General features: G+C 45.5%; 4 protein-coding genes across 5 annotated transcripts; all 4 read right to left on the reverse strand.

Moving 5' to 3' along the window:
- Positions 1-25497: 25497 nt before the first annotated feature.
- LOC122370491 (40S ribosomal protein S24-like) lies at positions 25498-40649 on the reverse strand. 2 transcript variants are annotated; one of them, XM_043346145.1, is made up of 5 exons: positions 40521-40649; positions 40143-40324; positions 32527-32734; positions 27750-27787; positions 25498-25591 (listed from the first exon to the last, which is right to left on the reverse strand). In XM_043346145.1, exons 1-4 carry the CDS (start codon positions 40521-40523, stop codon positions 27782-27784), a joined length of 399 nt encoding a protein of 132 aa, XP_043202080.1. In that variant the 5' UTR covers positions 40524-40649; the 3' UTR covers positions 25498-25591; positions 27750-27781. The 2 variants fall into 2 exon arrangements, with proteins under 2 accessions (XP_043202080.1, XP_043202081.1); XM_043346146.1 differs by lacking the exon at positions 27750-27787.
- LOC122370490 lies at positions 35465-39099 on the reverse strand. Its single transcript, XM_043346144.1, has 2 exons — positions 38710-39099; positions 35465-37518 (listed from the first exon to the last, which is right to left on the reverse strand). The coding sequence occupies exons 1-2, from the start codon at positions 38890-38892 to the stop codon at positions 36373-36375; spliced, it is 1329 nt and encodes a 442-aa protein (XP_043202079.1). The 5' UTR covers positions 38893-39099; the 3' UTR covers positions 35465-36372.
- A 985-nt stretch (positions 40650-41634) lies between the features above and the next one.
- On the reverse strand, positions 41635-49817 carry LOC122370496 (enkurin domain-containing protein 1-like). The gene is made up of 5 exons (XM_043346149.1): positions 49657-49817; positions 47382-47497; positions 45638-47068; positions 44248-44387; positions 41635-43286 (listed from the first exon to the last, which is right to left on the reverse strand). Exons 3-5 carry the CDS (start codon positions 46066-46068, stop codon positions 43126-43128), a joined length of 732 nt encoding a protein of 243 aa, XP_043202084.1. The 5' UTR covers positions 46069-47068; positions 47382-47497; positions 49657-49817; the 3' UTR covers positions 41635-43125.
- Positions 49818-53373: 3556 nt separating this feature from the next.
- LOC122370489 lies at positions 53374-58261 on the reverse strand. Its single transcript, XM_043346143.1, has 2 exons — positions 57458-58261; positions 53374-55550 (listed from the first exon to the last, which is right to left on the reverse strand). Exons 1-2 carry the CDS (start codon positions 58017-58019, stop codon positions 54562-54564), a joined length of 1551 nt encoding a protein of 516 aa, XP_043202078.1. The 5' UTR covers positions 58020-58261; the 3' UTR covers positions 53374-54561.
- Between the last annotated feature and the right edge of the window lie 13121 nt (positions 58262-71382).

Below are 71382 nucleotides of genomic sequence, written 5' to 3' on the forward strand. Positions count from 1 at the left end.
AAATAAAGTAATTGTTGTTCCGTGCTGTGCTTTTTCCGGTATCCACTCTGTTTGTCAGTCAATAATTATAAGTGTTCTGTTAAATGATCATAAATGCGTTTGTGGACAATTTTTTCAAAGACTTTTGAAAGGGAAGATAAAAGACTGATGGGTCGGTAACAGGTATAATCAGATGGTGATCCATTATTTTTATATATGGGTTTCACATTGGCCTGTTTAAACGTTGAAGGATAAATTCCAGACGCGAGAGACTTATTAAACAATTTCGAAAGTGGGCCTGCTATGATGAGTGCACATAATTTTAATATTTTTACTGGGATTTTGTCCGGGCCAGTGGATTTATTAGAGTCAAGGGAGTTTAAGATTCGTAGGACTTCTCTCTCAGTTGTCTCAATTGTACCGAGGGTGGGCATCGGCGTGTGTCCTATGTTGTCCATTGGTACGGTGTGCGAATTTGGAATGTCGAGCTTTGCCTGACTGGCAAAGTAGTCGTTTAACAATGTCGCCTTTTCGTAGTCGTCTGTCAGTACTTTTCCGTCAGTCGTTTCTAGCGGTGGAATGATGCTGTCAACTGTCTTACCTGTTAATTTGCGAAGTGTTTGGTGGTACTTGTGCGGGCCTTGTTTGTGCTGTAAGAGTTTCTGAACTTGGCTTTGTATGTGGGTTTGTCTTAGTCGTTTGTTTACCGCCGTTACGATGTTACGCTGATATTTCCATCTTTCCCAGTCGTAAGTGGTCTGAGTCTGTTTAGCCCGTCTGAAGAGTCTGTCACGCTTTCTTATTTGTTTAATCAAGTCTGATGTCACCCATGGTTTTTTACGCTGGTTCACTGGTATCTTCTTATGTGGTATTGCTGTCTCGGCGGCTTTTAAGATGGCAGATGTGAACTGTTCCGCTGCTATGTCCACGTCATTGTCGATAATATGATCCCAGTCCGTGTCTATAAGAAGTCTGGTAAAAAGATTAGCATCAAGTCTCGTATAGTCCCAGATTGTCTTAAACGTAACGTCAGTGTTTGATGAGCTGTGTGTTGCACGCAGTGATGTGTATTACAGGAAGGTGGTCCAAAGTTGAGAATGCTGAGAGCGTGTCACTGTGTAGAATAATGTCAGTATTATTTGTAAAAATTAAGTCTCTCAGATTACTGACGTTGTCAGTTATGCGTGTTGGCTGTGATATGAGTTGCTTCATGTCTAGCATGTTAAAAGTGTCGTTGAGCTGGCGATCAAAGTTTGTGATGCCACTATGCTTGTGTTTAATACTATTTAGATATATATTTCCAGCGTTGAAGTCCCCTAATATTATTATAGCTGTGGGTGAGTGGGTCTGTGCAAGTGAAACGCTTTCAGTCATTCGCTCAATAAACAGTTGTAACCTGGCTGTTGTTTGATGTGGTAAGTTGGCGCTGGTTGTCAATTCCTACTATGGATAGTCGGCGGGACGTCTACTGGTTGGCCTGACCTGACCCGATATACCCCAAATACCTACATGAATACCACCATACACGGCTATCAGTTTACTCCACCCTCGGCAGTTACCCCCCCCCCCCACCCCCTCCGCCCTAGCCGGGGGACACCATTACTAGAGGTGCGTCTTTGTATTGATTTGGTATCCAGGGTCTCTGGCCTGTTGCTAGTATAAGGGTGTGGCGGCCTGCGGTAGCCTCACTCGTCATTGCACGGCCAACACAGGAAGGCATCACTGCCGACTTGTAAAAGAAAGCAGACACGCTTACATACAAGACAGTCAGACATAAAGACGCACGTTCAGGTCACATTTTCGTCATGGCAATTACCACCCTACTCATCTATCTCCTCATTTATTCCTGCACTAACCCAGTGCGAGGCTCTCTGATCTTCAATAGGACCAACAGCACGTTCAAAGCTTCTCTGGGCTCCTCGACTTTGGCGACGTCCGATACAACATGTGCTCTTCTCTGCGTATCTTTCCAGCTATGCCCTTGTACTGGGTTTACTTATCACACCAACGGTACTTGCTGGCTGTTCGGAGAAGATGTGGACAGTGGTTGCTGGAATATGATTGGTGGATTGGTGTTCACGGAAGATGGAGGATGCAGTTATCGAACAGAGGTGGAGACGACGGAGGAAACTACGGCGGTGACTCATGAGCAACAGCAGGGAACAAGTGTGACAGGTGAGACACGAGACAATATGACAGGTGAGACAAGAGACATAAGGTAGCAGACAAGTGAGACATGATATGAGACAGATGGGATATGAGATATGAGACAGGTGAGACATGGTATAAGCATTGGACATTTGAGACACGGTATATAAGACGGTATATATTCAACATGGTCAGCTGATAGTTCAGCTGACGGGTACAACTCCAGAAGCTCCGTCTTTATTGATCGGTTACTTAGTGTTTTTGAAGTGATGAAGGATGAAGACAAGTAATTTGTGATTCGCTATCATCATTGTGTCATAGGCCACAATTGCAAGCTTGACAATTTTGTGGTGACGACAAAAAGTGATATTCCGTTATCCACGCCTTGTGAATGGTTGAGAGGCCTCTACTTCTCTATGTTTCTTTTCTTGCTCAGGAGTAATTGCTATCTTTGGCATACCTTGTTCGCACAAGAAAGGTTCGAGGAACGCAAGGCCGGGAAAGAGAATGTGACTTTAAATGGAAAATGAGGAAAAAAGGGACTCAAAATAAGGTAATTTAAACGATTTTCATAAGTTTTATGGTTTGTTCACTACTACAAACTCACTTGGCCAACTCCTACCAACAAAACGTGACGTCTTTAGTGGAGAACTTTCATTGTGCAATATGCAATAAGACAACGGACGTTATCCATACAGCATCATGTTCGGTCCGGTTTGGAGAACATTTGTTTTGATACTGATTACCCTGAGATGTTTCATTGTTAGCACCGAACATCCAGAGTACAGTCCCCTCAAAGCAAGACTGGTACAAAATGTCGGAATGTTACCCATGCCTCCACGGATGCGATCGTCCCATGCCCACAGAAGATTTAGAAGTTCAAAACTGTACCTGACCGTGCTTCTACTGATACTTTCTGGAGACATTGAGATAAATCCAGGACCGATACAAGTCATGGGCTCCAGGGATGATCAAAATATGAGGAATGATCAAAATGATGTTACCGAAAACTTTCTTCTAAATCGGACCAAGGCACTTCAAAAGAAATTTGATAGCTTAGATCGACCTGACTATTCGATCACGAGTCGCGATGGCATGCAGGTTACCATCAAGCTCAATGCTGCTCTCTTTGAAGTATTTAAGAACGAGTTTGGGAAGCTCATTGAACACAAAGGAATCAGAGTAACTGATCAAAAAAGATCGCATGACCGTACTCGGCTGATAACCAAGTACTTTGCCAAAATTGAGTTCGAGACTTTGAAAGTGGCCATGACAAGCTATTTTACTACTTCAACTGTTCTTATTCAATCTAACCAAACAGGGCCTGATGGATTGGGAGCAGCCATGATTTTTACGACGTCACACTTAGTCCCCTTCCTAGATCAGCTGACTTCAAGGTTCCAGATGCCTATTATCCGCTCGGATTTGAAGCAAAAACTTCAGAGGTTGATTAAAGATGAGTCAAAATTGTGCAATGTATGTGAAATGCCGCTAACATTCAAGACGCTTAGAGGAAACAAAACAGCCGGAGTACTGCTTTGCGCAGCCAGTATGTGCCAGAATATGTCGCACGTAACTTGCACCCAAGATAGGCGGAGTGATAACTGGCTGTGTTTAAGCCATCACGCACAACCTAAAATGCTCTCTTCGAAGATACTGGAGTCGATCCCCGTTGCAGCTCAAAGTGCTGGCGGACCTTATAAAGGGCCGCCTGCACCGCCTCTGCCTGTGGCACCGGAGCCGACACTTGCTCAGCGACAGAGGTCACCTGCTCCCCTGGCAGTGGTATCGGAGCCGACATCGCCTCTGTCTATGGCATCGGAGCCGTCCTCTGGCCGGCTAGAGGAGTCAACTGCACCGCCGCTGCCTGTGGCACTGGAGCCGACCCCAGGCCAGCCAGAAAGTTCACCTGCACCCCTGGCAGTGGTATCGGAACCGACAACGTCCCTTCCAGTGGCACCAGAGCAGCGAGAGAGGTCGCCAGTTCCGTCCCTGCCCGTGGCAAATGTGCCGGCACCGCCCCTACTAGTGGCACCGGAGCTGACCATTGGCGAGCCAAAGGGGGAGCTGCCGAGATCTGGTTCAGGGGACAGGGAGCAAGCAGAACGGGTAGAGGGTTATAGTGGTGGTTGGGTAGGTGATGTGTTTGACCGCGTTGCCTCTGATACTGCAACGGATTTTACAGGGCACACTGTCCATAATGCTCACTCCGATTCGTTACCTGGCCCATCGTTCTTAGGCGTCACACTGATGGACGTTATGGAGGCCATTAGGCTCATGCAATTCAGTATAGACCAACTTAGAAATGAAATACGGGATATTACAGGGCCTCCTCTAAGGATTTTTCACTGGGTGGGCAGAATTTTCGCTACTCCCCTGCCCAAGGGCGAATCCAGCCACTGTTTTGGGGTTCAACCAATTTCAAAACCTGTTACCGGGGGGGGGGGGGCGGGGGTGAGGCGAAACAAGCAGTGCCGTTATTGGAAATAAGATGATAGTTTGCAAAGTTAACGTTTGTCGTATGTTTTATGGTTAGCGATGCTCGAGCGATTCGTTCCAGAGTTACATGTACAACCCTCCGCAAACTGCGCGGTAGGTATTTTTATTCGGTATTCTTGCTATTTTGACAATGTACCAGTTTTTTGTGACCTTGTGACCTGGCCTCGGGTCACTGGAACCTAAAACTCCAAGGCCAAGTGACAAACAGATGCTCCAAGTCGTGTCTTAAATTTGGTAGCGCTACGTGCTATAGAACTCACGCTATCAACGAAAAACTCTGGCATTCGGTCGCCGCTAAACTAGTCCAATTTTCCCCTGACCTTGTACGGGGTTTGTGACCTGGTGACCTGACCTGAAAAGACTAGAGATCTGAAATTTTCAGGATAAGTGCCAAAAGGTTGCCCCAGAGGGTATGTCAAATTTGAGCGCCGCCGTTTTTGCGTTATTTGTGAAAATCCTTAGGGGGTGCATCAACCCCCCTCACCGGGCGAGGGCTAACTAACATATACATTGTAGTAAAGGCTACCCGAACCGTTAATGATTCTTGCTTATTTGTTCAGCTCAGCCGTATTTAGAGATTTAGCTGGCTTTGTCCATGAATTACAATATCGGCAGGGGCGTAGCCAAGGGGGAGGGGCCACGGGGGCAATGGCCCCCTCCCTTGAGCGCAAAACGCGCCATGGGGGAGCCCCTCAGGCCCCGGGATATTTTTTTTTCAAACACTGGATAAAACGTCTTTTACTCGGAAGAAAATTGATATCGAAGTTTCATTTCTGTGGCCCTCTGATGACTCAATGGGCCCCTGCACTCATCAGATGACCCCCGGTTTCCTGGGGCCCCTGGTCGCCTAGAGGGCCCCGGTCGCTTGGGGGCTAGTCGCCTGGGGGCCCCTGGTCGCCTGGGGGCCTGGTCGCCTGGCCCCTGCCCCCTGGTCGCCTGGAAGAACGCTTGTCACCTGCAGTGGCATAGCCAAGGAGGGGGCCAAAGGGACCATGCCCCCCCCCCCCCTGGAAGCCAGGGGTCCTTATTCTATAGGGGCCCTTGGCTGACAAAGTGGGCCCTTGGCGACGCAAAGGCCCCTGCGGCAGATCCTTTGACACAGCTGAGTAGTTATACTTTGGCCAAGAGAGCCCCAATTTTAGAGCCTTGGGGCCCTATTGAAACCAGGGGGTCAGTTGGATGGGATGGGTCCAACTTGGGTCCAACGGTGTGTAAACAGAATCAATGCGTTCTGACTGTTGGTCTGACCCTATATCGGTTTGAGGGAGCTCGGATCGGATCCACTGTCGATCTGAGGGGCCCCTATCGGTTTGAGGAAGCCCTCAAATGCCCTGAACGGGTCCTTGGTGTGTCTGAGAGAGCCCTCCGTCGGCATGACTGGGCCTCTGCAAGTGTAAGGAGGGCTTTTGTTGGTCTTAGTGGCCCTTAGGCGGCTTATATGACCCTCAGACGGCTTACGAGGCTCTCATGCGCTGTAGGGGCCTGTGACGGTCTGAAGAACCCTCATCCGACCTACGGGCCCTCAGACCGCCCTCAAAACCGACTGGCGACTCTATGAAGCTATTCGTGGGCCTATCTAACGCGGCCCATGGGCTGCTTACCCCCTCAGTTCTAATATTTTTTGTTAATAAATATTTTTTTCCATTTATTTGGGCCCCCTCCAAAAAATATTGGATCCAACCAGATGGCTTTTTGGATTTTGAGGGGGTTATTTTGGGCTCCTGTGCGTTTGGCCCCCTCCTTGAGGAAATTCTGACTACGCCCCTGAATATCGGGCAACCAGAAAACTTTTTTTACCTTCAAACAGCATCCAGAAGACCAGAAAGGTAGTACCGGACGTCCGGCCGGACCAGAATTTTTGCATTTGCTTCTGGGTGGGCAAATCGACGCCACTGGGTGGGCAATTGTGGTGACTGGGTGGGCATTTGCCCACCCAGTGGGTATGTTAGAGGAGGCCCTGGGATATTAGGATGAGACAAGAGGGTATTCGTAGAGAAATTGCTCATAAGAACATGTCGACGGTCACAGAATGCGCAAATGGGAACGATGAGTCACCAGGTGAATCGTTGCCTGCTGACAACCAAGTAGATCGTGAAGCATGGGTAGGGTCTGAAGGTGCTACCACTGATAAATGTTTGAGACCAGGCCGGGAATGCACCGGAAAGGATCTGAATGTCTCCAATGTTAGGTCCAAAGGAGAAGGTAGAAGTGAAACGGAGGAACCAGAGGTTATGGTTTATGGAGACTCCAGGGTTAAATTCATGGACAGAGCCTTTTGTGAACGTAGCCGAGACAAACGCATGAGGGTGTGCCTGCCGGGCGCGAAGCTTAAAGACTTATCGGACAGGCTCCCTGAAGTAATGCGGGGTAGTGGACCAAACTGTGTCGTTATTTTGCACGGTGGAGTTAACGACGTCGGTAGCACCCTTTCGGAGGAACTTATTGATACCTATAGGATGGTGATTACGGAAATGGTTAAATCAGGCAGAAACATGGTGTGTCAAAAGTGGAAATAGCCGCCCGGCTTTAGTTCGCCAGCCTTGTCAAGAGATGGCAGCACCACAATATGGGCAGCGGATCGTGCAATTGACGTCAAATTTTCGTTTTCTGCTAAGAATTGAATGGCGGATCTTTTCATGCAAGAATCAAGTAAATCGGTCCACAACTTTTCTAGCAACAGAGATATGAAGTCAGACACCCTGCCAGAGCGGCGGCGCGGCGGCCGGCGGCAGCCGTTACGCGCCGCCTGGGAGACTGGCGGCGCTGAACGGTTCCGAATTGGCACTGCACTAAAACCTGTTAACTGCTTGGAATAGTTATTATAGCAAAATTTTCATTCAAGTGAGAAATAACCAAGGGCAGGAAGTATGTATGCTTGTGTGCGTACTATGTAAGCCAAGAAACTGCATTAGCAGATACTCGCTAATATTAGATCCAGCCAAGTCCAAACGCATTCCAGGTGCTGTGTTTCTGATGGGTCAACAATATTTATCGTTCGAGGGCGGATACAGTTTTAACAATACAAAAAATATTTTTGCACAGCTCTATTCCTGGAATAATTCTCTTCAACGCCTCATTCCTAGTTAAGCGAATTAGCCCACCCTGGTTGAATAAATAAGGCGATTTCGCCACAAGGTCGGGAAAACCGACCGAAAACGGCCGCGCTCAACGTTAATTTGGGCATGCACTCTGTTACAAACTCGCATTGGGCGGGTAGAGTTTCCCAGGTATTGGCTCCAAAACACCGTATTCGGCTCTCGAATACGTCCAAGTGACCCGCCTCGTTCCTAGTTAAGCTCTAATTAGATCAAGTGACTCATAGGGAGCGAAAAAGCGACAAAAAGCATGGATTTCCCTATGGCGGCGGGCTGCCGGGTTGCCAGACGGCGCACCGGCTATTTCCACTTTTGACACACCATGAGGCATAATAACTAGCATTCTCCCCAAACTTGGTGCTGGAAAAGAGTGGTCATCTAGAGCCATTGGGATTAATACAAGGGTTAAAAAATTGTGCAAGGAGAACAACATAGGGTTTATCGACTGTTGGGATGATTTCTGGGACAAACAAGAACTGTATTCGATAGATGGCTATCACTTAAATAGAAAGGGCGTGCTCCTTTTGAGCGAACTCTACGAAAAGAGGGTACAACAGGGAAACTAAAGAGGTCTAAAGGTGAGGAAGACAAAAAAGCAAAGGCCATTGACACGTCTCTAAAATGTTTGTACACAAACGCTAGGAGTATAAGAAATAAATTTGGAGAGCTGCAACTTTACATGGATTCTGAAGAGCCTGACTTAGTGATTTTGACCGAATCGTGGGTTAATGAAGGGTTGTTGGAGGATCGCATCAAAGATTATGAGGCAGACAATTACAATCTGTTCTCCTACCAAAGAACAGCGAAGGTAGGAGGCGGAATTCTTATATATGTGAAGAGGAATCTTAAGGCTATTGAAATAGACCGTTTTGTTAAAAATACTAATATTGAGGCACTCTGGATAGACATTTCCGTGGATGATGCTTCAACAAATAAAATCAGATTAGGTGCATTCTACAGACCCCCTAATCAATCGAAGGATACAGATTTAGCTATGATAAAGGAGATAGAGAGCGGAATTAGTCAAAGGACAATCATTATAGGAGATTTTAATTTGCCAAAACTTATGAGTACAAATGCAAACTGGGAATCGAGGCTTTTCAGGGAAAACTTTGAAGAGCTTTTTTGACACAGCATGTTGTCCAGCCAACTAGAAATAATGAAATACTTGACTTAATTTTGACTAACGGCGAAAACCTTATCAGAGACGTGAATTCAGGCGAAAGCATTGGAAATAGTGATCATGTGCTTATCAGATTCAGCATACAGGGTCAAGTACAGAAAAGAAAGGTTACATTACCGATCATGCCCAATTTTGCCAGAGGAGATTATGATGGAATCAGGGCATTCTTTCAAACCATTAAATGGAGAACTATGTTAGAAGGCAGAAATGTTCACGGAATGTGGGAGTTTTTCAAGAAAACACTCACTGAGGCTCAAAATCAGTTTATTCCTATGACAAAGCAGCGTGGAGGGAAGTCCGCAACACCTATTTGGTTTAATAGCCTGGTACGACAACATTTCAGTGAAAAGAAGCGTGCGTTTCGCAAAATGAAAACCAACCCATCACAAGAAAATAAGGCTAGTTATATTTCAGCCAGAAGGAGACTTAAAAGGAGTATAAGAAAAGCAAAAAGAGCATCAGAGATAAATCTAGCCAATGAGTGTGGAGGTGATTTGAAAAAGTTCTTCGGTTTTTATAAATTTAATAAACATGATTCAAGGATTGGACCAATAGAAAGTCAGCATCAGGTTTACCATGACGATGCCGACAAGGTTAAGATATTCAATGACCAGTTTTCGAGCGTTTTTACTGATGAGTGCCTCAGGCAGTTTCCTATAAATGTACCTGAATCGACAACACACCCTAAACTTACAACTATTTACCTGTCTGAGGATGACATAACTAAAACTTTGTGTAATCTTAAAGCAAATAAGACAAGTGGTCCAGATAAAATTAGCACTAGGGTCTTAAAAGAAGGAGCAAGAGAATTATCTGTTCCACTTTACATTATCTTTAAAGAGTCATTAGAATCAGGTGAAATTCCTGATGATTGGAAGTGTGCGAATGTCATTCCAATCTTCAAAGGTGGAAACAAAACTGTAGTGAGCAATTATAGACCAGTAAGTTTAAGTTCGGTCATGTGTAAAGTGCTAGAAAGAATCATAAAACGTCAAATAGTTGCTCATTTTGAGGAACACGAGATTTTACTTCCATCTCAACATGGTTTTTGTAGTGGACGCTCCTGTTTGACAAACTTATTAGATTTCCTTGAATATTCGACGGACCTTTTGGACAGGAGTAACAGTGTATCAGTAGTTTATTTAGACTTCAGCAAGGCATTCGATAAAGTTCCACACAAAAGACTCTTGATCACATTAGAGCGTCATGGTTTAGACGGTCCTCTTCTAAAATGGATAGGGGCCTGGCTAGTAGGTCGCAGGCAGCGAGTCATTCTAAATGGCCATCAAGCTGACTGGAAAGCTGTCAAGAGTGGTGTGCCTCAGGGAACTGTTTTAGCACCATTGCTTTTCATTATTTTTATAGATCTTATAGACTCTGACTTAACAAGTAACATATGGAAATTCGCGGATGATATCAAGATAGCTAAAAATATTACTTCAGATGACGATAGAAGAGCACTACAGGCAGACTTAGATGCTCTTTTAAAATGGAGCAAGGAATGGCAGATGGAATTTAATGCTGATAAATGCAAAGTTCTTCATCTGGGAGTAAAAAGTAACGATACATATTATTTGAATGGAACTAAGTTGGCAACTGTGAGGGAAGAAAAGGACCTGGGTGTTTTGGTGACAAATGATCTGAAGTTCAGTGCCCATTATGTGCAAGCTCGAAAAAAGGCTTTAAAAATGTTGGGGGTTATAAATAAAAATGTATCATATAAAAGTAAAGAAGTAATGAAAAGACTCTATTGTTCATTAGTTCGGCCTCATCTTGAATACTGTGCACAAGCATGCCACTCGTCTCTAAAAAAGGATATAAAACTTTTGGAGCGTGTGCAGAGGAGGGCAACAAAGATGGTTCGTGGGCTGGGTGAAATGAGCTACAGAGAACGCCTGGCTTCCTTAAATATGTTTTCACTTCATTACCGCAGGATAAGAGGGGATTTGATTGAACTTTTTAAAATATACAAAGGGATTGATAAGTTAGATTTTGGGAAGATGTTTACACTCAATACAAATTCCACGAGAGGAAATGGGTGCAAACTAGTAAAGAAATTTTCCAGAACCAAGTTAAGACAGTCCTTTTTTACCAGTAGGGTCATAGAAGCTTGGAACGGTTTACCTCCTAGAGTTATCAATAGTTCCTCCTTAAGTAATTTTAAAAATGAGTTAGACTTGTATCATAAACAGCGTGGGCTAGTGTTCGATGAAATGGTGTAATTGTACCGTGTTTTACATACAGTGTTTGTTCATCTACCTGTAACCTCGTTGGGCCCCAGTGGCCTGCTGTTACATGGAATATATGTTATGTTATGTTATGTTATAAATAGTTGAGACGGGTGAGACAGGAGGCATGTGAAAAAGGACATAGCTGACAGCCTGACACAGCCTACAACAAAATATGACAGGTTAGATAATACAAGGGGCGGGTAAAGCGGGGATTTTAGATCTCTCAGCTTGTGAAGTGGGGTTTTAATGTATCAGAAACGTCTAACTCATTCATACGGCATTGACCTCGGACCAGTAAAATGTCACATTGTAGCAACATATCCCCATTGTGTTCATGTAACCCCGTCTCCTTTCAGTAACAACACCGCCCCCTACTGCGGCGAGTACACCAACGTCCTGCGACTGTCCAGAGTTCTTCTCCGCCTGCGCGGGGATCTGTTACGAGCATGTCGGCGCCCCAATGGACCACGGCTCTGCCCAACTCCACTGCGCTACCCGCGGGGGACACCTAGCCGTGCCCCGCTCTCAGGAACAACACGACTGCCTCAGCACCATTGGAAAACTCAGCGTTCTCTTTATTGGGATCAGCGATCTGGCGGAAGAAGGCACCTACGCTGCAGATGACGGCGGCGAACCAATGTCGTCTACTTCACCATACTGGGGCACAGAGCAGCCTAATGAATCGTTCGGAATGCTAGATTGCGTGACTCTTTTTGAGGGCAAGTGGGAGACCGCGAGCTGCGCCTCGAAATGGGAGTCTGTGTGCCAGCTGCCGGCATCGTTCCTCGGTGATTGTCCCTGAGTATGTATTTAGGGCCTTGCCTGAGTAGCTGCAAGGCAACGGGATTACTTAAGTTTATCCTTAGGGTGGCTTATTCTGGAGGTGGTTTATCCCCAGGGTGGATTATTTTGAAAACACCTCAGCGATATATTATCGTATCTTATCTTAGATGTGGTTGATTTCGAAGATGGCAGCTCCAGCTCCTGATGGTACAGGTCTCGCGGGTTTTAGCGGTAAGTTTTGCACCTAGAAAATTTAGTGTACTTCAGGCTATATCTTCGTCGTCTTAAGCTTTTAAGTGCTGAAGATGCGAATTGCGATCGACTTGTTGGGTAACAAGCCGGCCATGATCGTGTAAAAATGCTTCATCGTAGATCGATTAGTTTCTGAGATATAACCGGAAATGTAAAAGTGCAAAACCTACCGGTTAATCTCGCGAGAGCCGTACCTTCTCCCGACTATAAGTGGATAATTGTAAGGAGTTTGACGTGTTCGGGCACCGCCAATCCGCCGACCCAGCGCAGCGCGGTGACCCTGACCTCCGCCGTCTGCTGCAGCCCCGAAGCCAGGCCGCCGCACCTGCACCGGGGCAGTGGCTTTGACCTCCGCTATCTGCTGCAGCCCCGAAGCCAGGCCGGCGCGCTGGGGCGGCGGATCGATATATGATTCCGGTGGTTTCGAGAGTCACTTTTTGGGAGCGGGTCTCTCGTGATGGCAGTTGCTTGATGAGCGTATAGCAAGGCCTTTATATTAAATATTCATCTTTTAAACTAAGACATACTTAAAAAGGAGGTTTTGCCCGACATTTCGCATTTATTGCAATTTCATGGGCATATGAGAAAGTGGATTTTTTTCTAAATTCTTTATTTTTGCATCCATATGAGCATGGGCGGCGCCACCGGGGGGGACGGGGGGGACAGGTCCCCCGCTATCGAAAGTTAGGGGGGTACAGTACCCCCCTATCGGCGAGGGCCGTTCAATAGTTGATAATAATGCATTATAGTTAGAGCTATCCGTCGCATTTAAGGCATCGTTGGTTAATCAAGGCAGGTTCTGAATAAAGATTGCTGTTGGGATGCATCGCAGGGGGTCCTGGCCATCTGCAAAAGGTGTGGAGCTGTGATGCCTGTAGTTATAAGGTGATCGGCAGGGCCTCGGGGATCGTGCCCCCTTTTTGGGGCGCCAGGCAGGGTTATTACTTATAACCTCCCCACCCCATTGCCAGACCCCATTGCCGATAAAACCAAGTTCACTGAAATTCCATAGATTTCCGTTACCATATGAAAATTTTCCATTCCTAATTAGTCAAATTCAAGCATGGCAGTTCTACCACAGGAACCATTTGAAATCTATGCCATTAACCCCAGCACTTGTGGGGAGAAGTGTTCGGATAGATCACAGGCAGGACCAAAAAAGCACGCAGTAGCCCAAGACCTTATAATTGGATATAGCATCGACTCCCTCTCGTCAAGGGGTTCGATAGCACTCGTTTTTTTTTCTGCAAAACTAAGTTCGGTCGGCGGGTCTAATCGAGCCCCCCATCCCTCCCCTTCTTACGTCAGCGGCTGTGAAAATGCCATTACCAGTTGTTGAAACATGGCAGTTGCTTTTGCATGAGTGCACGAAAGGGTTTTAGGTTCGTGATACGTGAAAGGTTCTACATGAAAATTGAGATACACCAGCTTATCAAATTGTGCTCACTGTGGTGCGCTCGGATTTACCTTGACTATTATAGTCTTTGAATTCTGGGGTGAAACAGACCAGTCAAGAAACCTGTTCCATAAGGAGAGCCACTAATGCTAAAGAGATGTGGGATGAGGTTTCCAGAGACCTTCATTACCTCCCAAAGGAAGGTAATGAAGGTCTCTGGATTTTGCCGAGCTATCGTAACAGCGCCTGCTGTAGTTACGATTGGAGGGTGAATATGAGAACGATGCAGGTCGTGCCAGCTCGAGCATGACGAACACAATGGTGCCGACACCACAGCTCTACTGCCATTTTTGACGAAGTTAATCAACAAGCACCGGAATCCTACCCTGGGGCATTTCACCTGCAGAGGTCGCCGGACCTGAGACCCTTTCACTCAATTTTTTCAACGGTGCATGCGCTCGTTTTTCCCGCGAAGCTCTTGGCAAGTAAAATCCATCAGAAAGTGTGATCAAATAACGGCTGGTGACCTTCCATGACCTAGCATGGCCTTTTGAGTGACCACCGATGACATGACCACTGACGGCTAGCCATTAGCTGCACCCTGCCCGTTACATATGGATCAGGTGGTGATGTCATGATTCTGAAATTATATTGCAGTTTTGGCGCACTTGTCAGAGCAGAAGACATTCCCACTTTTCCTCCACCATGACTATATGATGGTGAAGCCCTGAAGCTGACCAGACGTAAGATCGAAAATTTGAAAGCACGAAACGTAAGAATATATAGCTAGCACTGCTACTCATACCTAAGCAATTCGCAGCTTGTAGGAAACCAGCTTTGAGTTGGCAAGACTGCAAATTTTGATTTAGAGGCAAGGATGCTTGAAAAGGTGATCGATCTTAATTGTCCTAGGATAAGTTTGGAAACGGGATGCACCATTCGATGTGTTTTGGGCCTTGCCAAGTTTCGCGGCGTTACGTGCCTCGTTTTTTTTTTTTTTGCATACACAATCAGTATCTACTTTTGGGATTTTCGATTTTCGGTCCCCGTCCCCCCCTATCGAAAACCCGTGGCGCCGCCCCTGCATATGAGATGCAACGATAAAGTTTTGAGTTTTCATAACCAATAATCAAGCGTGTTTTGGTTATTGACGCACCATCAAGCGATGATGCGTCAATAACCGAACCATTTTGTGATGATTGTTTGTATTGAAACCTATGAATAAAAAATAAACTCCGCTACATCAATAAATGAATACATTCGAATATAATACTTGAATTGATAATGAATAAAGCTCTACATAGAAAGATATGATGCTTCATGGCTCATTTGTGGAAGGTCAGAAATCTTTTCCTCTCGTGTGGCAGGAAAAATATCAACCCTTCGTCGCTCGCCTGTAATTTGTAAACGCTGTAAACATTGCACTGTGCAGTGTGCATCGGGGCGCGGGTCAGGACCTTGGTTTGAACTTTTCACCGGTGTTTGAAAAGGTGTGTTGAGATGTTCGAGAAAAACAGCAAAAGAGTGTTCACCCCCTGAAGTGTTTACCCCCTGCCCCCTAAGCAGGGCGCGGGTTAAAAATGACTGTTAGAAATAAAGTTTCACAAGCAAAAACAATGCAAACTTACATAACCAGTTGCAGCAGCATGAAATGAACATGATTAGGAAGGATATACTGAAAAGCGTTTGAACAAAACAAGTCGGTTACTCATGTTAGCGAGTCAATCATATCTTCTACCAAGTTGGCCATCATTCGCATCGCATTCGATCAGCACCGCACACCACGTTGCCTGTTCAGTGATTGAATCAGGCGTCCATCCGACTGTTTACTGAACTCAGTCATGCCCAGTACCTATTATTTGCTATGACACAGCCTCAGCTATTATTTGGAACTTCCCGGTACCAAAGTTACGGCTAATAATGGACGATCAGCGTTAATTTGGCGAAAGTTGTGGCAGCCACATCGAGTCGACCAAAATGACAAGCAGTTGTTGTCAAGCTGTTAGACAAGAAAGACAAAAATGGGAACGCATAGACATACTTCGCAGTTCGTACTATTGCACACCGAAATGCATGAATGACCCTCTGTGATAGCACGCCTTACCAGACGAACGCGCTCCTTCAGCCCCCCCCCCCCCCCCCTCAGCATTTTTTGCGGAACAAATTGACGTATTTTTCTTACACGGTTTTAAACTGGTATGTTAAAACCTCAAACATTTTTCGCGGAACAAATTGACAGATTTTTCATACACGGTTTTAAACTGGGATTTGAATATTCACTCTAATGGTCCGATGTACCTTGCATGTCCAGAGCGGGTAATCCCAGCCACCGCAGCCGGGGGGAGGCGTTTATCGCCCCACCCCTGTCTAACTCCCTAAATAAGGGAGGTACGAAAACAAAACGGTACCAAACGAAAAACCTTAGTGAGACGATTCTAAAGCACCTAAAATTTTGGATCTCAGGTCGATTTTTAGGGTCAGAGTTTTTCAAAAATAGACACATGTGTACTACACATTGTGTAGTGATCTCAAAGTACGTAAGCATCTAGAAGGCGACAGGAGGCATAAAACCGACTAAAATGAGTGCGAAACGAAGGAAGAGAATCTGGGGATTCCAATGATGTGCTCAACATTCAATATCAAGGTCAAGCTCAAGCTCAAAATTGACCTCAAACTTTGCACTTTTTCTTATACCTTGTATACTAAATTCAGAGATGTTTTGAAATGTCTTGAAGCTTAGCGGGCCCCTATTTGTGCTTTAGCTTACGATACAAGGCTGCTACAAGGTCAAAGTCACAAGAGAGTATCCTTGCTAGAGGCTATTTCACTTGTTTAATTCAGTCATAATAATTAAAGGGAGATAATGACCTTTTTCCACAAAATCTGAGTTAGGATCATTTTCTGACAAAACACAACAAGTTATAATGTAAATTAAAACCATTTTGCTCAATGCGGTACCTTGCCGCAAATATCTCAACTTGAAGTCACGTTAGCGGGGAGCGCTGAAAATGACCGTTGAATAAGTACTTACATCACTTTTTGGTACTTGCATGTAATTTTGTAAAATGAGCGTATTCCTTACATTTGATCTTCATCACATCTAGTTAGTTAATGGTCGTCTATAGTGCCTTCAAAAGATATTCATGGTTTGGGGGTGGTTTATGTCTAAATTTACGCAACTATTTTTCCTGTTCATCATCTGAGGCCATATGCTGCTATTTTAGTAGCAACGACTCAATTTTGAATCGGTCCCGCCGACTGCACAATAAAAGAAGATAGATACAACACTTTTGCGGCATCACTGAAAAACTTATGCAGTACTGTTATCAAAATTATCATAACACCGTTCGACAAACCTGAAGTCTTTTTGAAATAAATATGCTTGTATTTTTCGCTTCAGGCTCTGAGGCCAAAATAATGAATTTCGTAGTCGCAATCGCAAGATTTGGGTGCGTTTCTGGCGCATGCCGTTCATTTGTGGCGCAAAATGATACTTGGAAACAAAGAAGAGTAGGCACTATGTACGAATCTAATTAATTCTAAACCGAATTAACTCTAATTCAAATTAGAATCCTTACAACCAAGCAACGACAAGGCGATAACATAAACAAAAACCCAAGCGTCGCTGTTTGAAACAAAAGCGCCATATACTGCGACTTTTTTATAGAGAAGGACAAGAAGGACAACGCATTTCGGTGGGTGTTACAAGTACTGCAAGTACTGCTTCTTTTTTGCAAAAATAAAAACCTTTTCACATACGAAAATGTGCTAGGAAATTTTCATATTTTATAGAAACTACAGTAGAAATAGTATAGATGTCGAGTAATTTTTATTAAAGAAAAAAGAAAGCTCATTTTTTTTTTCCTAACTACACCGCCACCCATTAATAGGTGACCAGGAGTGCCCCCTCCCTCAGCCCAGCGACTCACAGAACCTTACTTTACCACCAGAGAAAACATAAAAATGGCAAAGTCGCGGCACTCCCTGCTAAGAAACGGAAAACAACTCAAAATAAGCAACCAGTCGGTAAGAGGAAGTATGGTTAGTTAGAAGAAAAAAAAACGGCAAAAGATGTCCCCGCTGAAAGCAGCGGGAGACTAAATCACTACTTCCAATACCATGTTTTATGATGTAAAAGAACACTCATTCAGGGTTAGTAAAGGGACACATACATACACACAAAGCACAGGTTCTGGTCAGTATTCTGCAAAAGGTCATGTGTGACCGGATGAACCCTTCCAGCTAAGCAGAGCTTGTTGCTGGTCGGGGTCACCGGTCACAACGCCGTAAGGGTGGGTTCGGTGTAAGCCACAGTCACTATGGCTGACAGGCTACGCTATACGAGTAGGTGTTTGGAGGAGTTGAATAAAAAACTACAACGTGATACAACGCATGCATATTATTCTATTTGAAAGTACCTTATTTATTTGCACATTTTACTATTGATTATTGAACTTATGTAAACAAAAGCTACACAGGGTGTTCTAGGAAATACTCCTTACTTATTTTCTTTACTTGCAATTTAGACATGTTGATAATGCATTGAGCGTTAAATTGAGTTGCCATAATTTTATTCCAGATGCGAGGCCCAAGCCATGTTACATTACGAGTGCAGTATAATCTTTTTATAAATGGTTCAATGAACTGTTGACGATTTCTGGTCCTTGAATCGCTAGGGTCACTAAGGGTAAATAATCCACCAACAGATGATGGGAGAGAAAAAGAAAGTTTTCTGTGCATTAAGATAATAGCCTGCTGTTTTGCTATATTATGAACTTTGAGAAGCTTAAGGCTTTTGAAAATTTCCTCTGTGTGTGCTAAACGATGTTGATGAGTAATAATACGAATGGCTCGCTTCTGAAGCAACTCAATTTTGTTTAAAGGGACCCTCCCACCTTCAAAAAAGTTAATGAATTGGCATGAAAGTGATGTCGTTCGGTTCAGAAAGAGCAAAAACGAATATCTACCAAATTTCATCGAAAAATATTCACCGGTTTTCAAGATATTAGACTTTTACTTTTGTTTACTTTTTGGGATCTCCGCTGTTCCTAGCGACTTTATTTGAAAGTGCGGCATTTTTTGCGCGCAAAGCAGCATATACCACCGCGTGCTACAAAACGTTTTAGTCAAACATTTAACGGACGTTCGAAAGCCTGATGACGTCATCAGACTCCCGTAATGGTTAAGAGATAGGGACCACGCTGGTCCCACCCTGCAAGTAAAGGGAAGAAATTTCTTGAACACCATAAAGCTGCGGGGGTTGCGACCAGGATAAATGGTGGTTTCTGAGCCTGGCCGCAAACTTGGCTATCTCAACTCAAAACTAATGTTAAGGTGGGAGGGTCCCTTTAAGTAAGAAGGAAATGTGAATCCCCACACCACACAACAATAATTGATGTATGGTAAGACCAGTGAATTGTACAAAAGAGTTAGCAAATGAGTATCAAGGAAAAATTTTGCTCTGCTCATTACCCCAATGTTACGACTGATAACTGTTGTTAAGTGGTCAATATGGAGATTCCATTTAAGGTTCGGATCTATAATCATTCCTAAGTACTTGACTGATTGAACAGCCTCAATAGGATCACCATTTAATGTTACATTAAGTTCTGCTGGATTGAGTGTATTATTGTAGATTTGATACACTGTTTTCTTTGTGTTGAGGCTAAGTTTATTTGCTTGCAACCACGTGCATATAATGGGCAATTCAACGTCAATCATATTTTGAAGCTGGAACGCTGTTCCACCTTCAAAAATGAAGACTGTATCATCTGCATACAGTAAACATTGTGCTGTTTTACAAATATTTGGAAGATCATTTACATAAAGTAAGAAAAGCAAAGGACCAAGAATGGAGCCCTGGGGTACACCAATGTTTACATTTTCTATTGAAGATCTTGCACTGTTATATTCTACGCATTGTTTTCTATTAGTAAGGTAAGATTCTATCAGGCTAAGTGCTTGCTCAACAATGCCATATTTGCTGCATTTTCTTATTAGTATGTCATGATCTACAGTATCAAATGCTTTTTTTAAATCGATGTACAGAGCTATGGCAATGTTGCCTTTTTCAAATACTTTCATTATTGTATCCTGCAGGAGAAGTATGGGCATATATGTTGAAAGTGACTTTTGAAAGCCAAATTGGCTAGCAGACAATATATTATGTTGCAGGAGATATTCCATGAGTCTTTTGTGAATTATCTTTTCAACAAGTTTTGAGATATAAGGCAAAATACTTATTGGTCTATAGTTACACATGCTGCTTTTGTTGCCAGCTTTGTAAATAGGTTTGACAACTGCAATTTTCATGTTTTCTGGGAAGATACCTTTTTCCAAGCAGAGATTAACCAAGTGCACAAGTTCAGGTATTATTGTAGAGTAGGTAGACTTGAATATCTTTGCATTTATACCATCTATACCTGAGCCAACATTTTTCATGGCTTTGATGATCGAGTTTAGCTCAGCTGAATTAGTAGGCTCAAATTTGGATATATGCTCAGCATGATCACTTATTATATAACTTAAAGGGTCAGTGTTGCTTGGAGGAATTTCATTTTTCAGTTTTTCACATATTGAAATGAAATATTTGTTAAATGAAGCAGCTATGTCATTTTCATCATCCAGTTGTGTACCATTTTCATTGACAAAGCTACTGGGCAAGGACTGCCTACTGCATCCTCCCATGGCACATTTTTTCAAAAGCTCCCACATTTTCTTGGAGTTAGATTTATTTTCTTGAAATTGATTTTTGAAATAATTTTTCTTTGCTACTTTTATGATAATGTTAAGGCAGTTCCTATGCCTATTGTAGGCAAGCTTATTCTCTGTGGTTGGGTTTTTATTTTTTTCTTTGTACAAAAACACTCCTATTGATAGATGTTAGTATTGCTGGAGTTATCCAGGGTTTTATAGCTTTACTTTTTCTTGTGCATTTTATTTCAGTGCTAAACATCTTTATTCCTGAGGAGTATGCATCTATGAGAATGTTTGAGGCAATGTTTGGATCTGTAGTTTGTGAGAAATTTTGCAGATGCTCAGTAATATAGTCTTTGAGATTGTCCATTCTGTTTTCATTGAAGATGAGCTTATAAGTGTCATGTCTTTTGGCATCTTTGTGAGGGTAAGAGCAGGTAAAGATAGGAAAGTGATCAGAGAGATCTTCATATATAATCCCAGAGCAGGAGACCAGTTCAATATTGTTGCAAAAAATATTATCAAGCAGAGAACCCCTTTCATCAGAGATTCTTGTTGTTTTAAAGATAGTTGGCCAGAAGCCATGAAAAGCAAGTGTATTGAAGAATTCTAATGTTTTGTTATTATTTGCAATATTGAAGAGGTCATGGTTAAAGTCACCTGCCAGGAAGGTTGTCTTATTCTCATGATTTATATTCTCAAGCAACGATTCAAGTTCACAACAAAAAATGTCACTGTCCAAGTCTGGAGGTTTGTATATAGCTCCAACAATGCATGTTGGATAACTATCGACTTGGCATTCTATGATAACTGATTGAGTACATTGTAGGGTTTTAATTTTAGATCTGAGTGAATGTTTAACTGATTCAGTATTTACATAAATTGCCACCCCACCTCCTATTTTGCCATTCCTGTTCTCAAAATAACCTGTATATCCAGGAAGTTGTCTATTAGAAATTTGGTCGTCCGATAACCATGTTTCAGTGATGCAAATGATATGCCAAACACAATGACTTCTGGTCAAAAACAACTGAAGTTCTTCAAATTTATCATTTGAGCAAATAGACCTGGCATTTATATGAATGATATTCAAAAAATAGTGTGATGATTTATTTGTATCAAACATTGACGGAAGGGAGAAATAGCCACAAGAGGATTGTAGGGTTTTAAAGCTGTTGTCATCAACCTGCAGTTCAGGTGAGGTGATATTGGCAAAGGGATTAAATTGTTGGCTATTTAGAGGTTCTGGGATATCAGAACACTCTACGAGGTTCATGACCAATGACTAGGTATACTGTAATTTAGGTACTATACCTTGTTTTACGGATTTTCTGATAGGACAGACCAAGAGACCAAAAAAGCAGGCACTCTCGGTACTCGGGGAAGCCCAGTTCAAGCGTTTTGTCAGAGGGGCCAGATAAAAGAAGAACTTTAGTAGTGGGATTTATTTTTACACTAATTTCAAGCTAATTTTTACTATAAACTGCAATACTTTGTAATGCTTGAAATGTTGAAACTACAAATGGAAACAAAATGGCTCAAACTCGAGCAGTGAGTTCTAACTTATTTTTATAAATTAGTCTTCTAAACACACTTTTATTTGGAATGAGAAGATATGTACCTATGTCACGTGACATATGCAACAGAGGCACAATTAATCCAACCTTGAATTGCTGCTATTTGTGAATCACGTGGCGTGTGTACTATGATCTGTTGGTAAACAAAGGCAATGCATATTGATATAGGTACTGGAGGATAGATATTAGATATGTAGGTAGCTATGATGTTTGTTTATGTTTATGTAAGTCTGGAAGAGTATGCAGCAAGACCTCATTCAACAACAGAGTCAGGGTTATGTATACCAGATTATATGAAGTAAGTTGAAGTATAAAGGAACAGGTAATGTTGAGTGTTATGAACTTAAATGGAGATTTGATTACTTTTTTATCTGAGCAATGCTGCACCAAAAGTGCATCTTGTGGCACAGCATACTTTCAACCTTAGCATATGCTACTTCAAGTTATAGTAGTAATGTATTTTGTATTATTGTATTATATTGTAGTATTATTGTAGTATGTATTATGTTATGTATGCTGATCAGTGCAAAGTGCAGGCACATGTAGCACATATTGCTATAAGCCATCAGGCAGCATATTGGTCAACAACAGCAATCCATGTGATTGAGTGACCATTCATGTGGCCAAGCGCCACTAGGGGCATGCACCAGACAGGAATCCGACCAGGAGCAACTCCTTAAGGGTTAGCAGCTCAATAATGCTGATAAAGATTATGAACAAGGCAAGCCACCCAGTCTCCTGGTTAAAATGTTTAAAATGGCCTTTCTGCCAGGCACTGGTGCATATTTCAGCACCCATGTATGCATTCCATTCACACATTCATTCCACGTGCAGCCACGCAGCTCCAATAGCACTCTGGCAGAGCTGGCAGCTGCACGCCTGGGTGGCTCATATAAGATCAAGGTGATCATTTACTATCAGAGAACCAATTAAGAAGAGCTCCAGTAAAGGGTCAGATATCTCTGCCAATGCACGCCCCAATATCCAGTGCCCATTTCCTGCAACTGACACTATATGCCACTTGGGTAGCAAGATCAGCACCTGCATTGTTGTGTTTGCACCATAATGAATTAATTGTGGCACATTGTATAATGTGTATATGTATGCATGGTATTATTTTAAGATGCGGAAGGTTGAAAGTATGCCGACACTCCAGTCTACGCCACAAACATTGCTCAGATGCTGCATAATGCTAGGTTGCTACTCACACTGATCTTGTGCTTAGTTCCCCTTCTTCGTCTGCCGGTTAGACCGGGTAGAGGGCACCACATACTCTTCCAGGTTGGTTGTCTTGCTAGCTACAAATCCTTTAGGGATGTCTGAGAGTGTCTGGGAGCGCATGAAGTTGCTGCCCTGGTTACTTTGTTGTGTGGTTTTGTTGGCTGCCTTTTGAAGAGTTGCTTTCACATCTCTCTCTCTGACAGCCATGGCTGGATGCGGGTGTAGCGCTTTTCAGCGGAGTCTCTAGCCATGATGTTTCCATTTCTAGTATAGTAGTTGAGCACCTCCTTGCGCTTTCTCATTTCCTCCAGCATTGTAATCATTTTGGCTCTTTTCTCAGTTAAGTTTTCATGCACAGTGATTTTTTCTCCTGGCTGGCCCCCCTGATCAAATTTTGACTGGTAGACTGCCTCCCTGTCATCATGGTCCTGGAACTTCACAACTACTCGTTTTTTGTTGCGAAGGCGGTGGCATGCTACTATTTCTCCCTTCATGTCTACTTTCAGTTTTTCCTTGATGATTTTCTTGACAGTCTCTCTAGTCTCACTAGGAGTTTCCCCCTCTTCACCCTCAGGGAAAGCCCCACCCAGAATCAGAGAGGTCTTTCGGTTATACTGCTCAACCTCGTCTAGGTTTCTATCCACCTTTGTTATCTCCTCCCACAGCTTTTTGTTTTCCGTTTTCAAGTTTTCAATCACCTCACTGCTCTTTTTTTGTTCTTTTTTTACTTTTTCTAACTCATCCCTCAAAACCGAAGTCTCCTTCTCCACCGCCTCCATCACCAGCTTTTTTATCATCTCACTATCCATCACTGGGCCTCCCCGTAATACTCAAACTAAAGGATTGAGAAACTGAAAAAACTGAAACTGCTCAATGCACAATCTAGTGTCCTAGCCTTAAGTTATAGATCAAATATAATGGTCCTAACGGTCCTAAATTTACTTGAAGTGAACAAAAATCAGTAAGTACTCCCTTCGCAGTGCGCCAATATCGTCGTCAGAACACCTCTCGCTGGACCCGTCCGCTCGCAAGCGCGTCAGGAGACCGAATGACGATCACAACTGGATCATTATCTCCCTTTAAGACAATTTTGCTATCCTGAGGCTCTAAATGAGTGCTTAGAGCAAACTGGAGGCCAGATTCGTGATCAGCGGCTACGAATCCATCAAATACGACCACCCGCCAGGGTTGAGGTTTTTCTTTAGGTAACGTTAGGTTGGGTTTGGTCGGTTTAGGACTAGGTCAGGTAAAGTTAGGGTTCTCAGCGATGCTTTTTATTGTTTGTAAGCATCTACGCGCTCACGTAATTTTGCGCACGAACATTCGTGTGCGTACTTCTGTCCACAACCATGCTGAAGTACTTACTGTGCTCTCAAGAGCGGAAACCTACAGGAACAGATGGCGCAAGTGACGCGGCTACAGATGGCGCTCTAGTCAGTCTCGTTCTGATCACCCGTAGTCTTACCACAGATCCGTCGAGTGCGCCGCGTGTGAGACGGCATATCCGCTAACTGCTAAGTGAACCACGCCTGTGCCTCGAAATAATTTCCCAGCACCTCCTGATCAGTTTCTATTGGATTGACCTGTTGGTGCTGTGAGTCGACCTTTTGCGTCTCGCTCTCCCCCTCAGCCCCGCATGCTCTGTAGTGCAGTTCGTAACATAGGCGGCGGAACGGGGAGGGCACCGTGCCCCCTCTGACTTCGGCAATTCAACACAAGCCCTATGGGCGTTGCATGGGAAGAACGGTACCAAAAGTCGGCAGTGCCCCCCCCCCCTTAATTGAAGGTGTTCCGCCGCTACTGGTTCGTCGGCACTTATCTTTCTAAATTCCCTACGTCTGACGTCGACCCATACACCCTTCGACTCTCCACAACATCGTGAACTGACATTTCTTCCAGTATTAACAAACCTGGACGGCTGAGACCCACAGGCGCCTCTCCTTCCGTTCACATCTGTCTTCCACTTCCCCGTTTCACCAGTCTCCCTCCCAATTCTCTCCGAGTTTCCGTCCCTTCTCCCCTCCCCTCCCCTAGCAGGCAGCAGCGATTTTCATAACCACTAGTCGTTTACCAGTATCTGCACCACCCCACACCGTTTACCACCCCTCGTTTAAACGTCTCTCCCTCCCCCCCCCCCTCTCTCTCTCTCTCTCTCTCTCTCTCTCTCTCTCTCTCTCTCTCTCTCTCTCTCCCTCTCCCTCCCTTCCCCCCTCTCTCTCTCTCCTCTCTCTCTCTCTCTCTCTCTCCCTCCCTTCCCCCCCTCTCTCTCTCTCTCTCTCTCTCTCTCTCTCCCTCACTCTCTCTCCCTCACCACTCTCTCACTCTCTTCCCCACCACCTCCCTCACTCTCTCTCTCCCTCACTCTCTCCTCACCACCTCCCTTACTCTCCCCCACCGCCTCCCTTACTCTCTCTCCAGCAGCGACACAAAGCTGAGCTGACGGTCCGACAGGTATATTATCGATCAGACATTGTGGAGGAGCGGTATAAAGCGGATGACTCGATGGTAGAGCGTCACCCCCGGTCTTACTACTGCAAACAGACGAATAAAAGAGGCGTCAGATTCAGTCAGTGGTCAATAAAACACAGACGAGGGAGCGGGGAGAGAGAGGGGGAGAGAGAGAGAGAGAGAGAGAGAGAGAGAGAGAGAGAGAGAGAGAGAGAGAGAGAGAGAGAGAGAGAGAGAGAGAGAGAGAGAGAGAGAGTATACGCGAATGGAAGGAAGGAGGGAGGTAATGTGAAAGATAGATGGTGATTTTGAGGAGCCATATCAGAGGTGAGGGGGGAGGGATAATATCTGAAAGAAGGGGCTGGTGGACTATGGAGGAAGGAAGGTAAGAATATGACTGGGCCTGCGAGTAGTTGGAAAGATCAGTGTAACCTTACGTCGTTATCGAAATATCGTACGCCCATGAGGATGTCAAAAAATTGGCTCATTAACGTTAATTTCGATGATGCCAAACATAGCTATATCCCAAGGAGTGAATGAAATAGTGCACTTTGGTTAGCACTGAGAACTAAGCGACAAATTACGAATGAACTTTTGAAGCGCATTCGAACCAGACAATGGTTGCGCTGCAGAAATATGCACGGATAAAACCGATATAGCAGCAAGAGATGCAACAAATCATCACCAAAGAGCAACCTCGGATGCTCGAAGCCTTCGAGTATTTGAGGTACAGGTGCTATCAGAGCCACACCACTACTCCCGTGGATTTACAGATTTACATGGTGGATTTACATGGTCTACTCTCAGTTACTTATTACAAGAACGAAGCAGCAAGTGTAGTAATAGCGACGTGAAGGGAGGAATTACAAAGGATTAAGGCGGGGCAACGCACGCCCTCTTGTAGATGCTTCAAGAGGGGCGGGCTGGACAATTGCCAAAAAAATAAATGGCGAAACAATGCAGCATTACAGTTAAAAGGGAATGACAATATGACAAAAGGAAAAAGGGCGTGACAAACCAGTGCAGCAAAAGGTTCAGAAGAGGACAACAAAGTGATAAAAGGAACACAGCATCAATGCAGTCACGTCGTGGAGAATTTACAATGTAACATGTTCAATGGGGGGGGGGATGGAGGGAGATTATGTAAAAAAAACATCAGGCTGGTCAAATCAGTACGGACAACAACGTGGCAATGGTCGTGGCAAAGCAAAGCAGCAAACGGGCGGGAGTAAGACAACAATATGGCAAAAGGAATAAGGTTAAAGATGTCAATGCAGCGATTGGGGTTGGGGAGGGAAGGGGAACACAGGCATAAGAACATTGGTGTGGCATACATACAGCACATGTGGGGGTGCAACTACAAACTAAATCACGACCAGTGCTGACCGGTTGGCGAGCTGAAATTAGAGGGAGACGGGGCACACAGCAGCACTCCTACAGTCTCTCACACCCGTCTAGTACGCTCACCGATTCTCACAAACACGCACCACTACCAGCAGCCTCTCACACACGCATATATTCCTCGGGTGGGGTCTTAACCTAAACTTATACTTAGTCGGGAGGACGGGGACAGGCAACTGTCGTGTAGGGCTGACTCAGACTGAGCAGTTCATTTAGTTCGTTTAGAGATCAAGACTGTCGAGCGCCAAACGGCTGTAGCTCGCCGTTATTATTAGGCTAAAATGCAAAGATGAGTTGCGCCTTACACGACAGTGTAGCGCAAAAATACGCTAGCATTTTCAAAAGGCACTCTGGTAGACGTGTTTAGAGTATAAGCGCATATTCAGTTAAATCACCGATATCGGTCAAATAGACTTATCGTATTCTAATAAGTGCTCATGGGGCATATTGTGTGGACAATTCAAGATTGAGTGAAAACAAACCGTGACGCTTTTAACGTCCTTGAACAATGTCTGGATAGAAACCGAGACAAATTTTTGGATCAATGATTTGCAGTTTATAATATAAAATACACAAACTTCAGAGTTACTTGCTCCACACATCTGCCCCAGGAACTCCATATTTAGGCTCATGGCTGTATCCCGCAACTGATACGAAAAATATAGTTTCATTACCCCAGAGTGCCTTCAGAAAACACTAACTCTCCATTACGCACACTCTCAATCACACAATCCACTAAAATCTTTTATCTCTAAAAGCAGCACATGCATTAACTCCCTAGGAGCCTCATCCGGCTCTTTTGGGCGCTGACTAGCTGCTAATTACATGCAGAAAACCCACCGATGCCGCCGCTGAGCTGTGCTGATAGATGTTTAACGCTGCGAATGAACAGTCGTAGTTAGTTCGGCGTACACACGAGCATTGAGCGGTGTTCAAAACACGGCCATCGACGGATATGCCGCGCAAAAGGCGGAATGGTTTTAGTGCCATGACGTGTGAACCATGAACCTGTGAAATTTTGTTCGACTATAGAAAAACTTTCAAGATAATTTTGAATGTGATCTGCTTTTGTTGCAAGAAAAATCACAATTGGTGATAGCATTACAAATGTTTCTTTTTATAAATGAATCTAAAGGCGACGCAGCTTTGCATCGCGAGGAACTGAGTCCCTAGTCAAAGCAATCGCCATGGCAACTACAAGGGGTCACCTTGGCAACTAGAGATAGTCGTCATGGCAACCAGAAGCGTCTCCGAATGTGATAGCCGTGCCGAACAGCGTTCTATACACAAGTGCGGCGCCTTACACCCAGCGCCGGTGATTAAATACCGGCAAACAATACATACTCGTACACCACACCATTGCCAGCAGTGTCTTGAACATACACAGAGTAATTTCAGGACACTGCCCTGGCATTGCATACACACACACACACAGCCCCCTATACACCCTAGGCGTTCGGTGCGAAAGGTAATCGTTTTCGGCCTTTGTTTCAAAACAAGCAGACGTCTCTTCAAAAAGCAACAAGCATGGCATAAGCAAATACGTCTATCAAAATCTCAACGCTCATAGCATCCGTTACGTTTACAAGACGTCCCAAGTTCATAACAATACGTTACGATGCCCGTTAGGTTACATTACGATGCCGTCACGATATCCCTCCCTCACCGAACGATGACAGCGCGGGTCACGGGCCCCGCCACAGGGCACCGCCCGTGACCCGTTCACCGTCCTGAAAGGTGGCGCCTCTGCCCCCAGAACGTGTCCCAACATGTCGCAGACAAGTTGGAACACGAGAACGAACTGTGAAGCGTATAGCGAAGAAGGTAGAGAGGTGGATGATGATTCAACTGCCGTTTTATTCGTATCACAACATGCTATAGAGTTTATCTTATGGTTACATTGCAATATCGGTAGTGTAATCAGTAAATTTTCGACCATAGGGACCTCAACACACCAAGCAATCGACCAAATATCTTGCCATAATTTGGTCGAATGCTTGTCAGATGATACCCTTGTAGTGATAATTCATCAAAATATTCATTTTACGCGTTGCTAGTACAAGTTTGGCTATGTTTCAGTATGTTGTGACACGAAGCAAAGGTCAGGTGAGCCATAATACACCTTTGAAGCACTTTTGAAGACGCTGTTTCGGACCAAACCGATGCAGCGTTCTCAAATCCCAGGAAGAGATACGGAATGAATATATCACTAGCACGTGTATTTTGAGTTTGCTTTTATAGTGACTGCAGTGGACAAGGTGCGGTCGAAGTACCTCAAAGAGTAACTGAAAGACATGTTGGCGATGAACACTGGAAAAAATACACACTCACGCCAAAATCGCAGAGGCAATTCGACCGCAATCCATTGCCAAATACAATATAAAACATGCAGAAACTGTCCTTGTTTCCCTTTTTCTTAGAGGACAGAGACGCCACCGAAAGCTACACCTGAATCGCCTATTTGAACACCGAAAAGGGCGGAACACTCGGAACAAGAGCTGCAGTATTTCACTACCGAATAGCCAGGAATGAACCGGGTCTATTTTCGAGGCTTTCGTTCGGTAGTCGGACGGTCATTCCATAAGGTTGCAGACAGTGTCCGCGCTTTTTCTCAACTATAAAGTAGACGGTGCGATGACTAGACATATAACTGCAGCTCTGGTCCCGACCAGATATGTGCGCTGACGACAAAAAGTGGAAATGGGAGAATTGGGTGACTTATTTTAGAGCTTCATTGGGTGTCATGAGCCTTTAGAAACCTTATGGAAAGATGAATCTAATTTCTCCTTTTTTGTTACACCTCAAGGAAGCATGACACTTTGAAGCCTTCATTGAAGCACATCGTGCAATCCAATAAGATTAATATTTATGTTGAATCAATTACCAAGCCGATCAGAAATCCACCATTGAAATCAGCGCACATGCCCAGGTTCATCCCTTATGACACTGTCCCCTCAACCAACATAATACCAAGATACCTCTGCCCAAACACCAACACAACCCACACCGATATGACAACAATCTAACCACCACCCCACCCCTCCCATGGCGGGCCCATCGCTGGGCCCACGCCGCCCGCCGTCGCCGCTCCTTCCTTGCTAAGAGATGGAAGGTATGTCGAGACGAGATCCATGTCGCATAGGATACAATAGTCAGCTGCAGATTACACTTCACTCTGGTAAACGTAACAAAGAACGGATTGAAAGTGCAACAGGGTATTGACGCACGTGTCTTAACATTGCTTCTTGCGTATCAGAGAACATTTTCCTCCCGACTTCTAAGACAGGACAGGGCTTCTTCGAGCATAGTCAATGCTCAGAATTCTATTTGCAGTGGTCAAAACACGTGCCATGAGTAAGGCGCTTTAGCTCCGTTCGTTCTTACGTTTGCCAGCCTCTAGGGAAGGACTCTGACGCGAGTAGAACGGTGCAGATAGATGTGACCTAAGACGGGGGTGAGGGTGCTAACCTGACCTGGGGGGAAGGGGGACCCTTCCTGAATCCTACATTTTTGCAGCCTGGGACCCTTCCTGAATCTCACATGTTTGCAGCTTTTCTAAGCCTGAAGATTAATATCATCTGGATTTAATTCAAATTCTAGTCTCCATCTTTGAAGCTATTCTGTCAATTCCTGTCCAATATTTCACCACCAAACCCTTGATCGTATATAATTAGCATCCCCTTCTCGGGTCTTTAGCAGTTCACCTATTCCGGGGGCGGGGACTAGAGTTGCAAAGTTTCCCTACCGCACTACCAGCATGCCGGTAAATTTTCACTACCGCAGGTTTTTTCGTGGTATCTGGCATGTCTTGCCGGTAGCATGCCGGTATTTTTGATTTTGCACAAAAATAGAAAATATCAGCATATGGTTTAAACTTTGGGCACTAAAGAGGCTATCAAATTATAATAACAGCAATATTAGCCACTGCAAAATACATTTTGTGGTAGAAGTTACATTGCTAAGGGTAGGGATAACACATGGGCCTCAGCGATTCACAAGTTTCGTTAAAATTAGGATTGTCAAGAATCTACTGTGGTCAATAAATGGAAGAATACTTATTCATGCTGCAAAAGCTCGATCAATCAGTAAGTCTAATGGTAGGTATGTAATAGGTAAAATACAACAAAATAAATAAATGTTCATGACAACGTTCCCTAGAGGAAAAGGCAGAATCAAAACACCACAAAACACATTGTTTGGAAACTGGCCTTGAGTCCTGAGATGTGGTCTGAGATACTCTACAAAGTATTTGACACTGAAAATCCAGCTGAAAAGGCAGGTATTAGGTAGCCCTGAGCCTGACTTTGGTCCCAAAAATGAAATGAAAATCAAATAAACTGGCATTTTGTCTCATCTTTACAAGAAAACACAATATGCATACAAAATAAACAAAGTGGCGCAGAATAACAGGGGAACCAAGGATTGACTTTTTAGATCTTCTCTCCCCTGATGAAAGGATGTAAGATGATGACGTATTATTCATTCGTATGCCTTTTTAGTTTAATTCCTGAAAGGAATGCATTTTCTTGTAGTGAACTAAACTCACAATGTTGATTACATCAGAATTCAATATCGTTTTGGATCATTTACATCAACAAATCATTTATGAGGCAGTTTGCTACAGTTCAGAAACTTTTTTTTTGCAGCAATTTAATCAGCTGGTTAAAAGTCTCTGTTATTATGGCGCATCTGTTTCGAAATCTTTGATAGTTGATAACCTTGTGTTTGGGGAGGAAGATTCTTCGAGAAAGAGGTTATTATATCGTTTTTATGCATATTATTTGGCGACTGTTCTCAGGACAAGTGAGTTTTTCACATTTTTCAAATGATTCGTATCTTATTCATGAGCCAGCAAGCCATGGCGAAAAGGAAAAAAGGTGTTGATCTCGCTTCCTCAGGCACATGGCCGAATCTGTAGGTACTTTTTATAATGTGGCCATCTAGATTTCAAAATTTGATTTTGGTTGGTAGGTTCCTGCAACATTTTAGGAGAATGTGGAATAGCAGAACACCTCTGAAATGTTAATGTGATTACTGCTAACTTGAACTGTCCAGTCTTCAGAAACAATTCAGTAATTTAAGTTCTTTTTGTCATTGCTTTTTTGATGCTTTTTTCTTACTGCTTTTTTGTAGGCAATACCTCTTTGATTACACGTGATATTTAACAGTTATAGACTGGAACTGAGTTTCAAAATTGTGGGTATTTGTGGGGCCAACTGAGCCAAAATCATCCTGTTCGTAGTTAGGTTGGACATTGGGTGGCTGCTGGGTGGGAACTGGGATGGGTACTGAAATTGTCAAAGTGTGGCATCTCTTGTAGGGGTAGGCTAGAATCAACATTGCAGGTTTTTTAGTATGCCGGTAATTTGGTGGTGTTTTTGCTTGGGTCGTGGTAGCATGCCGGTATCCCAGAAAATTTTTGTGGGGCGGGGCGGTGCCGGTAGCAGCCTTTGGGGGAAATTTTGCAACTCTAGCGGGGACCCTTCTATTCCAGGAATACAATGATTGGGTTCTACCAGATCCAAGACTACCCTCTATCCCTTCAATCCCTACCCTCCCCCTCCAACAACCACCAACTTACCTCCTCTCACCTCACCACCTCCCTCTCCTTTCTCACCTTCTTTCCAGCTGTGACCTTCGCCTTGGCCGTGCCGCGGACCTTCTTCATCCTGTTCTTGCGTTCCTTCCGCAGTTTCCGGCCGCCGGTAGGTTTGCTGAGGAGGCCGTGTCGGACGAGACGGTGCTTGGGCTCGAACTTCTTGGCAAAGTCCAGGGTGTCGTAGATGAGAGCGAAGCCGGTAGTGCGACCGCCGCCGAAGTGGTTCCTGGCGAGAAAAGGCACGTGTGTAATGTGTGATGTGCGGGTTATGATTTGAATTCGGTTACTTTTTTATCAAATTGATTCGAGCAGACGCCTTCTTCGGGAATTTGTTCAAATTGTACATCTTAAAGGGAGATTATGACCTTTTTCCACAAAATCTGAGTTAGGACCATTTTCTGACAAAACACAACAAGTTATAATGTAAATCAAAACCATTTTGCTCAATTCGGTACCTTGCCGCAAATATCTCAACTTGAAGTCACGTTAGCGGGGAGCGCTGAAAATGACCGTTGAATAGGTACTTACATCACTTTTTGGTACTTGCATGTAATTTTGTAAAATGAGCGTATTCATTACATTTGATCTTCATCACATCTAGTTAGTTAATGGTCGTCTATAGTGCCTTCAAAAGATATTCATGGTTTGGGGGTGGTTTATGTCTAAATTTACGCAACTATTTTTCCTGTTCATCATCTGTCGCCATATGCTGCTATTTTAGTAGCAACGACTCAATTTTGAATCGGTCCCGCCGACTGCACAATAAAAGAAGATAGATACAACACTTTTGCGGCATCACTGAAAAACTTATGCAGTACTGTTATCAAAATTCTCATAACACCGTTCGACAAACCTGAAGTCTTTTTGAAATAAATATGCTTGTATTTTTCGCTTCAGGCTCTGAGGCCAAAATAATGAATTTCGTAGTCGCAATCGCAAGATTTGGCTGCGTTTCTGGCGCATGCCGTTCATTTGTGGCGCAAAACAATACTTGGAAACAAAGAAGAGTAGGCACTATGTACCCCCAAATTAGAATCTAATTAATTCTAAACCGAATTAACTCTAATTCAAATTATAATCCTTACAACCAAGCAACGACAAGGCGATAACATAAACAAAAACCCAAGCGTCGCTGTTTGAAACAAAAGCGCCATATACTGCGACTTTTTCATAGAGAAGGACAACGCATTTCGGTGGGTGTTACAAGTACTGCAAGTACTGCTTCTTTTTTGCAAAAATAAAAACCTTTTTCACATACGAAAATGTGCTAGGAAATTTTCATATTTTATAGAAACTACAGTAGAAATAGTAAAGATGTCGAGTAATTTTTATTTAAGAAAAAAGAAAGCTCATTATCTCCCTTTAATTGGAAAACAGGAAGAAAATCTTGCCATCGACCTGTTCCGCATAAGTACCTGACATTTGTGACAGCCCTAAATCAGTTAGAACCAAGATTTCTATACACTGATTAGAACTAAGGTGCAGACTGGCTTGGTTGATAATGTGTCTTCTTAACACTAGCCCATATGTTTGAGTCAGAAACGCATTACCTGCGACTGCTGTCATTTGAGTCTGTCGCCAGATATTCATGCTCCTAACCGCTAGTTATATCTGGAGTGGATCCCATCCGAATGAGGTTACTCGCACTGTTAACTGTCCCTGTGTGGTTTCACAGGGCTCAAGAAGACTGATCAGGGCCCTTTTCGGTCGCTGTTTTTATATCAGCGTGCTGTCGCTTTTCCCCATATAAGGAAGTTATTGCTGGCGCCTCTTGGCCTCTCATTGCTCTAACGAATAGACCACTTGAATTCGACCAATGAGGAGCTAAGAAGTAGCAGCATGGTGTCGCAGCCTGCTGATAAATAAACGGGGGGCGAACAGAGCTCAGCTTACTATGCCCGAGGGACCTGCGCATGCCATATGTAATGTGGTGTGATAATGTTTGGGAGGCAGTTTGTTTGCCGAGATATCTGAAGAGAAACAGAAGTTTTGCATGCAGTACAGTATGATGATCAGAGTTCGGTGCTCTGAATAATTGCCTATTATTTGGCAGAGACGGATCCAGCTCGGTTTTTTTTGGGGGGGGGGGGGGCAAACCATAACAATTTATCGATTCTTTCCATGCATCGTCCATAGGCGTAATGCTAAAATTATGCCGTTTGGGGCGGGGGGGGGGGGCAAATGCCCATTTGCCCCCCCCCCTGGATCCACCACTGTTATCTGGTACTGGTGTTATATATAGCAATATTCCTAACATTGACGTCCTAGAAATGAATGGCATAACACTCAACTGCTTATTAAAAATATTGCTGCAGAAGTTCATGGTCAAAGGGAACAAGCTAACCCCAGGCCACTGGCGGATGAACGTATCCCGCATGCACACACAGCTAGCGAATGGGAAGAGGATGCCATAAAATGCAGTACCTGCTGCTGTTGCACTCAAATGTATCATATCTTAGTCCCATATCCACATAGCAATCTTGTGTACCGTAAAATGGGGTGTTAAGGGACAGTGGGGTGTTAAGGGACAGTTGCATGGGAAAAACTTTGAGTCATATTAACTTCCTAATTTGAGAAGGTTCAATAAAAACTTCAGTGTGGTAGTTGACACTGTTTTGCTCTTGACCATAGGAGAAAATGGTATGGTTTTTCATGCAAGTGATTTGGTTCAAAAATGGATTTGAAAATCATGCTACATTTTCACAAAATTGAAACATCTCCAAAACTCTGTGTGTACCACATAAACTAGTGGGTGTACAGGGAAAATGAATGCATAGGTGTATTGTCACATGTATTGCACATGTTACCTGAAAAACTTGTGCAAATCCACCCATTCATTCATCATCCTCTTCCTCTTTTCCGGATACATGCATATTTTGAGGTGGATGTGGGGTGCTAAGGAACAGGGAAGAAAAAATAAAAAAATAATATCTAAATATAATTTAATTATAGTCCGTTTTTCTTATCTTTAGACTTCACTCCAAGATGTTTCGCAAGATATGCACGAGACAAAGCATGGCTTAGAAAAAATCAAGCCCTTCGGAAACAGAAAATATTGCCTTGAAGCCTGGAGAGTGGCGCTCTTGGGTGCGGCAAGTGCAGATTTGTAGTCTCACAAATGTGTATTACATAAATAGGTAGGTACTTATACCTACCTGCTACAAAAATTAAGTTGGATAAAGTTTGGTATGCTAACCGAACTATCGATCCGATGAATTAAAGGGTACCTATAAAAGCGAATATCACTTGGAAATGAACTATTCTGCAAATGGACACAAGTCATCATCAGTGACTTTAGTTCAAGACCTATAGGGCTTGGTTCCAGCCGAAGTTTTTTGAAACCGCAGGTGCGTGCGACTGCGAGTGCGGACCCAATGCAAGGAAATTCTTGAAGGAGCTCGGCGTGTGGCTCGTAACAAGTTCTGGCGACTGTCGTGAAGCACTTGGTTTGTGGTTCGCTATCGCAGACATTCGAGTGAACGCGTTTTCGATAGTATTGACTGTGACGTTGTAATCCTCACGAAGTATCATGTGGACGGGTTAGACTGCGTGACGAGAGGCGGAGATGAATTATGCCTGTGGAGGTAGGCAACCCGCAGGACATGCGTGTTCAGCGGCGCAGGCTACCAACACGAGTTGGCTATATGAGCGTGTGTTTAGCGATGAATGCAGCATTGATCGAAATTAACAAATATACATACTATTTCAATGTGATGACATGTTTTGCTCGTATTACCCGCTAGTGTCTACAAATCTACCACCAGTAACTCGTAATACAAATTACAAAAGACAGGAAACACAGGAGTCGTACTCGTATATTGGGTATGTTTGGTTCACCGAAGCCATCGTAGGTCCCATGCGCCCTCAATCACTTTCACTGTCACTGTCGTCACTGCTCGAATCCTGAAGTGACACGATCACTGGCTCGATGTCCTCCATCATACCATCTGCTCGCCAGTACACCTCTTCCAGTTCTCGCACGTGGCGGCAGCAGTTTCGCCACAAGTCCGGTGGCGCGGCGTCTCGGCTATCCAGCAGCAGCCTTTCCACGTCATTCAGATGCCCAGTGTTGTTGAACTGGCGGACGTGCGTCTTCATGTTTGCCCAAACCATTTCAATCGGATTGAGGTCGCAATGATATGGGGGCAACCTCAGTACTTCATGACCGGCCTCCTGTGCCACCTTGTCCAACACATACTCGCGTGTCTGTTTCAGAGGGCGAACCAGCTCAAGAAGCTCGACCTTCCGCAAGTCCGGATCAGGATTGACATCATGTACCCGCAGCCATTCTTGGATCGCTTCCTTCCTCCAGCTAGCTGTAGGTGCCTTGTTAGCACATCTTGAATGATACGAGGCGTTATCCATAATGATCACGCTATTCGCTGGCAGGTTCGGCAGAAGTTGGAGTCGAAACCAGTCCTCGAAACAGCTCGCGTTCATAGACGTGTGATAGTCGGCAGACTTGCCGTCCGTCCTCATACACATGAATGCTCCTGGGGTGAAGCCGCTGTCCGAGCCAGCATCGACTATGATTAGGCGCTTGCCCTTCCCTGTCACTGGCTTATGGCCGGCCACGTCGTCACTGTCCAACCACGCGACCGTTCGCATATCAAACTGGTTATACCAGGTCTCGTCCAAGTACACTATAGTGCGCTCTGGGTCGGAGCTTCTAATCTTCCGAATGCGTCTCAGGAACGCGTTCCGGGCTGCCACCACCTGAGGTTTTTCAACCAGCAGCTTTCGGTTGTTCACTTGTCGGAACTTGAATCCTATTTGGAACAGCTGCTTTCGTATGGTTGAGCGCGAGATAGTCTGCTCGAACTTGTCCTGAACTGCCGCTCTAATGGTGTCCAAAGTGACCTTTTTCCCTTCCAGGTACATGGCATGCACCATTCTTCTGAACGCGCACTGGTCAAACTCGTCGAAGTACTCGCGTGGCCCCCTGTTAGGGCGCTGGCGGGCTGGAGACTGGCATCCATGTGTCTCTATTCCACTCTTGAATGCATTAACCCGCGCCCTGCTGGGGGGGGGGTGTTTGAACACCCCCCCTTGTGGTTTTTCGCGAAAATCTCAAAAACGGCGGCGCGGAGCGCCGCCGTTTTTGGTACACCTTATCATACATCAATTCTACACATGTTGTGAAAATTTCAGACCAAGGTCATTCAAGGTCAGGTCACCAGGTCACTTGAAGTGACCTCACCTCATAAAAACTTTCAATGTCTGTCATAGCTACACCGAGTGACCGATCGCTTTGAAACTTTCAGCGATTGCTAAGAGCAATAGCATGTACAAAATGTATATCTCAGAATTTTGATATCGATGACCTAAGATCAGGTCAATTTTGCGACCTCCCCATTATAAGTCAATGGGAGAAAATTGAAATGCGCCTCTTTTGGATGAAAGACATTATAAACACTCCCAAACACCGAATTACAAGTGGTTTAGACACACTGAACTTAAAAATGGTGTCCGTGACCCTTGTTTATGCCCTGAGGTCATCTTAGGTCACGAATGGTATCTAACAGTTTTTCGCAAATAACTTTTGATAGAGGCATGCTAGAGCGATGAAAACGCCTTAAATGTGTTCAGCTCGACGATACGGATCGACTGATATGCAACATGACCCTTTCCGGTCAGGTCATGACCTTGACCTGAGGTCAAATTTTCAAGTTGACCTTTCAAGGTCAAGTTATAGTTCATTCGATGCGTCTTGACGAGAGGAACACGATGCCGGTAAAAGTAAGCTCGTACAAGGCTTGGGTCAAAAGTTATTGCAGAAAAACTGTTTTCAAAAAAATCGGCTATTTTTGCAGTTTTTGCCCCCTGCAGGCAAAACCGTTGACGTTAGGTCAAATCTGAGAGAATTACTCAGAAAGGGCGTTAATAGGGCTATCGAATGCGCTTTTCCGCGGCGCTGTAGCTCTATTGGTTCCCGAGTTATGCGTTGGCTTCTTGGAAATTTTCGACATTCGACCTGGAAATCGGCGAAATTTTGCCTTCAATGACCTCTGGTGACCTGACCTTTGACCTGACCAAAAAATTGACCGAAGTGATTTCGTCATTATTTTTTACGCTCTTTCGAACGCCGCCTTCCGCGTATCGCTACGTGGCCCAGGAGCCGAGTTACAAGGGGGGGGGGTGTTCAAACACCCCCCCAGCAGGGCGTGGAAATCCATGACCCCCAGCAGGGCGCGGGTTAACAGAGGCAATCGACACTCCAGTAGCAGAGCTGGTCTCCTTCGCTACGTTAATGCTAGCCGCTGCACTCTCATCACCTTGCTTGAGGTATTCATCTTTCTTTCGAATAAAATATTGGTAAACATTATAAACCACTTGTCTCGCTTGTGCACCGATCGGTTTTCCTTGCCGAAGTTTTGAGAGCATTGCATATTATTGTATACGAATGGATATAAATTTCAAAAGATATATAAAAGTCTCAGATTTCCTTGATACACAGCAGACATATGGTGTGTTCGCTTTTAGAGCCAGTGGCAATGAGCGTGACGCTTGATTTTTATTATCAAATTGTGTGACGTCACGTGCTAAGTTATCTGCACATCTTGGAGTGAAGTCTAAAGATAAGAAAAACGGACTATAAGTAGGCATGGAAAACACCAAATTCCACATAAAATGCTGGCAGGTTCATGCTTTTATCTCTAACACATCTTAAGTTATGTAACAAAACATCTCAACACTCTCTTTTACAATGATGGGTCAATGGAGACTGATGTAAGTAAATGTGATGTCATCATAAAAAGGCTAAAACAAAGAGGGCAAACATAATGACAAGTGACAAGCTTCAACATGGGTTTTTATTGATGACAGAAGATTGCTTTTTGGTTCTGTTTACCTTATGATTAGCACATTTTCCACAAGCGTAAACTGCATTACACGTAATTGGCTAAAAAGGTCATTAGTGGTGAATGAACCTGACTTGTTTTGTGACAGAATATGCAAAACATTTCAATAAATAAATTTTGTGCCCTTCCACACCCCAATTGTGGGCATTTGATGACCATTTCTTGGAATAATATAGGTGTCCCTTAACACCCCACATTGGGGTGCTAAGGGACAGTGATGAAAAATAATAAAAAATAATATGCAGGTATAAATCTTAAAAACTTAAATGTGGCAGGCATGTAAAGCACCAAATTCCACATAAAATGCTGATAATTTGATGCTTCTATCTCCAACCCTTCTGAGTTATATAACAAAACACCTCAAAACTGTCCCTTAACACCCCGTTCTACGGTACCTACTTTCTTTTCAATTAAGAAGTAATTTCTTCTTAACCTTCACTTTTATAGTGTCAACTTTTCAGCATGTATTGCATAATGCATACATAAGCATGAGTATGTCTAATTCTTATAAGTCAAATTTTGAGACAAATAAATGCCATAGTTTCCAAATTAGGTGCAAATTATGATAACATTTCAGCACAAATTCACTTGTACTGAATTTCAGGGCATAAAAATCCCTGACATGTTGGGCAGAGCGTAGTTACTGGGTATCTATGAATTTTTCCATCTTGATCTGGACAACAATATTCAGAGGACACTTTAGCCTTCAATTCCTGGTTACCCCAAACAGTCCCCTGCAGTTGATTTTAATGCAAATGTTGATGTACCACTTACTTGTAGCCAAAGACAAAGCAGACGTCCGGGGTAACTTTGTACATCTTCGCCAGCTTCTCGCGAATCTGGTTTTTGCTCAGGCCCGGCTTGCCCGGGTGGAGCACATCAACAACCATCTGCTTCCTGCATAGCAGGCGGTTGGTCATAAACTTCCTCGTGCGAATAGTGGCGGTTCCTTCACTCTGAAAGCAATAATTCGAATGTCAACAACGTAAGTTCGTGAATGGGAAATCACAACACGGGCTGAGAAGCCAAAATTATGTTTTCAAAGGCAAAAGAAAGCACTAGGAAATCACACATCGCTAAGACTTTTTCGGAATCGAAAAACATTTTAAACAATAAATACGTACCATTTATAAATAGAATATAAATACTTACCATTTTGTTAACTGTCGGCGCGACAATGCTTGCGCGGAAAAGGCCGTGATGCGGCACCGCCGGAGATAAAATATTTTATGTATAAGATGAATGATTTTCTTTCTATTTTTGTTAACCCATCAAGTGTGATCAATTGTGAATGATTTAAAATTGAAAGAAATAAATTGAGGAAAATTAACAATGGCATTCAGGTGCTCAGTTTACCAAAAGCCATTATATAGAGCCGCAAGTTTTGCTGGTAATCATCCATGTTTTTGACAGCAAATGACTCTTGTCATTTTAAAAGCAAAATAACAAGACAATTCCTACGCCTTTCAACAGGTCTTGAAAAGAAATCAATAATGATAGAAGCATATGTTGTGATGTTCTTTCATTAACCCGGTTTACATAGCATATTTGACGAGGCTCTAGCTCGTTAATTTGGCGATAATTTCGTTGCAGTGGTCTTCAAATATTTAGAGGGGATCATTTTGTAAATTGTTAAGCACCATTTGCATCTTTTGCAATATCACGGACGGAGATATAAGTTTGCAACAAACCCTATGTAAACGCGTCTATCGTATCTAAATGAGAGGAAAGCTGGATTCCTAGCGCCATAGGCGGCAAGGAAAGTCATTGAAGGTTGCTTCGATGCGAATAGAGGACGCGCCAGTCGCATTTACAGCCTCGGGCTGCTGGGCTTCCGGCGACAAGGAAATGAATCTGAGTTCTCGCCCTCGGAAACCTTTAACGATGCACTCGGCGTGAGTTGTAATGGCTATTACAATGACTTCGACATGCAGTGTAAACTAAGAGATGTCAGGCTGTGCAAATCCAGTGTGTTGATCGTTTGGCAATGGCATAAATATCCATGTCAAACGGTAAACGCCAAATGGTCCATGGACTGGAAAACTCGAGATAAAATAAAAACCAAGGCCATATATAGGATAAAAACCGCCTCCACATTCACCCCATACGATACGTTTTCGTTCCATCAGAAATGATGTACAAAATGACACTGCAGCGCTACTCCAAAGAAGCACATTGGTAGAGCACGGGCAACATAGCTTGTTATAATCCCAAACGCGTAAAAAGTGAAAACATACGTTGTCGAAACACCAACAAAACGTCAAAAAAGGTGGAATGTGCGTTTTATTGTGAACACGCGACTCATGCGACACTTTGTACCATACGCACGAATAATGTGGCCATTTCAATAGATAAGTGCCACGCGAATATCGTCACATACTTCCCAATCTCTAGCGCGCAGCTCAACTTCACACACCCACAAGACGGTCCGCAATTCATTTCACTACATGTCAGCTTTGCCAGAGACTAATAACAGCATTCAATGTAGTGGAATTGGGGTCAGACTATCAGCACGCCAGGGGATCGCTTCCGTTATATCGTACTTTTTCTGGAAATGTTGCCCATAATGCTAGACTTTCAGTGTTATGGCGAGCCAAATCTTTGCACGTGGATAGTTAAATTGATATTTGAGCCATTTGGAGCGAGGTTTCTATCTACTACTGACATTAAGGCTGAAGTTGCACTGACAAGACGGTACATTCACGACCTTACAAACAGTGGCAGGGTAGGAACATGCTTCTTCTTTGAAAATAGTGCCCCACACATACCCGATAAGGTTGTACGTATTTACGATATACGTTCGCTTTACGACACTGTGCGATTGTGAAATCTACGTCACATATTATCGACCGAGTGCAATAAATATACGACAGGTGACTGTGAAGTAACTTAGTCAACAAGCAAGTGCACAGCTGTGATGCTTGCCGATTGATTGCTTGCACACAACAAAACGTTCACTATGTGACACGAGTTATTTATGAAATTAAAGCTAATTAACTAGAACATGAATAACATTTTTTGGATGACATAGCAACAAATATCATGGACAATGTGTTAGGCAGTTATAAGAAGTGGACATCTTCTAAGGTTCATTGTGCTTCTCTTGTGCGCCATTTCCAAGAAGATGAGGCACTTTGCAATTGGTTTCCAATCAAGTACCTAGGTCAAGGCCAGGTTCAGGTATCTTAGTTTCATGTTAATTACCATAAACGTAGTATGGTAATGATAATTGAAACCTCCTATGGACTCTGCGATCAGATGTTATGTAAAAAGCAAAACGAAAGAACATCCAGGTGATGATAATGTGACGTCCTGCCGATAGATAAACTATGAATTTGGGCAAAGTCCTTATCACATACTGGTACGTAATGTCTAAACTTGAACTGCCCGAGCAGTGAATGAAACACTAGAGACCAATAGCCTTTAGAGAAATGAACGACATCATACTATCCACCGAACACATAGACACTAACGAAACGTCGCCTGGGGCGAGCTGACTGGGACCTGCTTCTTTGGTATGGAAACGAGATCGTAACTAATCTTATGGGTACCCCATGTCTTGTTCTGTTTAATTAAATATTTATACACCATGGACATAACCCAACTTCCAACAAATTCTCATTACCCTTCAATGATGAAAGGGGAATCAACAAACGTATGAGGCGCCCGAAACTACATAATCCTAGCATTTCGCACGAAAAAAATCCCTTCACAGAACGAAGGAATTCCTTCACGCTATGAAGGTATCCCTTCATCCTCACGCATCGTTCTTGATGAAGACCTTGGGTCGGCTGAATATCCTGATGCCTTCCTCCACTTTCTGAAGCTGCCGCTCTAAATCTGCCCGCTGTGCTACCAGACGAGACGAAGTATGGGCGATGGGGAGCGAACGGAGTTCCGAGAGCAGCGTCACGTGATCTGGGGGCGCAAACAGGCAGGTCACGTGACGTAAGGGATACAGGCGTATACTTATAGGACAATCGATCTGCGGACAACAGGCATATAAAAATGTCATGTGACATGTGTGATCCGAGCGCATGGAACAGGTGATGTCCCGTTCATACACAGAAACAAGTGACTCTTGAGACACAAATTAAAAAAAAAATCGTATGATATTTAGGTGCATTGAGCCTCTCATAGCCTTTACATTTGCCCTGTAGCCTCTCCCCAGTCCCACACAAATTATTTAGCCTCTCCCCAAACCCCCACTCACTCTCTTTAAGCACACTGTAGCCTCTCCCCCCCCCCACTCACTCTCTCAGAATATAGCCTCTCCCGAGCCCCCCCCCCCCCCAACTCACTCTCTTTGACCACACCTTAGGTCTATAGCCTCTGCCCAGCCCCCAACTCACTCTCTTTAAGCACGTCGAGCGTCTGTAGCCTCTTTCCAACCCTTCACCTACTCTATAGCCTCTCCCAAGCCTCCCCAACTCACTCTCTTTGACCCCACCCTAGGCCTATAGCCTCTCCCGAGCCTCCCCAACTCACTCTCTTTGGACCCCACCCTAGGCCTATAGCCTCTCCCCAGCCCCCCAACTCACTCTCTTTGACCACATCGAGCGTGTGTTGCCTCTCGCCAACCCTTCACCTACTCTATATATAGCCTCTCCCGAGCCTCACCAACTCACTCTCTTTGACCACACCCTAGGTCTATAGCCTCTCCCGAGCCTCCCCCACTAACTCTCTTTGACCACACCCTAGGTCTATAGCCTCTCCCGAGCCTCCCCAACTCACTGTCTTTGAGTACACCCTAGGTCTATAGCTTCTTCCCAGCCCCACACAAACTGTGTAGCCTTTATGAACTCCCAACTCACTCTCTTTAAGCACGTCGAGCGTCTGTAGCCTCTCCCCAGCCCCACACAAACTGTTCCCAACTCACTCTCTTTGAGCACATCGAGCGTCTGTAGCCTCTCCCCGTCTGCCATCCGAATATGTCCCGGGGGACAGGCCGGGTCGGGGGCTGACTCGATCCGTCTTCGCTCTTCGTCTGCCCACTGCTGTTGACGACGGACTAAGTATCTGGGGAGAGAGGGTTAGATGGACGGGGTCAGTATGGGGTCATGCAGGTCAGTAGTAGGTCATTTGTGCTGACGACGTACTAGGTATCTGGGGAGAGACCAGAGGGACAGGTCATTTTGGGGTCATGCGGGTCAGTAGTAGGTCATTTCGAGTCAGTTCATTGCTGTTGACGAACTAGGCATCTGAGGGAGGGACCAGACTAGGGACAAGTCATTTCACTGGCAGGGCAAGCTGAGGGAGAGACACAGGTGGGTCAATAGTGAATCATTGGGTCAGTCCATTGTACTCCGGCCCTGTTTCACGGCACTACGCTGCAGAGCGATACGCGTAGCGGTGTATTGGGTTTCCATGGAAACATCAACAAACTCAGACGCTCGCAACGCTGGAGCGTCGAGCCGAATTCGTCTCGCACGCCGCACCAATACAGCAGCGTAGCGCAGCGTCGGGCCGTGAGACAGGGCCCAGGTACCCAGGGGAGGTGTCAGAGAGGTTAGAGGGGCAAGGTGATTGTGAGGTCACTGGGTAGCTGTTTGTTTAGTGAGTTTAGTGTGGTAGGTTTAGGGAGTTTGGTGAGAAGTTTAGTGGGTCATTTATAGTCAGCCCATTGTTTGGTGCCGCTGCACTAGGCACCAGGTGATAATTCTGGAGGTTTAGGGCGCTCGGAGCTGATAGTAGCACACATATACCTAGGGCCTAGGGGAGGTGTGTGGGTGGGAGGTATTGGGGGTCATTGCAGGGTCGTGGAGGTCATTTAGGGTGAGCCATTTGCCGCTGGCGGGCGCAACCAGGTACTTGAGAGATAGGGGAGAGCTGGGGTGGGTGGGCTAGGGGATCACGATGGGTACACTCGGGGAAGGGCCATTTGAGTGAATCACTCGTGGGTTATAAGAGGTCACCAGCGAGTGATTAGGAGCGCAAGTCAGAGTAGGTATTCAATTTTAACATGGTACTCCAGCGAATAGTTCGCCGATCTCTTCCTACAGTACTCCAGCGAATAGTTGGCCGCTCTCTTGCTAGGTGCTGACTGAGTGAAACTATGCAAGGTCATACAGCTGTTTTCTTTTTACAAATTTAGTCCGAACCTTTTGAATGGAAAGCTTCAGAAGGAGTCAATGACAGAGCCATCGCCAAAAACAGTCTGTTGGTTCCGATCTAAAAATATCTAACTCACAACACAGACCCCCAATAATCCACTTAACTAAGTTATAAATCACCAACATCGCCATCCCATCCTCTCCCCGCCCACCCACCTGGGCAGAGATCCGGGCTGCGTCTTGGGCTTCACTACCGCCGCCTCCTCCCCACGCCGGGGTACACTCCTAGCTCTTCGTGACCGCTGGGAGGCCATTCGACGGTTCAGTCTCACAAAGTCTTTTGGTGTCTCTGATGACTCTTGTGAGGAGGGATGAGAACCCGGTGCTGTCTTGCCGGGAGTGTGAGAGGGAGAATGGTTGGATGAGGTATTGGTAGGGTTTGGAGAATCGTCGATGGGTGGTGGATGGGAGATGGGCGCCACACGTGATGCTGCGTCATTTCTTGTCGACACCACGCCACGTTTGTCACCTGATCGCATCGCGCCGTGCTCGTCTCCAGCACGCGCCAGTTTCGTCACACTTTGCGACTTCCGCTTGTTGAGCAGACGGTTGGGTGCTTCAGGCGCAGCACGAGCGGCAGCACCCATCTCGTAGCGTCTCAGATGACTTGAACTTCCGACTGTTGACAATAGATGGCGCTCGGTACGGTGCTTTCGCTCGCTCTAACGCCTGTTCTCGGAAACTGAGTCGGGTTTCATCACTGAACCTCGTCACGGGAGGCTCAGATACCCTTCCTGTCGACGCTGCCCCCCTTGACATGTCCTGTCGGCTAGAAGAATACAGCTGACGGACTTCAGAGGTCAACTCGCGTGTGCTGCCATCTGTTGGTGACCGCCGTAAACTACCGATGAGCGCTCTGATTCGCTCACGACGCAGGTCGCTTTCAGATGAGCGGTCTGATATGTTTCCATTGGGTATGTTGAGGCGAACAGAGCGAGTAGGATTGTCTTCAACGTCGCCGCCTCCGTCTCCGTTATGAGTTCGGTCAGGCCACGACGGTGCCGAGGAGAGTGAAGGAATTCCTTCACCGCCGTTGGTGTGGGATGAAGGAAATCTCTCGCCATTTGTGGCGTGTGAAGGGAATGCTTCGCGGGTCCGGTTTCGTGAAGGGATTCCTTCATCATCGAAAGGCGAAGACAGCCGATCGCCGTTGAGGGTCCTGGTAGATTGGTTATTGTTCATCACGCTCCCTGAATGATTGTGCCGACTTGCAGCTGATGCAGCATGCATCTGGTACTGATTCAAGTCAGCTGCAGAAGAAGTCAAAGTTGCTCCTGAAGACAAGCTCCCGGAACCGATATCACCAGACGAAGACACCCGTCGAAAGCCACGCGGTGAAGGAATCCCTTCATCACACACACGAAATCCTTCCTTTGGTGAAGTTATCCCTTCACCCGGTGAAGGAAACCTTCCGTTTTCAGCCGGCACGTGCTGCCTGCCTGGCGAGATGACCCTGACCCCACGCACGCCCTCGACTGCCGAGAGGTCACCGTTCAGCTGACCCAGGTCAATGTGACGGCGCGGAGAGCCGGGGCTGGCCACGAACGACGCAGCTGAGGATGATGACTTGGAGTGACTGAGCGCTTCCTGGAAAAGAAGGATAAAAACCATCGTCAGCTGTCATCTTAGATGCAACACGGGATTTGCTGGAAAACGGTAATGTCATAGCATAAGGTAATGTGTTCGACTAAACCTTGTAATATTTTCATATAAAATTCAGCTTCAATGTTTGAATTGACAGATTCAATGAGATCACAGGTCCGCGCTAGAACAGCCTGTTGCATAGGCCTCTACCACTACCTCCCGATCCCAAAAATGGCAGTTAACCAGTAACCACCAAACATATCCCAATCCATAACACATTCCCTTCTCTTCCCATCCCGCAGCCTGATTGGCTGACCTCAGTGACGCCATTGATGGGCAGAGCTCTCATTGGCTGTCGTCCTCCGCCGCTGTGACGACCGTGGCTGCGATTGGTCCGTAGTTTTTCACGAGCGTTGACACACTCGGTACCACCTGTCGAGCGAAGAGTAGTTGTTGGTTCAAAGAACATCCTGCCATTAGCAGAACTGAGTAATTCAAGTAAGAAGGTGTTAGAAATAGGCATGTGTTTGTCAGTGTTTGTGAAATAGGTGCAGTGTTTGTCAAAACTGTGACTTTTTTACCCGTGTCTCTGTCTTGAAAAACGTGAAAATCGTATCTCGTTACTCCGTTCGTTATTCTAGATACCAGTATAACGCCTTTTGGGGTGACTAACGGAGCGAGCGAGAGGGTGGACCTTGCACGTGCGAAATTGCGAGGGGTACCTCCAACTGACTTGTGCACGGCACCCTACTAACCGGTCTCTAGCGATGTGCCAAATTTGGGCACAATTGGCCCAGCCGTTCTCGAGATCTGGAAGCGGCCCCTGCACGTGCGCACGTGCAAAATGGGTCCCAACTGACTTGTGCACGGCACCCTACTAACTGCTCCGTAACCGTGTACCAAATTTGAGCGCAATCGGTCGAGCCGTTCTCGAGATCTGGAAACGACCCCTGCACGTGCGCACGTGCAGCAGCGCCCCAACTCTGGCACATGGATATGCAGTGCCTAGTGGGTGCCTACCTACATGCCAACTTTCAGCGCAATCGGCCCAGTAGTTACCGAGATATTGCAACAATTACAAAAGTGACACCTCTTCGTTTTGCACGTGCACGTGCATAAGGGGTCACCCACATGCATCGGGAATAGTCCAATACTTGGTAGAAGGAATGAAGCTACCCTACAAAAATTACCGCATGTAAATCGGTCAAGTGGTTGCTGAGATATAAGCGTCGCAAAAGCGTGACCACGGCCGGCCGGCCGCTCATACTCAGAAATTTCCGTTAATCTAAGGAAGACTACGCTCGCTTCGCTCGCTCCGTAATAATGTAGCGGAAGTTCGTTGCTCTGTCCCTCTGCAATGCACACTTAGTGATGCGTATTTTACACACTTCTAGGACGAACCACAAAGTAAAACCGTCAAGAACTATCTAAGACTAGCTATAACCGCCAAGATTTTGGGCCCACCAACAAAGTCCACGGGACCACCTGCTCCGACGCGTTAAGTGGAAGATCTAAGAAGGTTCCGTCGGCCGCTCCGTAAGCCGAGCAGCTGATGAAACACCAAAATTTACCGCTCACGAGCGACTGGTCAGCGGCGGCGGCCGTTGCCTTATATCATGTTCCAGAGTGGTGCCTCGAGTTAAACGACTGTGCCTTTGCACCATTCTGCTATCACCTTGTTGCTATAGTGTACTGCAAGTTTCACTGAATATCTATGCTCTATTTCCTGCGTACGTTTGGTTCCTTAATAAACATTGTGTCTGTGAAAAAGAAGCCTCCAGGTGAAGCCCCGTCGGGCTAGGACACGCCGGACCTAGATCTCCAAAAGAAGACCGACAGCATAGGACGGGAAGTTACTGGGGGAGCTGAGACGAGGCACCGGCAGGCTGGGGCCGAGGAGCCGCCCCAAAGACTGACTGGAATGTATAGCGTGGGACTGAATAGGACGCTGGGATAAACCCTGGCCTTGGATGAAGGTATCTAGCTCCTTTCATTCACGCTCTAGCCTTTGCCTGAGAAGGGGCGTTTTCGGCCACATCCATTTATTTGCGTGTGTTGAGAAAACTAAAACACTGTGCCACGGATGCTTGGTATAACCTTTCATTATGCACATTGCACAATACCAGGCTACATGTATCTCGCAGGGGTGGAATCTGAAAGCAGGGGGCCGGAGGGCAATTAGTAAAGTGATTACTAAGTCCTCACCCTTCCAATCCTCTAACAGGTCAATTATCACATGACAATATCAAAAGCCTTCAGCAAGTCGCCCCAGGCGCCCTGTTTTCAGACTCCACACTTGCAGGTAGCATATGCTACCTATATACCTATATCCCATGCCCCTGACACCATCAGCTGCCTTCTGGGCCTCGTTTCATAAAGAGAGTCTGTAACTTACGGCCGGTTTTTGGACTTGTATTGCAAGTGCATGTGAAGAGATAAAGTTATTTCCCCCTCCCCTTGTTCTTGCCTACAAGATAAATCAATTCAACGATTCAAATGATCGTCATCGCTTCACAAGCGCTTGCAATTCAAGACCAAAACCGACGTAAGTTACAGACTCGCTTTGTGAAAGGAGGCCCAGCTGCTCTCACCTGCTGTCACAGAAGGGAGGCCTGGAGCGACTGCGGCCGGTGGGGAAGGCTGACCCAGCAGGAACCCCACCGTACCACCGGTGTGCTGCTGCCAGATCTTCCGTGCCTCTGGCCGCACACGGAACGGCCGGCACGGCATGTCACGACCCCAGCCGTGAGATCGTCGTGGCTGCTGGATGCGACGCTATCTTTTGGGGGCGCTTGATGCTGCCGTCTGCCGGGCATTGCTTGCCTACTGGAAAGAGGTGGGGGGTAATACCAACTGAGCTACAGGACCAACAGGGCTGTCTCATCCCTATCTCCGTAACGTGTCGTGTGCGACCAATGACGTCACGGCATTGCGGCGTTCTGATTGGGCGGCAGCTCCGAATCGCCCGACTGGTGGTCCCCGCTCGACAAGCGCACGTGCGCCGACTATAGGCATTTGTAGTGGCATTGACGGCAGAAAAAAGTGAGTTAATGCAGAGCTCTGAATATACTTGAATAGTGTCTAAGCCGTTAGTAATACGTAAAAACGTCAGATAGGTTTCTTGTTTGTCTTGATTTGAGCTTTAATATGATATGATTTTTACCTTAGTGTCGAGTCTGGCAGCTATGTGGGAGAGCCCTAAAGTTGGGTCATTTTCCATAGAATTGCATTACAGCCGTCCGACGCTTCGTACCTGTGACGTCACGGAAATCGCTGCTTTGGCCTAATGAGCATACCTTCTATATAGGGCCTTGCAGGACCAATATGATTATTATGATATATATTTATCCATACGATGAATTATATCCAATATCTGGCCTAGGACAGTCGGGCACACTGTGGTATTTCCGATCCATTTATGGAAACGTTTCCATTTTTGGAACAATGTTCCAAAAATGGATACGCCGTTTCCAAAAATAGAAACGGTCTGTTCCATAAATGGAGACGCTGTGTGCATCGCTACCTTTAAAGCAAACTGGGCATTGATTGGTGCAATTTGGCATGCGCAGGATGCCACCAATCGACAGCCAGTATTCTAGTTTATGTTCCTGTTCTCCGACTTTCCGATCAGAAAACCGAAAGTTGACGAACGAGGCGATGCTTATAACATGTCGACGTGATAAAAAAATTCACACGTTTTTCTAATCGAAAATAATAACATTTATGAATGTTTTGTACAAAAAATAACGTTTTTAACAGACTACTGAAAGACTGGCCGATTGATTGGAACAACCACATCACTGGGAACTTCAGTTTTTCATTCATTTTCACGCTGCATTTTCCGGTGTACTAGCGGCCTGGTGGTCGTCAATCTTTGATTAAATCGCATGAAAGTTGTTGCAAAGCCCTATTTGGAGACTTAAGTGGGCATTTTATGATATTTCAAATGTGCTGAATATGATCGTAGGCTCGGATCAACGTAAATCTCCGTGCACATACGTAAAAAGCAGGATGGAAGTAAGGTCTGCACCGTCGTCACACCAAATACCGTTGTATTCTGACGATGAATTTATTCATTCTAGCTCATGTGTAACATTGATATCAATTTTATATATTGAAATGATATCTACGCTTTATGTATTGCCCACTTTGGACCACATCTGTCCAGTAGTTTCTGGGAAATCTTAGTTTTAGTTGACTTTTGAATGTGCTCAAGTTGCGGCACGTAATGTATTATTATCGAACCCGACGTCCAAGCTAACTGCCGAGAGCCGAGATGCTAAACCAGTCCCAAACATCAAATTTTTAGTTGCATGTGAATTTTAAAAACACATTAAAGCTAAGTTTGCACACATTTGAACTTCAGTGTTTCTATTTTTGGAACATCGGCGTTTCCATTTTTGGAAACTAAGTCTCCATAAATGGATACGATTCAGGAGGATTTTAAAGACGTGAATTTGAATGCATACGACAGCTTTCCATGCAAGAAGACAAGTGCTTTTGGTGTATCTGAGCTTGTTTTAAGCGAAACAGTTGTTATACATCAAATCCAGCCACCCTTGGCAAGAAAATATGTGCGGAGATGTTAGCGTTTCTATTTATGGAATGAGCGTTTCCATTTTGGAACAGAAGAGTAGTCAAAATTGGAAACGTTTCCAATAATAGAAACGTCTCCATAAATGAATCGGAGATACCACAGTGCGCCCGACTGAGGATTTCCGTAGATTAGAGATCCATTCCATTGATTCCAGAAATGAGAAATACCAAGAAGGATCACTTATCAAGTATCAACCATGCATGGCAAAACATTACAAAATAATAAAATAAAATCACAGTGCGAATAAAACTATAAAAATTTGATAAAATCCAACACACTTTACTCCAGTGCCCCGCCGGTCGAATGTTTACAAAATAAGAGCGTTTCTGGCGCATATGTTACATGTCTTTCAAGGATTTGGAAAATAACTTGTCAATTCAGCAGCAACGAATATTACCTTCCAAATAAGCGGGCCACATATACGATTCCAGGACAAAAAGTCAAAAGACAAAATGTCAAAAGACAAAAGTCAAATGCAAAAAGTCAAAATGGATGAAAGTCAAATGGAAAAAAGTCAAATGGATAAAAGTCAAAACGGATAAAAGTCAAAAGACAAAAAGTCAAATGGCAAAAAGTCAAAACGTCCAAAAGTCAAAAATGCAAAAAGTCAAATGGTAAAAAGTCAAAATGGCGAAAAGTCAAAAACGCAAAAAGTCAAAAGCAAAAAGTCAAATGGCGAAAAGTCAAAATGGCAATAAGTCAAAACGCAAAAAGTCAAAAGCAAAAAGTCAAATGGCAAAAAGTCAAAATGGCGAAAAGTCAAAAACGAAAAAAGTCAAAAGCAAAAAAGTCAAATGGCAAAAAGTCAAAATGGCGAAAAGTCAAAAACGCAAAAAGTCAAAAGCAAAAAGTCAAATGGCAAAAAGTCAAAAAACGCGAAAAGTCAAAATGATAAAAATCAAATGGAAAAAGTCAAATAAGAAAAAGTCAAAAGTAAAAAGTCATATAGGTATCTAAAAAACCATAAGACACCGCTCGCTCGTAATTAACCCTATGGCGTTGCATGGAAAAAAATGAGTTCAAACTGCCTCGAGCCCGGCTCCAACATTGAGAAAGTTCCAGCGCCAGTGCTCCCACATGTAATAATAACCTGTGAATCATTTTCATTTTATTACTTAATGGATTCGTTCATTAAAATATGTTCATTTCTTTTAACCAAATTTCTATAAACCCAGCGCGTTGGATGCTGGACCAGTCAGCGATGACCGTACAGAGACCAGAGAGCGTGAGTGGACGGAGGGGACCGCGTCCAGTCTATCGGGCACGTTTAAACTTTCAGATAAAACTTTGCCATAGCACTGGAATTGCACGATGGGGCAGTGGTGACCCGGGAACGTTTGAAAAGTTGATGGGGTAGGTTGAAAGTTGAGGGGACAAAAATTGCAACTCAAAATTTTGAAATTATCTCGTCTTTTGTATTTTTTACTTTAAGTCCATTGACGTCATTTAAAGGTAGTGTGCCACCTTTGAAAGATTTCCCATTTTATTTTTCCTAGGATAAGAAGCTTCTGTTTTTACCTAATATCGCAAAAAAAATCAAAAATGGGCCTGGAATAGTGCCTTTTTCGCCTAAAAGTTTATCGGTTTTTAGATATGTATAACAACTGTAGTGGGCTCACCTGTAAACAGGCATCGGCAACAATCGCGAATGCGGCGCACATGTGACAATAAGCAAAGGTCATGTCGGCCGGTGGAATCGCCGACTTACTGGAGGTTCGGTGTGCCGATGCGTCCCCAAAGCCGGTCTCGAGCACTCTGTGTATTTGATAATTCACGCACGCTTTTATACAGGATCTTTCACGCACAGCGCGATCATATAAGGAGCGTCATGCGGCAAGCGCATAAGCTTATTCGAGGAACGACGCGGAAACCTCTGCAGAACCGGTCAGTCGTTGAATTAATAACCCGGATCTGCAGCGGGCCGCACGCACCTGAACAAGGCCATACGCGCTTGTAGCAATAGTCCTTTGAGCAAAGCCTTGCGACATTACCTCCCCTCCCCCATGAGCCGACAATAGGAGGCGTCAGAACAACACACGACCGAGTGAAGAAGTAGACGTCCCGAGCTGGTGGGTGACTTGCTCGCAGCGCGGAGATGTGTAGGTTCTCCGGATCTTGATGTCCGAGATCCCGGCCCATGACAGAGCCGCGCCGATGAGGTCACCGTCAGTGGACAGTGACAGAAGGCGCGGCCGGCTGGAGCGGGCGGTACTGTCGACTGCTGGCGGCCAGTGATTGTGGTGGCAACTGGCTGGAGTCGACAGCGACGGCCGTTGGTGGAGGGGACCTCTGGATGGTGCGCGAGCAGAAGTCGACGGGGACGTCTCGAGTCGATGCACTGGTACCGGACCATGGTTGTGTGGCGATTGTACTTGTAGGGCGATTTTGACCGCACTCGGGTAATGTGGTCCCGAGAATGCACGCCGGATAATCGCCATGGAGTCAGGTACCAGTGGCGGTGTGGTTGACTCGGCTGGTACTCGACGTCCCGGCTGCCGGCCGGGCCCTTGGCCAGGCAGCGGAGACGTGAAGATCGGTCAGCCGTGTGTATTTGACAGTCCATTGTGGCCCATGAGGAGTGAGTCGGCATGCAGCAACAGGCGATGCGAGTATGGTCGGCTGTCTGCAACATACAAAATCTTTCATCAATGGCACATACGTACACGAGACAAACGAACAGACATATACAATTCTTAAAAACTATACATGATTTTTTTTATGGCGATCTGGTTGAAGTGGATGCAAGTAGGTATGCATATGAAACATGTGGGGCAACACATCAAGATAGTTGCCGCCAGACCGCCATGACATTAGCCGTAAGTACATGGTGATACAACCGAAAATGAAGGTCTTGACGAGCAGCCGAAGAAATGATATAGCCAAGATGTATGTATAGGGGCTATCGACGGCATAGATTGATTACCATCGAAAAGATGAAGATAGCGGCGATAATAGCGAAGAACCAGTAGAGACCCTGCTGTAGTGTAGTTCCCAATGAAGAAGTGGTCGAAAGAAAAGAATCAAAGAGACCACTAGAGTGAATAACGGCTGTGGACTGGGCGACCGTCTCATTGCGCTGGGTGAGGGAAAGAGTCGGGGTATCTAAACAGAAAGAGACGGGTTCACAGCTTTTAATTTCGTTATAGTAAAGACACAGTCTTTCCTCGTGACAGGGGACCGACGTAACGAACTGAATTGTCACGAGGGAGCTGTCAGTGGATAAGGCCACTGCACGGGATGAAAGTGGGATATTATTGAAGGATACGGAAACCGTACCTGGAGAGCAGATGGATTTGGCTCGTATGATAATTTTGGCAGCCACTGGACATGAATGACACCCAGTGACTGAATCAATCGATTCAATACGAGGACAAATTTTGTAATGGGATATGGCAAGGGACATGTCATTGAAGCGTATGTGAATATTTACTGGGGCACTCCGAAGTAGTTTAGATTGCAAAACACCGTCCGAATTAATGTAAAGGTGGTGGTTATGAACGGCGCGAGGAAGGATATTAGGACGCTGATTTTGGATAACCGAAATGTAACTTTGAGGGATATGGCATCGAAGGGTTGTTTCGTAGTTAGTGCAGTAAACCATGAGGGGGCTAAAAATAAAATCGGTAGACAGCGGTTTGGGGGCCTGAATGTCACCCAATTGACCTGGGGTAGGCTGAGATGGAGAAGAAGCGGATTCCAGATGTGAGTCAGAAAAGTCATGGACGTTTTGGACGAGGTATGGGGATGGCAGGGATAGGGGCTGGTCATAGGTACCTAAGACATTCAGTTCAATGCCGGAATTTGTAATAACTTGATCGGATGTCGTGGTATTGACTAAACGATTGTCGATAGCTTCCGAAATTGTAATGATCGGTTGACAAGTATGCCCTGTACAAGGGCGGATCTAGGGGGTCGTTTTGGGGGGGGTCACCAGTCGGCCGACATACCAGGTCTGGTGAATGAATTCTGACGACCGGGGGGGGGGGGGTAGGGAGCGAGTATGTCGAGATCAAAAAATGACATTTGATCTTCGTCGTTTATAAGATGAAGTTTTATCGTAAGTCACTCGGCTCAGTAGTTTTAGTTAGTGAAACCCACCTATATAGGAGCGTCGCCACGGATTTTTTACTGGGGGGGGGGGAGGTGGGTCGACCGACTTAAAAACCCAGAAGTAGATATAGTTACCTCACTTTTAGCCTAATGCATTAGTAAATAGTAGCATACAGTCACGATCTCTCTTATTGACCTGTGTATGAATCGGCGGCGCGAAGCGCCGCAAAAATTTGCAAAAAAAAGTTGTCAAAACACAGCTCTAAAACACAAATATTACAACCTTTTTAGCATGCTAGTACAAGCCGGAGTTCCTTCACAGTACACATATGAATTCCGATTCAATTTGACACGGTTGGTGTTATTACAGTCACTGTTATTTCTCTCTTATTGATTGGTGTATAAATCGGCGGCGCGAAGCGCCGAGAAAATTTGCAAAAGAATGTGTCGAAACACAGCTCCAAAACACAAATTTTACCACCCTTTTAGCATTGCAGTACAAGCCGGAGTTCCTTTACAGCACACATATGAATTCTGATTCAATTTGACACGGTTGGTTTATGTAATTACAGTCAAGATTTCGTATTGACCTGTACGTATGTACATAAATCGGCGGCGCGAAGCGCCGCGAAAAATTTGCAAAAACATTTGTCAAAACACAGAGGGGGCCTCCTCTCTACAGAGGACCACCGATCTCTACTGCGGGCCTCCTCTTTTCACAGGGCCTCTTAACTACAGAAGCTACAGGGCCTCCTCTCTACAGAGGGCTTCCTCTCTACTGAGGGTCTCTCCCTTTAAGAGGGCCTCCTTTACAGAGGGCCTCCTCTCTTCAAAGAGCCAGAGGACCTCATCTCTGCAAAGGGCCTCCTCTCTTCAGAGGGCCTCTTCTCTACAGAGGGCCTCCTTTCTTCAGAGGGCCTCTTCTCTACAGCGGGTCTCCACTCTTCAGAGGGCCTTCTGCATTCAGGCGGTCTCCTTTCCACAGAGGGCCTCCTCTCTACACAGGGCCTCCTCTCTACATAGAGCCTTCTCTCTACAGCAGGTCTCCTCTCTACAGAGGGCCTCCTCTTTAAAGGGGTCTCCTCTCTACAGGGGGCCTCCTCTCTACTGAGGGCCTCCTTTCTACAGAGGACCTCCTCTACAGAGGGCCTCCTACCTACTGAGGAGTCAGAGGGGCCCTAGCGGTCAGACACAGACACTAGCGGTTATTCACTGGAGGCCCCAGGAAGTAAGAAGGGCCCTAGCTGTCAGGCTGGTCAGAGGGCCCTGAATGTCCTGACGTGATTTTTGGGATTCCCGTGAATTTCTTTCGCCTCAGACGTGATTTTGACCTGCCAGGGCCCAGGGGCACTAAAAATAAAACAAACAAAATAAAAAATGAAAATAGGACATCACCAAAATTAAGTGACCGAAATCCGTTGAGTTTTTAATTTTGCGTATAGGTAGGGGCACCACGAATTAAATTCATGACCATCCCCTTGGAGTTTTCCTGGATCATCCCCTGGTGCTCGCACGGTTGAGACAAAAACGAGTAAGATTCTGGTCTTCAATACGCCTTTTCACGCAACACGATCCAGAAAAACAAAAGTATTAGCTCAGAAGTGTTTGACAGGTGATTTTGAGCATGCAAGACGGCGTCTATAGCGCATTTAGGTCTTCGGCTTTTGGGGGGGTCAAATGACCCTCTCAGACCTTTTGGGGGGGGTCATGACCCCGTGGACCCCCCCCAGGATCCGCCAGTGGCCCTGTAATCTTGTCAACACGATAGGTGGCATTGTACTGTGGGAGTAGGTACCAGCGGAAATGAAGGCAGGGATCATAATGAATGACGCCACAAAATCTAGTTTTTGCTGGAATAGAAATGCATGACGTGATGCCGGGCCATGAAAGTGATTCTTTGGTGATTTCCGGAAAGTATTCTCGCCGAGGAACACATTTGGCTCCCCAGCTGCAATACTCAAAGTTAGGGCATATCAACTTGGAAGAAATTTCAACGGAAACCGGAAAAGTATAATATTGGTGAATTGTGGTCCATTGGCAAAAGACGTCTTCAAATTTAATCCGAAGGTAATAAACATTGGCGCCACTGTCGTCCGAAAAGAACATGCAAGTCGTAGAACCTATGTTACTCAGACTAAGCTGTGCCTGTCCTGAGATAACACAGGATTGCTTACCTGTGGGCAGTGTTTGACACTGCGATATACGAGAAGATATTATTTTGAGTTCATTGCAGTCATCGTGAATAGAAGAAGCCAGAATGAGCGGTAAAAAACAAATAAGAATAACCACACTATACTTAAGCTGCATAGATTTAGGAGCGGGTGGTGTCTGTACCTGATTGGGTGAATCGGCAAATTGGGAGATTTTAGAGAAGGCTGTAGAAATCTGGCGGCGGGATGTATGGCCAGCTACAGCGCCCGTTCGTAGAGAAAGGCGGAAGCAAGAACGGACAAGACGGTAAATGCCAAAGATAATGTAGCAAATAGTACGAAGTATACTGAAAATAGCGTTACAGGCAGATCGAACGTAGATAATAACTAGACCAGAAACAACGATGATAAATCCATAAACTAAGTACTGAATGGTGTGGGGTAGGCATGAAAGATTCAACAACATTTCTTTGCAAAAAGTACAGGAGATTCTAGAGCATTGAGTAGAACTGGGGATCAAAACTGAGCCAGACAAAACGTTACCATCGGGAGAAACAAACGTAAACGATAACGTGCCTTCTGTGTAACGTAGTTCAGTTGGAAGAACAAATTGGCGATCGGTATCTGAAACAGTATGGATAATTTCGAGGCCATCTTTCCTGGCGATGAAAGTTCCTGAAGTATTGAAAGTAAAAACAGGATCATGAAAAATAATTTCGGCGAAGTCATTTTGAAAGTTGGCAGTGTCTACGCTTAGAAGTTTTCTAGCGGGTGCCAAGTTGATTGGGCTTTGGTAAAAACAAGCTTTGAATGACACTAGAAGAGGGTCTTCGAATCCAAAATCATGGGAAATTTGCAGATAAGAATGGAAACTAGCAAAGCGGGTAACACAAGAGCATGAAGACTGATTATCACAGGGAAGCTTATTACAAAATGCTTCGTCGCCGTGGCAGGGCTGCGTCTCAGGACAATTGCAGACCTCTGCCTGGCGTCGGCGGTCGTCGTCTAACCGTCTGGTACAATCATAGGCAGCATGGGTCCCATTGGTTTCGAAATGCGGTTGAGAAAGAAAATGTGTCGGGGCATACAGCGTGCCTTTATGTTGAGCGAAAGTTACCCAATTAACGACGGGGCAGTCGGAGCACATTAAACAAGTTTGGTGTTCTGGGCATTGTTCCACGGCACAAATGTTGTCGGGCAGTTCCAGCACGGGAGGGTCGAAATCTCCGATTGCGCACCATTCGGTGGTACGATGATAGTAACATATATGGTATAGGCCTAAAGAGAACGAGATATACTGAAGTACAATGAATAATTTTGGAAGTGGGTGCTGCATGATTGTACCACGGTTTTCTCCAAGCACCTGAAAAAGAACGGGTCTTTTAATGTTATCGGTTGAACGTACGGCGTACAAATCATTTCAAAAATTATTCAACAGATATATATGATATATCGTGAACATTGGCAATTGTAATCATTGTCGTCAGTGACGAATCATCATCTTATCCTACGGGGATATGTACAAGGGAACGCGTTCCTTAATCTAGCATGCCTTTTCATGTCCGCTCACTGGCGGAATCTATCTGGCGGCCGTATATGATGGCGCGGCCTCAGATTGTAGGCCGGCTCGTCCTGTCGGGGGCCTGGGTCTACCGCAGGGGCCGCGGGAACTTGCCATAGTTCCTCTAATAGAGCTAAATTGTATTCAGGCACTTCTGGTGCCGCAAGATCTGCTTCTTCAGCAGAGCGGGGTCCTGCAGAAATCCCTGGCGTGACCGGCAGTGTAATGAGCGGGTGTGCATCAGTATTACTGCGCTGAGTGGCCTGGCCTACGGAACCACCGTCAGGTTCGCAACTGCGAGAAGGATCTTCTGAGGCTTTGAGCTGCGTGTGCTCAGTAAAACGCCTCAGCCGGTCGACGTGGACGAGCTGCACGTCGTCAGGGTTTGAGGTGTGCTGTATACGAGCATTCACGGGGCTCGTCATGTGCAGCACACGGTATGGGCCGCGGTTGACTTTTTGGAATTTGCGAGTCAAACCGGGCTTGAACTGAGGATTGTGAAGGAACACAAGGGAGTTGGGAGGAAAGGATGGGGTTTGGTCTTGTGTCGCGTGAGACTGTTCTTGTGCCAAAATAGCGGATTCGTTGTTTGCACGCACGATGGAGTGAAGAGAATCCAAATGTTTGTGAAGGACGTCGCGGTAAGAATCGATGGATGAGAACGGATCGAATGGAACCTGTGCGTCTACATCTAAAGGGAGGATCGGATCTCGGCCTGTGAAGATTTGGGCTGGAGTGTCTCCAGTCGAACGGTTTACGGACGAACGAATCGCAAACAGAGCGAGAGGCAGTACTTCGTCCCAATTTCTTTGCGAAGAATCGACAAACTGGGACAAAATATTGCCAATTGTGGAATGGAGTCTTTCGACACGACCGTTTGCTTGCGGGTGACGTGGAGAGGACAAGATGCGTTTGATGCCTAATAATTTGCAGATAGCTTGCATGAGTTTGGACGTAAAATTTGACCCACGATCACTAAGCAAAATTTTGCTAATGCCATGACGAGAAATGATCTGTTCTACAAATGCTTTGGCTACCGCTTCTGTGGTAGTTTCTGATAAGGGAACAGCTTCGGGATACCGACTAAAATGATCAATCCAACTAAGATAGTGAGTGTTGCCACGATAACTTTCTTTCAGAGGTCCGACGATATCAAAAGATGCGATGTGCATGGGGTATTCTGGAACAAGAGTTCGCTGCAAAGGAGCACGTTTGATGTGTTTGTGGGCGTGTCTTTCCATACAGAGACGGCATGACTCTACATACTTTTTCACGTCGGTGTACATACCCTTCCAAAAGAATGACAACCGAATCTTTTGCAATGTCTTTTCGAACTTCAAATGACCAGACCAGATCGTGTCATGATATTTTTGAACGATACTCAATTGCATCGGCTTTGGAACAACCATCTGATCGAGAAAGGGACGAGTTTTGTTCTTTTGTGGGGAAACATGATATAGCAAACCATCTGAACTGAGGAAGTAAGCAGACAACTCTTCATGTAACTGTAAATCTTTGCGATCGTTTGTTTTTCCTGATAATTGATCTATGATGGGCACAAGAGCTGGATCTTTTCGTTGTTCGGTCTTAATTTTCTCACGGGTCCATCCTTCGTTTTCGAAGGTAGTGCTAGACACATAACCAAGAAAATCTGTTTTAGACTGTGAATCTACTCTGGTACGAGAGAGAACATCGGCTTTCACGTTTTGTCGACCTGGCAAATAATGAATTTCAAAGTCGAAAACACTAAGCTTCTGAGACCATCTAGTCAAACGACCACCTGGATTTGTACCTTTGAATATACCACGCAATGGTAGGTGATCTGTGAAGACATGTGTAAAATGACCAAGGAGATAACAACGCAAGTTCTCAAATGCCCAATAAATAGCGAGACACTCTTTTTCTGTAGTAGAATAATTTCGCTCAGCTTTGTTGAGCTGACGACTGATAAACGCGACGGGATGAAGATCGTTTCCATGTTTCTGTTCCAAAACAGCGGATATTGCAAAATCACTTGCGTCAGTAGACATATAGAAATCTTTCGTGAAGTCGGGAAATCGCAAAACCGGAAAATGTAGCAGTGCGCGTTTGATAGCTTGAAAATTTTCCTCACACTTCTCGGACCAATCGAATGAAACGTTCTTGCGAGTGAGATTGATCAGAGGAGCAGCTAACTCAGACATATTGGGGATATGTCTCCGATAATAGTTTGTAAACCCTAAGAAAGATCGCACTTCTTTGACTGAGGTCGGGGTAGGGAAGTCCTGAACTGCTTGAATCTTGGAAGGATCAGGTCGAATGCCATGCTCATCAACAATATGACCCAAATACCGAATTTGTCGGTGCATAAAAGAACACTTGGATGGCTTGAGAACGAATTGGGTTTTTTCAAGACGAACAAGAACTCTTTCTAATTTCTCTAAATGTTCCGAATAATCTCTACTAGCGATAAGAATGTCGTCTACGTACAAGAATGCATCAATACCTTGAAGACCTGAAAGAGCTATCTGTAAGGCTCGGTTTAATCCACTGCCAGAGCTTTTGAGACCAAAAGGACAAGCTTTCCATTGAAAATGTTCATTGTTTGCAGTAAATGCGGTATACGGCCTAGAAGAAGGTGCGAGTGGAACTTGGTGAAAGGAACTGAGAAGATCTAATGTCGAAAAAACTGAGCATCCTGACAACTGGTCAATGGCATCGGCAGCGAAAGAAGAGGGATATCTATCATCTTTGATTTTCTGATTGAGGAGACGTAAATCGGAAACTAATCTATATCCACCTGATGACTTTTTCACCAAAATAATCGGGGCGTTGTATGGAGAAACAGCGGGCTCAATTATACCACTTGCAAGCAACTTATCCACTTCTGATTTGACTATGTCACGGTGAGCGAAAGGTAGTCGATAAGGATGTTTAAATGCAGGAGTCGTATCCGAAAGTTCAATGTGATGCTCATATACGTTAGTAAATTTAATATCTTTTAAATCATTGCCGAAAGCAGAGACGTGTTTCACCAGCATATCGCGTAACTGAGATTGATAGGGCTCTGGGATGTGGTCTATCTTGAAGTCTTTTATGGTAACTTGATTTTCAGAGGAAGTCGCTGCAGAGTGTGCGACATGGTCAAGGTCGGGCTGCACGGAGCCGGGCTCATCAGATGGTGCAGCTGCAGCGGGACTGAATTGCGCAAGACGGACGTTTTTGCGGAGCAGAATCGGTGCATCAGTCACATTGGCAACGCGAATAGACACTTGTGGACGATTGACAAATGCAATAGCACGAGCTACCTGGATTCCAGCCAAAGATTGTTCAACATGACCCTGAATGAAATACGGAGTTTCACCTGGGGTGAAGTAGCGAGGGAGCTTCATCCGAACGAACATTTCTGAGAATGCTGGAATTTCAACTGACTGTGACACAAAAAGAGGAAACGTTGTCTCATCATCTATGGTAAATGCATTGCTTTCGTCCGTAGCGAACAAGGGATTGTCAGAATCAATCGGGCTAGGGCTATCGGTTGTGCCTAGCAAGAACTTCACTCGTTTCCTACGTTTTGGACTCAGGCGGTTTGTTGACTTGGACCGGATGGATGACGTTGCACAGGGTTGAAGAAATGTAATTGCCATTGTCGCAGGACTGTACATCAACTGATGCTGAATGATGAAGTCGATACCAAGAATGATGTCACATCCAAATGAAAGAGATTTCTCTGTGACGTAGAATTTATGTTTGATAGTACGGTCAAGAATCTGGATATCTATGTCAATTTCACCAACAATGCGAATTGCAGAACCGGTTACACCGAGAACTGACACAGATGGAGTTTTGAGAGAACCTGTAATATCGCATGATAATAGAAAATCACGAGTGACGAGGCAAACACTGGAACCTGTGTCGTATAAAGCAGTACCCTTTCGCTTAGAGATGGAGACATCCTGAAGAATGGGTGGAAGAGAACGATGTTCAGCACTAGCAGTGTTGGATGCAATGCTCGCAAACGCAGGACCATCGGCTAGCGTTGCGAGCGGTGAGCGTTTGGGGAACGCGAATGACGGGACCGGTCCGAACGGGACCTGTCAGGTGAGCGCGATGGCGACCTTGAGTACGAACGTCCGCGCCGATCTCGGGAGGACGGACGTGACGAGCTGCGATGGTAGTGGCGGTCACGAGATGAGTCGCGATAGTGGCGGTAGGGCGAGCGTGCACGGTAATCGCAACAGGAATGGCGACACTGATCGGGCGAATATGCACGGCGGGGCTGGGAGGAAGATGACTGGTATCGGCGGTATGATGATTGGTGGTAGTTGGTGGTGGGTGGTGTGGAGAAACCACGGCCACGGCCACGCTGTGGATAACCACCTCTGGGTCGGCGTTGTGAAGAGCGACCACGGCCACGGGTGGCCTGCTGACACGTGGCAAGCTCGAGGCTGGCCACACGGCGCTGGAGATCGTCCATTGCGCCACTAGACTGTGCCTGGGTTGAAGATGCGGCGGGGGTGGAAGTAGCATCGGGCAGCAAAGAGCTGTTAAGTTCATGTGTCCGAGCTAGAGTCACCGCGGAATCGAAATCGGCAGGGTTCTGTGGAAGCACGTACTGACGGATGGAAGGCTTTAACCCTTTCACAAAGGTGGCGGCCACAGTACGGTTTTTGAGTTGTTGGGTGTCTGGGGTAGCGTCCCACTCTGTCAATGACTTTGCTTTAGTTCTGAGGCGGCAGGCGAATGCGTCTACAGATTCGGAGGGATGTTGTATACACGTCATAAGATCTTGCAGACGGGAGGAGATAGGTCGATCCGTATGAAGGGCGTTCGTTAAGAGTTTCAAAGTCATTCAACGTTTCTGCATTGGACAGAGCCACACGAGTGCGGACAATGTCAGCGACATGACCTTGCATTTTAGATTTGGCAACTTTGATAGAGACCACGTCAGGCCAATTTCCTAGGGATGCGGCTTCTCTGACGTCCCGGAAAAAATCTTGAATGGGGAACGAACCGTCGAAGTTGGGGATAAAAGTACCGATTTGATGAATGTTGAGGGTGTTAGGGAGAGGCTGAATATGGTCGTCTGGCATGGTTAGTATCTAAAATGCACCGGGGAAAAAAAAATTGGGACCAGAAAAATACACCCTATATAATCCTAAACGGGCATGTAAGTCACACATAGGGGACACGCAGGGGGACACACAGTAGGGCACATAATCCTACCGCTGCCACCATTATGTCGGCCGGTGGAATCGCCGACTTACTGGAGGTTCGGTGTGCCGATGCGTCCCCAAAGCCGGTCTCGAGCACTCTGTGTATTTGATAATTCACGCACGCTTTTATACAGGATCTTTCACGCACAGCGCGATCATATAAGGAGCGTCATGCGGCAAGCGCATAAGCTTATTCGAGGAACGACGCGGAAACCTCTGCAGAACCGGTCAGTCGTTGAATTAATAACCCGGATCTGCAGCGGGCCGCACGCACCTGAACAAGGCCATACGCGCTTGTAGCAATAGTCCTTTGAGCAAAGCCTTGCGACAGTCATTATAGTGTTACGACCATACGACGTACGGGAATGAGTTATCAGCTGTCTAATCGTAGACAACACAATGTCGACTTCGAGCCTTTAACTGTAAGCCTGTATTGGTATTGTTTCTTTTATTTGGCTGTCGAACATTATTTATGGTTTGAAATATGATTTTATGTAAAATAATTGATATGAAAAAGCCGTCTCATAAGTTATGACCCCATTTCACCACACGCAAGTGGCAGAAATGACAATGATCAGCTGACGCATTTTTCTTGGCCAAAGTCAGAGCGCGCAGCCCGACGCACCACCACCGCACCACAAAGTATGAGCAGAAGCCGCGCCCAAAGCCAGGGCCCCGGTAACGTGAGGTAGCCGAGTCGGGGCAGCGTGCGCTGACCCAAGCCGGGGCCGCAGCTTTGGGCGCGGTCTACCGCATCCCCGCGGGCAGCCCCGGGCTATCACATGACACCGGGAGGACGCGCGGCTCCGGCTTGGGTCAGCGCACGCTGCCCTGACTCGGCTACCTCACGTTACCGGGGCCCTGGCTTTGGGCGCGGTCTACCGCACCACCTAACACGCGTGTTCGAAACCGCAGGAGCTGATGATGAACGGGTTTATCGAAACTTCATTGGATGAGCATATCGGTAATAGCGATTTCAGTGTGTGCATTTATTGTTCATAGTGATGTGAAATGCGGTTGGGGTACGACCGACAACCCGTCGGGGCGAATTTCGCACTGGGGTACTCAAAATTTGAAGAATTAAGACGTTTCCATGAGTTTTGAAGGTATGGGTAAGTTCTAAAAATCCGGTTCTCCTTATCTGGGCCATTAACTCCATACGGTCCAGGAAAGCTGGCACACTACCTTTAACCCGCGCCCCACTGGGGGGGGGGGCTATTTATAGCCCCCCCTCCCGTTTTTCTGCAATAACTTCCAAACCGCTTGACGTATCGACGCCAAACTTTCAGTACCTTTGGCTGCATCAATTTGACACCCTGTGTCAAAATTTGAATTTCGTACCTACCATAGGTCGGCCGGAAATGACGTCAGAGTGACGTCATGTTCGGCCGATTTCGACGCAAAACATTGAACCACGGCAATCGCTCCCAAGAGCTCAGTTTTTAAGCTAGATCCAATTTCTTTGCATGAAAGGACTCAGAATAGACTGCGCTATCAAACTGCCATCTCGGATTTTCGAATTTTTAAAAAATTCGGAAATTTTATATAATAAAACTCAAAATTTATATTTTTACATTTTTTTTCAAAAATTTTTTGGCTTTTCGAAAAAACGGAATATATGTGATAGAACGCATTATTATGACTAACTCTAGCAAGTTTTAGCTAAATATCTTCAAAAATGGCCAAGTTATACGCATTATTGCAAAAAATTAACAATTATTAATTTTTCAAATCAATTTTTCAGCATGAATTTGACATCTTACGCCAATATAAATAGCACCATCGTGCTCCTGAGCTCAAACTGCATCCAATAGACACCTTCTGTGTTGAAAAATTTTAACTTCAAAATTTGACCTCTTTTGACCTGAAAGTGACCTGACCTGAGCTAAGTGTGACTCAAAATGACCTCGAATGACACAGACGACATCAAATTCGAAATCTCTGACCTAAATGGACCATAAAACATGTGTCACGTGACCGACGGATGATATAATATTTTCGTGACCTGTGATGACCTGACCTTGACCTGAAAATCAAAGTACAAGTTTGGTACCCTCAGAGTATCTAGAGCATCTGTTCACGAGTGTGTGAACCAAAAATGAGCCTGATCTGACTTGTAAGACGGCGGCCAGAGCCCAAAACGTGAAGAAGCCAAAATGCTAATAATTTTTACTTTGACCTGACCTGTGACGTCATCGGTGACCTCGAGGTCAATGAAATTAGGTTTCGCTCGACGGTTTTTCCGGGGCTATCAGACGCCGTTTGAATTTTGACGATCGGCCCAGTAGTTTCGGAGTTAGGAGGGGGGGGGGCTATGAATAGCCCCCCCCCCCCCCAGTAGGGCGTGTTATACGCAGACCCCAGTGGGGCGCGGGTTAACCCGGCAGTTGCTGGGGTATTTCGCCACCCACCGTTTGCTGGGGGGGGGGGGGGGCGTTAAACGCCCCCAGCCGATAACTCGAGAACCAATAGGCGCAGCGAAACGCACGAGGCGGCAAACGAAAGAACGCGACAAGACGCTTCAGATGAGTACTTTAAAGTTGAATTTTGAGGTCACAGGTCGGGTCAAGGTCAGGTCAAACACCTGAAATCGGGCTTTCAGTAGCATGGACTTCAGGACTTCGCAATGGGCGCCTCTCGTCATAAACTCTACCAAAACGGTGCACAATCCATCATATAAGGCCTACAAGAGTGTCAGCTCCATGCAGGGGTCAGTCAGGCATAGGTCAGGGTCAAGGTCAGGTCAACCGGGCAGGCACATATCCCCGAAAATAAAAACTGATATTCGCAGCCTGTGACACATGTTTTATGGGTAATTTGGGGCGTAGAACACGATGGTGACATTCATTTTATCATATGTGTACGTGTTTGGCTCAAAAAGTTCAATTTAAGAAATTCATGTATCATGGTCGTGAAGTAGTCACGAGAAATTGCCAAGATTCAGTTCAAGATTTTGGAAAATGCGGAACGATAATCAATAATCGAAGATAGCCATTTGATTCTTCATGGTATTGGCAGTCTAATGGCGTTTACGGCATGTCTATATGTCTATTCTGTGATTTTATATGATTTTTTGAACATATGCCGTTTTTGGTCGAAAACTCAGAAATCATGACGTCACTAAAACGTCGATATCTCAAAAATTTTCCGACCGATTCTTTTGAAACTTTAACACAATAAACTTCAATCGATTCCCTACAGGTACCCAAAATTTGGCGCGCCTGCGGCGCGCCGTTTTTATGCTATGGCCCGGCGAAAAAAGTGGGGGCGTTTAACGCCCCCCCCCCCCCCAGCAACTCGCGGGTTAAGCGTTAATCACATGGTATTTTTTATTTTGAGGTTTTGGCTTTTCACCAGGGCCTCCTGGCTCCTCTAACATGTTAACTGCGGGAGATGCAGCCCCCGCAGTCATCCTCCAAACTGGTCACTGAGGGGTACCTTAGTCATTTTTTAGTCTTAGACGTTTTTGGTAGGGGTTACCTTAGTCATTGACCGTGATCGGGCCCCCCAGTCAAAACTGCTTAGAGGAGGCACTGCTTTTCACTCGCTCCCATGGGGGAGGGGCTGCCGCCGCCCGGTGCTCCGCGCACCACGGACGCCACGCGAGCGCTGCTGGCGCGGCGGCGCGCACTGCTCGGCCCGCGCGCCGAGTATACGGTGGTGAACCGGCAGTGTCGAGCGGCCATCAGACGTGACCACGCGGCATACTATGCTGACCAGCTGCGTGAGGCAGGACCGGCGAGGATGTGGACACTGGACAGTGCTGCGGCCGGTGATCGGGGCGGGGAAGAGTGCCACTGCTGCTGCGCCAGCGTGCACGCCGGAAGCGCTCAACGCGTATTATGTGAGCGTGGGCCCCACCACCGCAGCCAGCGTCCCTGCCCCGCTGCTGCGGACCCCGGTACCTGTCAGAATCCCTCGCGTACTCACATGTTCCTTACAACTTCAGTGGGTAGGGTACGTTGCGCTGTATAATATTTTTCAAAAGATGAAAAGATCGATGCTTCGACTTTTATCCTTTTGACTTTTTATTTCAGACTTTGACTTCGACTTTTCTATTTTATACTTTTTTCATTTTTTGACTTTTTGTCTTTTGACTTTTACCCGTTTTGACTTTTTGCTTTTGACTTTGTCTTTTGACTTTTTCCATTTGACTTTTTTGTCTTTTGACTTTTACACGTTTTGACTTTTTGTCTTTTGACTTTTTTCCGTTTTGACTTTTATCCTTTTGATTTTTTGCATTTTTTACTTTTTGTCTTTTGACTTTTTTTCCGTTTTGACTTTTATCCTTTTGACTTTTTGCATTTTTGACTTTTTGTCTTTTGACTTTTACACGTTTTGACTTTTTGCTTTTGACTTTTTGCATTTTTGACTTTTTGTCATTTGACTTTTTGCGTTTTTGACTTTTGCACATTTTGACTTTTTGCTTTTGACTTTTTGTCTTTTGACTTTTATCCCTTTTGACTTTTATCTTTTTGACTTTTATCCCGTTTGACTTTTTGCATTTGACTTTTTGTCTTTTGACTATTTGTCTTTTGACTTTATTCCTTTTGACTTTTTGTCCGGTTACCATACAGCAATTAGGGCCTTGGATACAGCCAACAGACTCAAGATTCTCACAGAACAGACTTACGGAATAGGTTAAGGAATAGCTGAAGTTTCGATGTATATATTTGAAAATAATTAATTATATGACATTTGTGCTCAAAACTCGCGTGAAGTGAAAATGTAGCGAAAAACCCGGTTTTAATTGGCTGCGGCGACCCGCAACCTCAACCAAAAAAAAAAAATAATTCACACAGTCTTCTTGTGACATGCTCCGTAGGAATTGGAATTTCGGTCTTCATTTTGGACGCCGGTGCCGGAGGGCAAATAAGTCACGTGACATTCGGAACTTCTCCGCCCTTCCTGCGCCTTATACATACCTTACCTTACCTTACCTTACCTTCGTGGTGATCGGGATTGAAAAGGCCACTTGGCCTGGGGATCCCGCTCTCATCGAGCTCATGTCGGGATACAGGCTAGGCTCTCAGGGATAGGGGGTGTCGCACATGATGCCACCCCAGTGCTTGTCCAGCTGGGCCTTGAACTGGTTGACGGACTGTGCCATGACCACTGCACTCGGTAAAGAGTTCCAGTCGTTGATGACCCTGAAGCTGAACGCGTTTCTGCGCACGAGTTTGGTGGCCCTCGGTTTCTCGAGCTTCCACTCGTGGCCCCTGGTTCGAGCTGAGTTGCTCCGGGTCAAGAAGCTTTCTGGCGATATGGCCAACCCTCCGTGCAGCAGCTGATATAGGGTCACCATGTCGCCTCTGCGCCTCCGGTAGTAGAGTGATGGTAGTCCCAGTCGACGGAGTCTTTCAGGGTACGGGAGGTGCTTGATTTGTGCGACCATTCTTGTTGCACGACGTTGCACGCGTTCAAGCCTCTTCTGGTCCTCTTTCCCAAAAGGTCCCCAGATTGTGTTCCCATATTCTAGGAGGGGCCGAACCATGGTCTTGTAGAGAAGCGGCAGCGTGTGTTCGTCAATGTTGGCGAATGAGCGTCTCACGACGGCCAGAATCTGTGAGGCTTTAGCGACGGCTGACGCGGTCTGCTTGTGAAAACTGAGTTGGTTGTCGATTTCGATGCCGAGGTCTTTCTCCTCTTCAGCGTTTTGGATCAGAATTCCGTTCAAATAGTACGCATGCTCCGGGTTTCGGTGGCCGAGGTGCATCGCCTTGCACTTTTGGGCATTGAAAGGGAGCAGCCACTTCTCAGACCAGCGGACGAGCGCATCGATGTCAGTCTGGAGGTCATTGCTGCTACCCAGGACGCGGCGGTATAGTTTCGTGTCGTCGGCGAACAGTTTGACCGAACCAGTGACCTCCGAGGGAAGATCGTTGACAAATATCGTGAACAGTACAGGTCCGAGAACCGATCCCTGTGGAATGCCACTGGTCACAGGGGCCCACGAGGACTTGCATCCATGGATTACAACCCTCTGTCGGCGATCGATCAGAAAGGCTGCGATCCAGTTGAGCAGCGGGCCCCGGACGCCGTATGCAAACAGCTTGCGGATCAAACGTTGGTGCGGCACAGAGTCGAACGCCTTGGCGAAGTCCAGGTAGATGATGTCGATGTTGTCTCCGTTTTCGATGGCGGCGCTCCAGTCCTCGATTGCTTCCATCAGTTGTGTCGTACACGACCTCTTTGGGAGGAAGCCGTGCTGGGCGCTGGTGAGCAGACCGTTTTCGCGGAAATGTTGGAGGAGAGCATCTCGGACAATTGATTCAAGGACTTTGACAGGGATGGCAGTCAGAGTGATTGGACGATAGCTCGAGGGGCGTTGGCGGTCTCCCTTCTTGAAGATCGGGGTGATCTCGCCTGTCTTCCAGTCCGAGGGAAGTGACCCAGAGTCCAAAGACTTGCGGAACAGTATGCTCAGAGGGGAGGAGAGAGCCAGTGCTGACTCGCGAAGGGTTCGGGGGCGTATCGCGTCAGGCCCCGGTGCGCTGGTAGTCTTGAGGGACAGCAGCTTTCCTTCCACCTTCTGAGGAGATGCTTCAACATCATCGAGGAAGGGGCCCTGCCAATCAAGGTCCATATCTGGTGCTTCAGTATCCTCATGGGTAAAGATGCTGCTGAAGTACTTGCCCAGCATGTCAGCCTTTACCGGGGTTACATGAGCAAGTAAATGCGTATCAGGAACGGATTTTCCTATGTAGTCCGTTTGTAATGCGTATTAACTCTGCTCATGTAACCCCGAGCCTTGTCTTGGTCAC

This window comes from Amphibalanus amphitrite, unplaced genomic scaffold (genome assembly GCF_019059575.1).
Source record: "Amphibalanus amphitrite isolate SeventyFive unplaced genomic scaffold, NRLGWU_Aamphi_draft 001137F_arrow, whole genome shotgun sequence".
Classification (NCBI taxonomy): Eukaryota; Metazoa; Arthropoda; class Thecostraca; order Balanomorpha; family Balanidae; genus Amphibalanus; species Amphibalanus amphitrite.

Bases quoted from the DNA above. Each gene is read 5' to 3' on its own strand.
- LOC122370490 (XM_043346144.1), bottom strand. From the start codon at position 38,892: ATGCTCTCAAAACTTCGGCAAGGAAAACCGATCGGTGCACAAGCGAGA. The intron at 37,519-38,709 runs GTTAACCCGCGC...AGCAGGGCGCGG, and splicing joins CTGGAGTGTCGATTGCCTCT to GTTAATGCATTCAAGAGTGG.
- LOC122370491 (XM_043346145.1), bottom strand. The intron at 32,735-40,142 runs GTAAGTGGTACA...TTTTCTCGCCAG, and splicing joins TGCTTTGTCTTTGGCTACAA to GAACCACTTCGGCGGCGGTC.
- LOC122370496 (XM_043346149.1), bottom strand. From the start codon at position 46,068: ATGGGTGCTGCCGCTCGTGCTGCGCCTGAAGCACCCAACCGTCTGCTC. The intron at 44,388-45,637 runs GTGGGTGGGCGG...CTCTCTCCCCAG, and splicing joins CAGCCCGGATCTCTGCCCAG to ATACTTAGTCCGTCGTCAAC. The intron at 43,287-44,247 runs GTGAGTTGGGAA...TTGCGCCCCCAG, and splicing joins GCTCGATGTGCTCAAAGAGA to ATCACGTGACGCTGCTCTCG.
- LOC122370489 (XM_043346143.1), bottom strand. From the start codon at position 58,019: ATGCAGCTTAAGTATAGTGTGGTTATTCTTATTTGTTTTTTACCGCTC. The intron at 55,551-57,457 runs GGCCACTGGCGG...GCCCTTGTACAG, and splicing joins TCGTGTTGACAAGATTACAG to GGCATACTTGTCAACCGATC.